Source organism: Sabethes cyaneus, chromosome 2 (genome assembly GCF_943734655.1).
Source record: "Sabethes cyaneus chromosome 2, idSabCyanKW18_F2, whole genome shotgun sequence".
Classification (NCBI taxonomy): Eukaryota; Metazoa; Arthropoda; class Insecta; order Diptera; family Culicidae; genus Sabethes; species Sabethes cyaneus.
Window position 1 is genome coordinate 142,525,166 of NC_071354.1, and position 71,636 is coordinate 142,596,801.

General features: G+C 41.0%; 5 protein-coding genes across 11 annotated transcripts; 4 read left to right on the plus strand and 1 right to left on the minus strand.

Moving 5' to 3' along the window:
• Positions 1-6,618: 6,618 nt before the first annotated feature.
• LOC128735799 (ester hydrolase C11orf54 homolog) lies at positions 6,619-11,476 on the minus strand. The gene is made up of 3 exons (XM_053830284.1): positions 11,109-11,476; positions 7,678-7,776; positions 6,619-7,621 (listed from the first exon to the last, which is right to left on the minus strand). Exons 1-3 carry the CDS (start codon positions 11,185-11,187, stop codon positions 6,831-6,833), a joined length of 969 nt encoding a protein of 322 aa, XP_053686259.1. The 5' UTR covers positions 11,188-11,476; the 3' UTR covers positions 6,619-6,830.
• Positions 11,477-20,159: 8,683 nt separating this feature from the next.
• LOC128738278 (acetylcholinesterase-like) lies at positions 20,160-22,744 on the plus strand. 3 transcript variants are annotated; one of them, XM_053833291.1, is made up of 4 exons: positions 20,160-20,218; positions 20,825-21,192; positions 21,372-22,358; positions 22,424-22,744. In XM_053833291.1, exons 2-4 carry the CDS (start codon positions 20,825-20,827, stop codon positions 22,728-22,730), a joined length of 1,662 nt encoding a protein of 553 aa, XP_053689266.1. In that variant the 5' UTR covers positions 20,160-20,218; the 3' UTR covers positions 22,731-22,744. The 3 variants fall into 3 exon arrangements, with proteins under 3 accessions (XP_053689266.1, XP_053689265.1, XP_053689264.1); XM_053833290.1 differs by having other exon boundaries at positions 20,162-20,225; XM_053833289.1 differs by lacking the exon at positions 20,160-20,218 and adding an exon at positions 20,244-20,353.
• A 4,797-nt stretch (positions 22,745-27,541) lies between these two features.
• Positions 27,542-36,430, plus strand: LOC128738293 (juvenile hormone esterase-like). Of its 5 annotated transcripts, none has more exons than XM_053833316.1 (4): positions 27,542-27,639; positions 28,215-28,582; positions 28,835-29,821; positions 29,885-30,241. In XM_053833316.1, the coding sequence occupies exons 2-4, from the start codon at positions 28,215-28,217 to the stop codon at positions 30,189-30,191; spliced, it is 1,662 nt and encodes a 553-aa protein (XP_053689291.1). In that variant the 5' UTR covers positions 27,542-27,639; the 3' UTR covers positions 30,192-30,241. The 5 variants fall into 5 exon arrangements, with proteins under 5 accessions (XP_053689291.1, XP_053689289.1, XP_053689293.1 ...); XM_053833314.1 differs by having other exon boundaries at positions 27,555-27,682; XM_053833318.1 differs by lacking the exons at positions 28,215-28,582; positions 28,835-29,821; positions 29,885-30,241 and adding exons at positions 34,349-35,313; positions 35,393-35,840; positions 35,896-36,430 and having other exon boundaries at positions 27,565-27,682.
• Positions 36,431-38,284: 1,854 nt separating this feature from the next.
• LOC128733529 (para-nitrobenzyl esterase-like) lies at positions 38,285-40,167 on the plus strand. Its single transcript, XM_053827179.1, has 3 exons — positions 38,285-39,044; positions 39,100-39,568; positions 39,632-40,167. Exons 1-3 carry the CDS (start codon positions 38,288-38,290, stop codon positions 40,071-40,073), a joined length of 1,668 nt encoding a protein of 555 aa, XP_053683154.1. The 5' UTR covers positions 38,285-38,287; the 3' UTR covers positions 40,074-40,167.
• Positions 40,168-48,457: 8,290 nt separating this feature from the next.
• On the plus strand, positions 48,458-50,570 carry LOC128736104 (esterase B1-like). Its single transcript, XM_053830585.1, has 4 exons — positions 48,458-48,526; positions 48,590-49,556; positions 49,613-50,081; positions 50,153-50,570. Exons 1-4 carry the CDS (start codon positions 48,458-48,460, stop codon positions 50,568-50,570), a joined length of 1,923 nt encoding a protein of 640 aa, XP_053686560.1.
• Positions 50,571-71,636: the final 21,066 nt, after the last annotated feature.

Below are 71,636 nucleotides of genomic sequence, written 5' to 3' on the forward strand. Positions count from 1 at the left end.
CATAATTAGTGATTCATTATTTGTATAGGAAAACGTTCCTTTTTGTAGCATCAATTATGGAAGCAAAAGCTCGTCTTGTGTTACATATGAAGTGAGCGTATCACACAATTGCACATTTATCTTGCTGATTTTAAATCGATAGCTTATATTCTTTGTTGTATTTACTTAGAACTATGTTTAAAAGATGAAAGTCGTGGAAGCAAATAAGCTAATAAAATTAACTCAATTCAAAAAGGGCAAATATGCAAGCGTAAACAACCGAGCGGAAATTTTTTGTACCAGCGGAAACAGCGTATGTAGAAAAACAATCTATTACTCGTTTTGTTTTGGTTTGCACATATGCCTTTTTGCCATGGACTGGCAACCCAATCCCTACTCTATGTGTTTGACAGTGGCCAACATCTACTACCGGCGTGGGTATTATTTGCAAAAATGTGGCAAAGATTTGAAAATAATACCCGTCTGCCAGCATACTGGCTTTTCAGAGTCAAGGGAACAAAACGTATAGCGGTGTCATGCTGTTTCATTTACGCAAATGGTTAGATGTTGTCTGCAAAAACATGGCTGCCTAGCTGGACCTTGCTTTTTGCAGATTCATGCTTCAGAATGTTCATTATCTGTTTACGCAGATTTCAACGAAAAAATTAGAATGAAAAGGCAGATCAAGTTTGTTGCAATAAGCATTTACGACGATGATTTTGGAATTGTTGGTCCATGCCAACATTTTTTTAAAAGTCTTGAGTGAAACAATAGTTTCTAAATGGTAAACAAAAAGAATAATTTGCACACGTGTTGCACGAAAATTCATGCAATGTTATCATTTCGAGTTATTCGCCGCACTCAAAGGTTAGTAGCGGAACCAGGAACCAGCATTTCGAGGTACGTTTTTATATATGGGAGCTGTCAGTTTGTTACCCCATTGTTCAGACCTTAAGGACTCCGGTTAGCAATCCGCTCAGTCCCCTCATATACCCTTCCTTCATGCTGAATTATACCCGCTGAAGCCAGTGCAAAAGTCCCTCCTATAGTTGAGTGTACTGGTCTGAGGAACGAATGAGTCGAATCGAGCTAGCTTTGAAGGAAGGGTAAACCCCAGTACACACAAGCACACATAAAATTTAATAAGCATATCGCTCATTCAATAGCGATTGTAGCAAAAAGAAATGCACCACTGTAGCTACTACTACTGAGCAGTAAGCAAAAGGGTTCCGCGCTTACTTACTTACTTACTTTAGCAACCAAGAACCGGGGTGCCTCTTGCCGTATCAAGAATTCCTCTCCGTTATACTCGGTCCTGAGCTACTCGTCGCCAATTTATTGCGCGTCTCGATACACGCAAGTCGGCTTCAACCTGGCCATCTAGCACATTGGGCCCTTCCTGGTGCCGGTGGGGTTCTTGAAAAGGACGGATTTCACTGCACAGTCATCCGGCATTCTAGCGACGTGGTCGGCCCACCGTAATCTCCCAACTTTCGCCAGGTGTACGATGGGAATCTCTCCAAGCAGTGTCTTGATTCATATGCCTCCGCCACTCTCCGCTTTCGGTTTGTACTCCACCAAAAATAGTCCGCAACACCTTTCGTTCAAATACGGCTAGTGCACGTACCCCTTCCATAAGCAAAGTTACTGTCTCAAGTCCGTAGAGGACTACCGTTCTGATTCGCCTTTTTACATCATCAGCTTTGTGCGGCGGCGTATGCTCCTAGATCGAAGCGTTTTGCAGAGGGAAAAGTAGGCCCGTAGTAGGCTTGAATGCGTCGTTGGATCTCCTTACTCGTATTATTGTCAGCAATGACCAGAGATTCTAAATATACGAACTCATCAACCACTTGCAGTTCATCGCCGTCAATACCCAGCCAGCACCAACTCGTATAGCGATGTACGAAAACTATAGTACATATCTCTTAACAAATTCGGATTCGTAAATAAAGCGTAATAAAGCGCGTACAAGTTGATATTCTATCGTTTATAATACTAGTAGCTGACAAATATACGATTTTCAGCACTAAGTTGTATAGCTGTATGTAGCTGGTAGCGCTTAATCGGATCTTATCGTATTGAAATACCTATATAAGTGTATCGCTCAAAATTATTTCTCAGTTCGTATATCGCCTCCACAATGGTACGAATAAGCGGATTTTGCGCGTCGAATACGATTTTGTTGGATACATATCGGTACGTAACTCTTATTTACAATCTAATTATACATATGAAAATGCTGACTGGGTAGTCACTGTTCGTGGGAGGCAAACGTTCCAAACATTAATTAGGTTTTCGACGCATTGATTTGTAACCCTATCCACTTAGCCTCCGTTTTTAGTCTGGCGCAGATTACCTCCGCCATCCCAAGGTATATTCTCCGTGAGCGAGCTTATGAGTCCATAAAGAACTACTGACCTAATAAAAGATTTATGCATTATCAGCTTCGTACGGTAGCGTATGTTTCTTGATAGTAGCGTATAGCGAAGGGCAAAGTAGGCTCGATTTCCTGCTTGAATGCGCCGCTGGGTTTCCTTACTAATGTTGTCCGCGGTCACCAGCAATCCAAAATACACGAATCCATCTAACACTTCTAGTTTGTAGCCGTCAAGGGTTACCATCCGTCAGAGGCACGCGTTTGGCTCCTTGGAGCCTCTTTCTTTCATGTATGTAATCTTTGACGTATTTATTATTAATCTGATCTTCCTAGACTACTGCTTTCAACATGGCGTAGGTTGCCTCCACCATCGTAAGGTTCCTAACCATGATATCAGTCATCTTGTCACCTTATCTCAACCCTCGCTGCGTCTTGAAGGGTGTGTCCCCGAGACGCGCACGAAACACACTACTCGATCGAATAGCTCTGATCAGTAGCGTCAGTTTATCTGGGAAACCGTGTTCATCCAATAAGTGCAATTGCTGGTCTTGATCGACTGGTTCGTAGGCACGATGTGCTCCCAACATATCTGGTGGGTGGTAAAAATCTGGTCCGTAGTTGCGCGAGCCTCCATAAAGCCCGCTTGGTAAATTACAAAGTAAATTTACAATGAAGAACGCAGTTATAATATTACAATTTCCTATTTTTTGCTTCAATGCCCTGATGAGTTAAATTACTGATATTTACTGATAGTTATCAGTAACGTACTGGAATTACTGATAGTTATCAGTAACGATTTTTAATGATAGTTCCCATCCCTAACACACGGAAAAAAGTATATCTGGGCAACAATAGAACAATCTCACCAGCAGTACTTCGAATGAAATAGAGTTGCGTCATTTGAGTTTCCATAAGCGTTTTCAATAATACATTTCTCTGCGATAAAACTGAACCTTGACGTGGTGTAGTAGGACTTTTTAACTAATCAGTAGAGTAGGGCGGGGCATAAGTGCGATGTTTGAAGTTGTCATCAATTTTCGTGAGATAAAAAGAAGGACAGCAACATAATATATTTTACAGTGATGCAGTAACTCAATGTCTTCACATTCAACTATAAATCAACTGCGGTAATAGTGTTCTGCAAAATAAATTCTTCTTTCTTGTGCTGATCCAGTGGTGATTCGCACTTTTACCCCACTAGTGGGGCAAAAGTGCGAATACCGCGGGGCAGAAGTGCGAAGCTCGAATCCATGAAATTAGCACAACAGTAGCTGACAAAACCATATTATCTTCAATCTGCGTTATGTTTCGGTAAGGAATATTCTTAATTTGCACCTTTCCTATTTTGCGCTAGTGTATTGCAACCTCCGTTAGATCGAAACTTTTCCAAACGTTTGTTTTTTGTTTCATCAGCGGAAAAACACTGTTTTCTTTCGGCCAGCATCTGTAGAGCATGCAGTTTTCTGCAGATCTTCCATTTCTAGTATCTCTAATATAGTGCCTAAAGCTGTATATAGTTAGCTATACATTTTTGCCTCGTCCTTGAATCGCACTTTTGCTCCGTCCGTGAATCGCACTTTTACCCCGCTAGGCGCTTGACGGCGTTTGATTAAATTACGGAAAAGCGAAATATATTTAGTAAATTCTTTTCAACGTATTTTCAAAACAAATATGTGAGTGATGTAAAACGCTGCCACAAAATTTCAACAAGTAATATCCTCCTGTTGATACAGTATTTGCCGTACAGCGGAAAATCAAAACCGCCCTAAAATAACATATGCACATAACTCAGCAACTATGCTTCGTAAGCAACCAAAGTTTACGTTAGATGCAAGCTGTCAAAGTAGTTACCCATCCATGCCAATGTAGTCAATTTACTCGGAATCTGCACCGATAAATCCTTGAATCGCACTTTTACCCGCACCGCACTTTTACCCCTCCTTACTCTAAATGAACAGCGGTCATGTTAGTTTACTTCTGTCACAAATATCTCCGAAAAATGTCGGATTGATTGGGTCGGCCGGGCTAAAGGTTAGTAAGGCGAAGTAAGCGGGATACCAGACCCGGTTTGGATACCGAAGAAGCATTCTTCAATGATTACGGGCAATTATAGACGTACTAATGTGGCAGATGGAAAAATTAAGTCAACTCTTACACTATATTACATTTAATCAACAGTACTAATAAAGTAATGACCCGATTTTGTCACACCCATGATGAATTTACGGGTGACCAAAGCGGGACAGTGACAAAATCGGGTATTTTTTCAATTTAAAAAAAAAATCGCGTAAAAAAACTTCGTGGCTTTCAACACTACGCAAATAAATACACTAATTGAGCACATTCGCGTAAATTCCGAAAACCGCGTAATAAAACTGCGTAAATTCCGAAATTCGCGTAAAAAACCACGTAAATTCCGAAATTCGCGTAAGAATAGGCGCTTAAAAAATAAATCACGTGAAAAGCGACTTCAGTGTACATCATAAAAGCAATAGCATGAAATCTGAGCAGAAAAGCAGTTCATTTGGACAAATCAAAAGCATGAAAAAATCGGGTAAAAACGTGACAAAATCGGGTTACCAGTGTAGCAATAATTATAATTAACAATTGTCGACAGTTATTCGTCATACATGGTATATGTTCAATAAAAATGTGGTAATTTTTGGATAATTTAGATTTAGCGATTAGCGAAACTGTCGCTAATATAAGTTTATCGATTAGCATTTAGTGAGCTAACTTTTTCGGTTGGCGGATTAGCGGATAGCGACGCTAAATTTTCGGCTAGATAGTTTAGAGTTTTATGCTCGCTTGTGATCCTGAAACTACGTCATTTGGTGCTTTTCATTCCGTAAGGCTCTGCCCAGAATCCCGAACATTTTTGCAGATTTCCGTACTGAACAACCTTATGTGATTTTCCTGTATGCAATATTTTTTATTGCATACTGTTTTTTCCGTTATGTTTCAGCTGCATCCGCGCGGAATTATAAAGAACACTAATTTCTCTGCTCTTTACTCCGCTCAAAAAAAAAACCTTTGAACCAAACTAACAGAAAAATGAGTTATTCATAACTATTGCAATAAACCAGCTAAATGTACATCTATTTACCTATGTGGTACGAATTACTCATAAAAAGTACATTTTTGGGCGAGAAAACCCTTCTGATGCTTAGACCTCCGCTTAGTATAGTTGTAGAAAACACAGTAGAGTAAAAAAACACTCAAAATAGTCATTGTTTTGGCCTGAGCAACGAATCAAAAGTTGTTTTTGACAATACTGTTAAAGGATCACGGTATATCATGACAGTATGCATATTAACTATGTTTTAGTGAAATTTACTGCTGGAAAATCGAGTTAAAACTCGAAAGGATGAGTGCGCGGAACTATCCGCAGGCACATTAAGCATCCATAAACAATAGGGGTATTCACGTTGCGGTTGCTATGTTACGTATATTATGTATTCCGTGTATATACTGCCATTATTTGCATAACAGTCCCAGTTTCCATGGAGATGGAACTGTTATGCGAGTAGCGGATGTATAAATACGTAATACAGCGTATACGCAACATAGCAAGCGCTACGTGAATACCCCTAATATATTTTGGCATTTCTTATGAATCAATTTACATGCCAGATTATCAGCACGCCGTGAAATTGTTCGGAATCTTTGCAGCAATAATCGAAATATCCCGTTGAACAATGACCTTATCATCAATGTCATAATTAAATGGCTAACTGAAAATTTGACAGATTAATTCAATAATGTGAAGACAACCCGTTTATCAGTCTGCTGAATTCACCCGTAACGCTTCGTTTGAGTCGTACCAATTGCCGAGTGACGAAGTAATCTCTCAGCGTTGACGGCTATTATCACTTACAATACAACGTCGGCTCTTATTACTGGTGGCCTCCAGATAATTGGGTCAATTCTAACACGGTCCTGACGAGTAGTCATAATAAACAATGTGGTTCTTTTGCCTTGTCTACTGGAAAATTGTTGAAGTTCTACTGTTTCATCTTCCCTACTGAAGAAAGTTCGGATCAAAAATGAGTTTTTGTTAACTCATCGGGGTATCGGTAGAGATAACGACAGCTTAGTAGAACGTGTCAACCGGAATTAAAAAAATTAAAAAGGTACATCAACTTCTAGCTAAAATGAAATGGCTCACCAACTTGGCATTGAATCTTATCTATATCTCATATTTTAGTCTCGGTAATGTTTCCTTTTGAAATATTATTGAGTACCATGCGCATACATTAATAGAAATTTTTATGAACAACTTTCAATCCACAAGCCCGATATCTACGAAACTTTCCAAACAGCTTCCGGAGAATAATATGTTCACATTATTGCTTGTAAAGCCCTATTTTCAGGATGAACTTGTTAGATAGTTATGGTTCGTTGGATCGACGGAACAAAAATCAAACCGCCTGGAGCGAATCAATAAATTTTTAATGTCAAATCTATAAAAACATCAATCTCTTCCAAACTTGTGGGTATTGATTGGCTTATCGACCCGTACAATTTTCTCCCCCACGTTAAAGTATCCCTCGTATTCAACCACATCCGGTGTGGTATCGATATGATAATGGCCGCCTTCGCCGTGCCGCGAGAAGCTGTGAAAATGCTGCAACCGCAGATCAAGGTCACACTCATTCGTTACTAAGGTGCCAACGGCTATCAGTGTTGCTGACATGTCGAAGAAGTTGAGCCAGGTGTTCAGTTCGTCTTCGGTGTAAATCGGAGTTTCCGAAAATGGTGACATCACATGTTGTTTGGCTTTGCCATTCTTCAGCAGAAACACACCGCCCAATCCGACTGTCTGGTTATTGTAATGGTGCTCGAGTGCAGTACGAATGCTTGCAATGAAATCTTTAGGACCTGTGCGCTTCTTGCAGCTAACCTTCAGTACTTTTCCTGATTTACCTTCCGAGAGAAAAATGTTTCCTAACAGCGCGCATCGGGTCTCGCTGCTTGGAATTTTCACCAGTATAGGTTTTTTGCGATCGGGTGTTACCCTCGCCAGATGACTTTCACTGATCACGTGACCGTTGGCGTTCACCTTGAGGTTGAACATACCTTCGCAGTTGGAGTTTATCAGTGGATATGGGCCGGCTCCTGCACCGATAGCGAGGAACTCTTTTTTCGTATCATTTAAAGCCCGTTGCGATACAGACACCAGATCGTACAGCTTGGTGTAGTCCACATTAGGTAGCAAATATGGAGGCCCACCAAGTTCTACCAGTGTCGGGCTTCCATTAAGACCTGTAGGTAGAATGTCGTTAACTGAAATTATTTAATACTGTAGGAAATTTGATTACCTCGGCCAGCTAGGTGAAATGGTTCCTCCATCAGGTTTGGGCAGTTCACAACTTCCACTTTTACATGTTCGAAATTGGATGTCAAACTGGTCTCAAGCACTAAAATTATGGTAGATATGTTATAGGTACAGTTTGAAACTACTAGAAAATGTTTATTGATTTGGCGATTAGTCCAAATGGACTCGCAAATATATCATCATATATTTGGTATATTATTTTTATGTAGGGTGCTGGTTGTCTTCGTCTACGTTCCCATCATAGGGATGAAAAACAACAATAAAACCAGCTTTGATAGCAACTGCATTCAAACTTTCACTGAGCATCAATATTTATGCATTGTCCTTTCGTTACCGACCAAAGATAATGTAGGAAACCCACTAGGTATTTGTTTTAAAAATGACAGACACTCGGAGTATACTTTTTGAATGTGATTCAAACTATTATCATTTTTTTGTGAAACTTCGAGAGCTCGTGCGCAAATACGCAAGTTAATAAATAGATTTTTGCAAACGATTGCTGTCTATCCATGAGAGACGAAGAAAATATTGCATATGACGAAGTGCATTTTCCGTACGACAAACTCCTGCTGCAGCACGGAAAATGGTTTCACTAACAAATGTAAGTTATTTTATGTAATATAGTAATATTGTAATAATGTAATATTTTATCTGGTTAAATGGCTGTACATGAACAAGTAAGAAGTGTAGAATTTATCTCGTGCCAAAACTTGAGCCGTTGCAGATACATATAATTCTCCTAAAACGCGAAATAAGGTATGAATCGTGTTTAGCTGAGTGCACGAATAGGGTCAACCTACCTACCAAGTTATACATTTTTAGATATGCAGCTTTTAAAAAGCAGATGTTTTAAAAATGAAATAAATATTTAGATAGAATGGTGGTTTCCAACCTCTTGGTTCACGAACCCCCTGGCGGATTTCCGTATCCTGTTTTGTTTTTTGAGAATCGAGAGACGATTCGAAGCGGTTAATTAACGGTCTGAAACGGTTTCTATTTATGAAAAGTAAATATGTAAAGCTTCACCCATATCGGAAGATTGACCAAGATCGATTCACGAATTTGTGTGTAATATAACGTGGCTGTATAATAATCATTTAAATTGGATATTCTCATAAAGATTATTTTCCTCCTATGAATTTACATTGTGTTTGCATTTAACGAGGGATGAAATGTTTTTGTATTAGGTACCAGGCGTAAGCATCAAATGATTTAAACATGTTTTGAATAATATAAAATACACCGTGGTTACACTGATTGTTAATACAGTGGTATTCCGATTATATCTACACCTGGTTTAATCTACACCCGAATTTAGGTACCCCCGATTTTATCTACCATTTAGACCCGGTTTTATCTACCTTTTTTTAAATTGTCATTTCGGCATGAAAATTTGGAATATTTCATGAATTTATGCATATCAGGGAATATTTCTCTGTATTTTATAGTTTACTATATGGCATCAGTGGTATGTAATTATACACAGAATGGGTCAAATACGCAAAGTAACTTCCATTTATTTTGTAACGCATATTTTTAACATTTCATAATGATCCTTTGTGATTTTCTATACTGTAACGCTAACGGGCACACCCCGTCTCCGCTAGAAACTATGGTTATCAACTTTCTTTCTATAAAATTCTAATCTTTTGAACCATTGAACCGATTTTAATAATTTTATTACCAACTAAAAGGAATTTTAATGAGCTTTTCAGAAAAAAACAATAAACTGACGTTCAAAGTTTTTTATGATTGCAAAAACATTTTTTGTAGGAGCCTTGAAACTCTTAAAATCACTTAAAACATTTAAAATATTCGTTTTTGCCTTTCTACTATATAAATATATAGTATAAAGTTATAGCAATCACTCGAAAACCCGGAAATGGAAAGAAGGTTTTATTTTTTCATTATGGTTTCAATGGCAAGCTAGTTGTTTACATACGATATCAAAAAACAGATATCTGACATTTTTAGTTTTTGAGATACTCTTTTTTAAGAAATAAAGATTCGAAAATGCAATGGACTCGCATGGCGTTTTATTTTAGAGACGCATTTCTATGTCAAAAACCCCTTTTATTACAAGTAAAAACAAAAACCATGCGTCTCCATTGTATTCTCGATTCTTTATGAAAACTTTGAATTTCTTTGGTCTACACACCATGGAAACATAAAAAGTGAATGTTTTCAATCTTTTGCGATAATAAAAAAAGTTTGGGCTTTAGTCCAATATTTTTTTTCCTGAAAAGCTCATTAAAATACTTTCCATTAACATCATTGAAATCGGTTCAATGGATCAAAAGTTATGAATTTTCAAAAAAAAAGTTGAAAAAATGGTAACTTTTGGGACCACACTGACTCAGAAAAGAGAACCCTAAGTACCAAATAAAAATACGGATCTTAAATTTACTGCAAAGGAATAAGTACAAAAAATTTAAATAAAATCGGAGCAATTTTGAATTTTAATATGTCTTTTTTCATAATATTGCTGAGTTGACATGCATTATGGTTAATGGTTGACATGAATAAAATGAGCCCTATGCGTAAAATTACGCTAAAATAAGACATAATTGAAGAAAATGATCAATATTAACAATATTTTTTGTTCATTTAAACTATTTTGGAGCAATTTATTTTTCCCCAAATTTGTCTACTTTCCAAATATATCTACCAAAAATTTTCGGATGGGTAGATAAAATCGGTAAACCACTGTAATACAAAATAAACGCGAACGATTGTTTTATGATTTTACAATTGAGAGATGTACAGTTATCGACATTTTATTTTATACTTGTGTTGTACTTGTATACCGAAGAATACGGGTATTAACGGCTAAGCGCATGCAGAGGTCAACTATAGTCATTTATATATTCAAATAGTACATAAACTAGCTAACAATTATGACTATATTCAATCTAGAATTGACACGTGCGAAGTATTTAAAGTTCATTTCTAATCAGAATTTCCAGGAGACAGCGCTATCATAGAGAGTCAATGTTGACATTTCACAAAATTGCAATTGAACAATTGCACAACGGAATCTTCCAAAAAAAAAACTAGAATCTGATCTGGATTGAACTTTACGTATGTATTTGATAGGATTAAAAATGTATCCTCTCTAAATCTAGGCATCATTTTGATTCGAGAATTATTTTTTTAAAAGTGTACATATATTTTGAAGGTAACATCTGAACAATCGTATACCTACAGAAAAAAAACTTTGTCATAGTATCGATGCTACATCTGCATCTCCTTTGTAAAATTGCATAATTTATGATTATTTTCAAAGACAAAGACAATTTAAAACACTGATAAGTTAGTGGCTCGACAGTCAACTCAAATAAATTTTAATTCTCGATTGGCCTGTGCATAATTTTCACCTTGTTACCTTAATTCATTCTTATTATTATATTTTACCATTGCGAATTTCTTCCAAAGGCGGTGTATGCAGTGGTTTCTCTTCGAAAGGCAGGATTGTTGTATCGATGCTGGCCATTCTATTCAATGCAAACTTGGAAGAGGTAGGTGTTTCGGGTTTTGATTTGCTTATAATTGACACACTCGAAGCTAACTCGTTGCCTAAACTGGCTTGACTGAATGGAAGTCACTTTCAAATTGTCTAGCTACCCGTTGAATCGTTGTCTGGTTGTTGTAGTCGGACCACGTTCAACGAAGCACCAGGCGAATGTCACAGTGTAGGTTCTCTCGGTGTCGGACGATTTATAGACGTCTACTTGTGCGTTGTAAATAAGTTTTATCGTTTGTAAACAGTGCAAACCGCAAACAAAGTTCCCTCCGCACAATCTACACGTTATCATCAGCTGATTGCAAAAGGATTGACATAGTACTTGCAGTCTTTCGAGTGTTTGACTAACGTTTGTGTGATGCTGTTTGTGGTGTGTATTTTGTACACCGCAAACAAAAATGCTTCATTCTGCTACCATTCCTATTAGTGCGCAACTGCAATTTCATTCATACTTGTTTTATATCACACTCACATAGATAAATGATGTTCACCTGCTACAGCCTAGTTGCACGATAGTGAATACTTTTTCTTACCTATTTCAAAGCGCAGGTGAAGATAAATGAATTATATCTACATAGTTCGAAAATACTGAATGGTTTAGGTTCATTTTTTCATGTATGTCATGCCCAAATTAAAAACCCCGAATTAATCCACCTAGCGGCGTGACCTAGCCTTTCTACTGCCACAATAATCATTGTTTAATTTCTCAGGAACTTAATTGTAGATGTATAGATGTTATATTAGACTATATTTTTAAATATCCGTTCCGTATTCCTCAAAATCCTTATTTGCCAGTAAAATTCACAACGTATTGTGTAGAATAATTATATTTTCTTTCCTTGGGTGCGTAAATACATGTAAGCGTCATTTATGTTACTTGATGAACATCTTATTTAGTTTTATAATATTTATAGAAAAATAATGTAAACACAAAAGATAATTTTTACAGACTTGAATGAATATGTATAGAAAATTAGAAATTAACCCTCTAACGGGTCTACAGACGGCCTTAACTTTCGGGCTTCAGAGCCACATACGAAACTTGTTTTGTATTGACAATATGAAGTATTTGTTCATAGCAGATTTTTTGATATTTTGTTATTAATACCATGCATTCAAAAGTTAGCATCTTTGAAAAACAAGAGTTCAGAAAAATTATTATTATATTTCGCTTTTGGAAAAAAAGGATATCTACAACAAAATGATTGATCTCAAAATTTTACTATTGGTTTGCTTGGCTTCAATTTTGCAATATATCTGAATTAGAAAAAAATTACTGAATAGAGCATTAGATATAAAACGAGAAATGGAACTATTTCTTAGCTAGCGCTCCTTCAGATAATTATTTTTGCATGAAAATCAAAACTTAAGCTTCTTTTGAATGTACTTTCATGAAAAGATAATCATTAGCTTGATCGCATCGTTTTTACAATGTTAGAGGGTTAGGAAAACAAGATGAGGTCGAAAAATAGTGCCAAAGCTGCGCCATAAACATGCTTGAGAATGGGAAATACGATCGATATGATTCCCAGTGCTTGTCTTTTTTTGATTTATTTATTAAAACATGATACATGACATAAGACATCTGTCCTTTAAAATATCACTAACGAAAACAAATCTTACAAAATTTCTACCGTGCAACGTTTACTTCCTATAACTTTACTCCTTAACTCCTTAACCTATAACTTCCTGTTACTTTCATATAACATTTCTAAGCTCTAGTATCTATTGATTGAAAAGAGCATCTATTGATGCGCAGAATTTGTTTGGAGTTTGTACAAATTTATTTGGAAAAATCAACTCACTAGTATTTTTGATTCTATACAGCACTATACCTACATGCTTAAATAAAATGCTTTTCTTCGCTTTTTGCTTTTCTTGTACAATTGTGAGTAACAGCAAGTGAAGAAAATGACAATTGAAATGTGAAATCAAAGAAAAGAAAAAACTTTTCGATTGAATCCCACTATTTAATATTTATTTGCAACAGATACGTAGTTCACCTACGACGTGCAGGCTTCATCAGTGTCTTATTTCAAAGCGTATACGTATCTGTCGCGAATAAATATTAAATAGTGGAATTTAGTCGGTAAAAGTTTTTTCTTTTCTTTAATTTCAGAGTTCGTATTCCACTAAGAGGCTTCAAAAACTTCAGACAATTGACATGATTCTCACTTTTCTTGAATTTCATTGCAAATTTTAAAATTGCAAATTGTCATCACATACATACATACATACATACACACATACATACATACATACATACATACATACATACATACATACATACATACATACACACACACATACATCACACACATCTCATACATTGAATGAAATCAACATTTGATTGATATGTTTTGATTTCACACGTTTTAACGGTTTAATATACGGTGCTTAAGTGTTAAAGTTTGAATAACTTTTGAATGAAGCGTCCGATTTTAAATAACTCAGTTTCGTTTGATAGATCTCAGCAGTAATTTTCAAATAATCATAAAATGTGTGATGTTTTTCATTAAATTAATGCTTATATGTTACATAAATATGTTTTAAATACTATTTTTTCACATTTCTTTATGTAACTTTCAAACTACAAGGCCAATCGTCATGAAATTTGGAAGTTAAGGGTTTGCAAGACTCCTCTTTCATATGCAATCAATTTTGTTCAAATCGGTTAAGAGACCTATGAGATAATGAAGTCCCACATTTTTCGTATTTTTATACATAACTTTTGAACTAAAAGTCCGATCAGTATGAAATTCAATAGCGACCAATGGGACACCTAGACCTTTCATTTGACACTAAGAACATTAAAATCGGTCCAGCCATCTCCGAGAAAAGTGAGTGAGATTAAAAGCGTCACATACACACACACACACATACACACACACACACATACATACACACACACAGAAAATGCTCAGTTTTCGAAACTGAGTCGAATGGTATATAACATTCGGCCCGCAGGACCTTCTTTCCATTTCCGGTTTTCCAAGTGATTTCTATACCTTTATACTATATATTTATATAGTAGAAAGGCAAAAAGTTATGTTTGGGCATTTTTTTTATTTTTTCGGCATTTGCCCGCCCAGTTAGCTCCGGGGTACGATGCTGGTCTAATAAGCCAGTCGCTGTATGTTCGAATTTCGACTGGGCTCTGTTGAGTTAATAGGATTTTTGCACTAGTCCCGTAATTTTCCTGTACTCTAATAACCGACTGCAAAGTCTGTCGATGGGTCAAGTTCTTAAGGAAATTTATACCCATGGTTTTGCTTTATGGGCATTTATAGATTAAATTGTTATCAATTAACTTGCTAAACTAAGTATTGTTCTATCTGATGTATTTACGACGCAATCACAGTAGCACAGCCCTGCTTCTCAAAGAGGAAGTGTGGAAAATGTTTCATTTACAAATATTTTACTGCAACAAATATTACGGTTCTTTTACAGATACGCGTATTTTGATTACTACCTGTAGCTTCTAGCATTCTACGCAACAAACATTTTTGTAGAGTAGTAGCTTATTCAACCGGTACATGACTAATAATAGTCGAATAATAATTTATCAAAGGGTTCGCGACAAATTAACCCATTATGACCCAGCGTATGATATATCATACCTCGTCTTCAAAACCTGTTTACTGCTGAATTTCAATAGTTAGCATTGTTAATATATCACAACAAGAGAGATAAGACATCAATCTAATGTGTGTGTGATATAATTTGTCAGTTTTTGTCATTTCATCTGTATTTTCAACAGTGCAAAGTTGTGACAAATGGCGGAAAAAAAGTTGAAAAAATGGCGAAAAAATTTTTGTCTCCAAAACGCATGAAAAAGTCTACATTTAGTGACGAAACATTACCTGACATGTAAATTAGTATTTATATGTAAAGTCTATCACAAAATTCGATAAGAAATCTGTAAAAAACTTTGTAATTTGTTTGTTTCAAACTGAGCCTATAAAATATTTAACCTGCGATATTTTGGCCTTGAAAGCATTCCAAATGACGATTTTGCGTTTCCCGACACATTCGAGCCATAATATAATAGATTACAGAGTTTCACTTCATTTGGTCCAAATTTAGGTATACCCGGGTCATAATGGGTTAAAAGGTATTGACAAACAGTTTGGTACTCTTATGTTTATTGAAAGGAATTGTTATAACGATTTGCGGAATAAAGGGAGAAGAGGGGTATATCCCTCCCTAGAAAAGATTTAGTCTCCTCTAGAAAAATCGACTTACTTTTTAAATTCTTAAAGAGCTAATAGTTGGATAACTATAGGTTAAGAAAAGATTCAGAATAATCCCTGGCATTAATGTGCATTTAATTATGTCGGCACAATAATTGATTATTGAAAAAAGGATTTCAACTAACGATTGCAAATTTTTATGGTAAATGGTTTTCAGCAAAATGTATTCAAAATTCCCTGAATCGGTGCAACTATCCGCGAGAGAATTCAGATGTACGCATCAGTGAGTGAAGTTTTTCTAGTATGTCCGCACAATTGATGTGATTTATAGGGACATCAAAAATTAGCTTGCGCTGGAGGAATACTGGCTCTCAATTGTTTTGGAGATTCTGCTTATGCAGGCAGTGTTTTGAAATTTGGCTTCTACATTTCAATGTAAATATCGGTAAAAAAATCGTACATATTCTATTTAGCTTAGGTTTTTTATTTCAGAGGCTTTCAGCCTGCGGCTAGTTATAAGCTTCCTCTTTTTCATAGAAAGGTATTACGTGGCCGGATTTGTCATCATGCCACTGTGCCCGACCCATCTTAAACTGGTATCACAACAATATTGTTTTTGTATTGAAACAATTCGAAATTTTGCCCTATCAAGACATTTTGGATCTGCATGATGGAAAATTATCGCGAAAGCCCAAAAGTTATCGCGAATGAATTTAAAGAAAGAATGAAGAATCGCTGCAAGCGCAGGTTGATTTGTAAAAAAACCTATATTGTGAACTATGAAGTTCTCCAAAGATGTATAGAATAAGGAGGGGTAAAAGTACGATGCGGGTTTAAGTGCGATGCGGGTAAAAGTGCGATTCAATGATTTATCGGTGCAGACTCCGAGTAAATTTTCTACATTGGCATGCATAGATGACTACTTTGACAGCTTGAATCTAACTTAAACTTTGGTTGCTTACGAAGCATAGTTGCTGAGTTATGTGCAAATGATATTTTAGGGCGGTTTTCATGTAATTTTTCGTTATACGGCAAATATGATATCAACAGGAGGATATTACTTGTTGAATATTTGTAGCAGAGTTTTACATCACTCACATATCTGTTTTGAAAATACGGCGAAAATAATTTACAAAATAAATTTCGCTTTTCCGTAATTTAATCTAACCCCGTCAAGCGTCTAGCGGGGTAAAAGTTCGATTGACGGACGGGGCAAAAGTGCGATTCATGGACGAGGCAAAAATGTATAGCTAATGAAGTATTCCACGCACACATATAAAGATTTTTTGACATTAGCTGAGGCCCTCGCTGATGCTGTTTGCAGTAGGAATAATATCAACAACATCAAATATCAAACTCCCGGATCCTCTCCTCCACTCTCTCCCCTCTCACTCCTACATAACCGATCCGCAGCTAATGTCATTCTTGTTAGTGACGAAACCGCAAATTACTTCATTATATACAGCTTCAGGCACTATATTACAGATACTAGAAATGAAAGATCTGCAGAAAACTGTGTGCTCTACAGATGTTGGCCGAAGAAAAACAATGTGTTTCCGCTGATGAAACAAAAAACAAACGTTTGGAAAAGTTTCGATCTAACGGAGGCTGCAATACACCAGAGCAAAATAGAAAAGGTGCAAATTGAGAATATTCCTGACCGAAACATAACGCAGATTCAAAATAATATGGTTTTGTTAGCTACTGCTGGGCTAATTTCGTGGACTCTAGCTTCGAACTTTTGCCCCGCGGTATTCGCACTTTTGCCCCGCTAGTGGGGTAAAAGTGCGAATCTGCACTTGATCAGAAGAAAGAAGAATTTATTTTACAAAACACTTTTACCGCAGATGATTTATAGTTGAATGTTGACATTGAGTTACTGCATCACTATAAAATATATTATGTTGTTGTCCTTCTTTATATCTCACGAAAATTAATGACAACTTCAAACATCGCACTTATGCCCCGCCCTACTCTTTGTATTTCCTGATCCTAATTTATCCTCCGCTTCCAAACGCGTTTCCCAATAATGCTCGCTATCATTCTCTGCAGCGCCAATGCTGAGCTTGGGCGTCCCGTTTGCACAAACATGATGGAATTTACTTCGTCTGGCGTCTCACAAATGGAGAACAAGAAGCAAGTTGATGTTGATGATTTAAAAGCAACTTTTGATTGAATTGACCATGCAATATTATCCACCTTTTCGCACTTAATGACGGCTAGTGGGTACACTTTTCGAAAATGTTTGTTGGCTTGTGGCAACTTCGCTTGCGTACGCTTGATAGTTCTACAACAACTATCAAGGGTGGAAATGTCTACTTCACGTGAACAATAGTTTCCAAAGGCGTGCTAATATTTTCCGAAGGGTGTACCCACTAGGCGCCATTACCCACGCGAAAAGGTGGATTGCGGAAACTTTCCCGGCTCGGTGCATCTTCACATATGATACTATCGCTGAGCACGTAGCTGCGTGGTAGAGTATTGCGAAGTATTGTGAAGCTTGGTTCCTGTGTTCCCTCTCAATTTACTAACGTTTCTGGCGTTCCGCAAGGCAGCAATTGGGACCAGTTGCTTTCCTCGCTATTTTTCAACGACGTCACCTCCCAGTTGGCTACCGGATGCAGACTTGTGTATGCTTAAACTGTGCCTGGCAGTTGATAAAATAGATGATTGTCGCTGCCTACAAGCTCTGCTTGATATTTTCGTTGTTTGGTGCGAACGAAACTGGCTCACAATAAGTGTTGCTAAATGCGAGGTGATGAGCTTTTATCACTAAAAAACCCGATCTTCTTTAGTTACCGAATGGATGAGACAGAGTTACGCGGAGTCGACCATGTTACTGACCTTGGTATTTTGATAGATACTAAACTTACATTCAACGTGCATCGCGAAGCAATTATTTCAAAAGCATTGCGTCAGCTCGGATCTATCTCGAAAATTGGACGGGACTTCAAGGACCCTTACTGCCTCGAATCATTATATTGTGCATTGCTCGACCGCTGCTTGAGAATTGTAGCTTTGCATGCTGTCCTCCAACAACTACCGTGAACTTTGCGTTGACTTGAATTGAACGAGTGGAGACAAAGCTTATCCGGCTTGCCTAGCGGAACCTACCGTTGCCACCTGCTCCATCTAGAATACCGGCGAAAACTCATCAGGCTGTTTTTGTAGCAAAAATCCTTAATGGTGAAATTGATTCTCCTTGTTAGTAGGTTTGCTGTCTTCGTTCCTGTCTATACCTTTCCACGTTTTAACGGATCCCTTGCTGCAGCATCGACGTCGGTGCTGCATTTTTCTCATCTAACAGCCTACGGCATTCCTGCATCACTGCATCATGAAATTTGATGAAATGTTGCTAGCAAAGGTGCAAGCGATTGGATTGGTAAAAGAGTTTCAATGCATATTTTTGCGATTTTCGGCGGTGGTCCAACCAGTACAACACGGTCCAACTTTGACAACATTTTACTCTTTACATAATGCCACCAACTTATTTATTTTCCAAGCAATCAGTTACCGGTTACCAGAAATACACCTTGAGTTTGGACCTTTGTAATGATGTATTCAAATTGACCTTTTGAAACGGTAGTCATGTACAAATACCGAAAGGGGGCCCAACTGTGCAAAACCTAGTTTCCCGTCACTAAGAATCGCCCAAGTCTTACCTGTTCGACTGACCACTAGCAACCGAGTGAGCTCAGCAAACAGCATCATCAACGCGGTCGGACCGCAGACTATACCGATGATCGTCGACATCGATACCGATGATTGTCGATTGTGTAATATTCTGCTTCAGGGGTACTCAGCCCCCACACCAACCATGCCAACATTCCTTTACCATTCTGCGACATCCCGGCTGTAATGGCACCTGGCTCATAACTTGACGGAACCTTCGTGCGATCGAATGAATGCAAACGTATCTTTTGGACACATCTTCTTGCAAAGGAGAAACATCCTGACAGGATGTTGGCTGGCGTGGTACGATTGAAATCCTTCTCCAATATAGGTTCGCCGAATTGTACTGAACGCCGCAGTGAACCTTTTCGCCAAATCACATTACGAGACCCTAGGATTATTTCGGACTGTTGTGATGTTCGTGGCTCGTAGTTTCTGGTCATATGTTCCACTTCTACGTTTGGGTTGGTTTGCTTTGCGCGATCCAACGTCAATGTTTCCCGGTAATGTTTGAGCACGATATTTACAGTCGGTTTTGGAAATTTGAGAGCCTTGGCGATTATTTCTTCTGATCACGTTGGGTTTTCAACGTGAGGGTGCAGAGTTTTTTCACGTCTTTCGCATTTCATCTTAGATAACTTTTCAACGCGAGTAGTTTTTAATACTAAGTAAACAATCCTAGATCGAAACGCTATCAGAGATGCAGTAACAGTAACTAGAAAGAAGCGACCAAGCACTAACTGGAACACACTTTATGTACAGGCGCTGTGATAAGCGCCTTCATTGCTACATTCAACGCAACCATGTGCGTCACGTTGAGCTCAACCACGTTACCGCATATTTCATTAATACCGAATTTGTTTTTGTCGAAAATTCATCCAACCTCGCATAAACTGAGTTCATTTTGTCTCGGCTGACAGCACACCATGCGAATCAGGCAAAAACAAGCAAATTCATTGGTTGATTGCGTCTCGTTTTATGGCGTAGACTACCGGTGTAGTACTAGATGCAGTCTCTACCAGACTGAGTATACAAGCAGACTTATCAAACACCATTCAAGGCAAATAGCGCTTGTATTAGAAAAAATAATCTGCTGAGTTAAAGTTGAATTGATAGTTTCCCTGTTGAACAATCGTGTCAGTGGTAAATAAGTTTATTTATGTACATACGATATAAGTATTTCGCCTAGTTATTCTAATATGATTCACGCTGTAAGGTCTTTGACCAGCGAAGTGCTACGTCACGGCAAACCAAGCTTTGGCAATCGATTGGCAAGTATCTAGTGGTATTTTATGAAGAAGTCATAGTGCTGTTCCTTTTATTCAAAATTGTGACGAATGTTTTTCGAATCAGCGAAGGAACTTGTTTGCTAAACCTGTGACTGTAATGCAGTGTAATAATGAATGCTACATTGCTAATTGAGATGGACTTTGACTCTTATTAGAAGTATTTGTTCATACACATTTACTAGGGCAATGTCGAATAATTATGACGCGTTACGTGTTATAAGATCAGTTCAGTTTAGCAATAATATCTCAAAATAAGTAATATGATAAGATTAAATTTAGCTAGCGAATTTTGAACATGACTTAGGAATAGTATTCAGTAGCGCTAGAGTCTGCATATGGTTACGAGTGTTTGGCCTATCACTTAAAATGCTAAAAAATATCGAACAAACGCTAAAGGCTAGTAATATTAAAATATTCTTTCTCGATTCTTATCTGGCATCTAATACTTCACAGATGAGTGCGGCCAATCGCATCAACGTTAAAGTTCAACAGGGCACTGTATCTGGAGTCAGAGAACAGCTTCCAAATGGGAACGATTCATTTGCTTTCCGCGGAATTCCGTATGCTAAACCTCCAATCGGAGAACTACGACACAAAGCACCACAACCATTGGAAAAATTCCAAAGTCCAGTGCTCGATTGTAGCGCCGAGCGTGATGTGTGCTTCAGCAGAAACATGTTCACGCAAGAAATAGAGGGTTCGGAAAACTGTCTGTTTCTAAATGTGTACACACCACAGCTTGAAAACGGTGGAAAACTATTGCCGGTGATGGTGTTCGTTCATGGAGGTGCATTTCTGTTTGGCAGCGGCAATTCTGACTGGTAAGTTGAGAATCATATATGTTGGTTACAAGAGAAACAGTATGGATAAACAATCAAAAACGATAACGCAGATCATCAAAAAAATTCAATTTATGGTATTTGTAACTCATGAACATGTACAATTAATTCACCCTATTTCCTTCAGAATCCAAATAATTCTAGTACTGCTCGTATTCTAGCTACTCACCGGAGTATCTCCTGCAGGAGGGTGTTGTTACTGCAACGTTAAACTATCGCTTGAGCACACTCGGATTCCTATATTTGCCCAGTCAGGGCATTGAAGGAAATGCTGGTCTGAAGGATCAACTGATGGCCCTAAGATGGGTTAGCGAAAATATTTCCAATTTTGGAGGAGATCCCAACAATGTGACACTTTTTGGTGAAAGTGCCGGCGCTGCATCGGTACATTTGCATTTACTATCTCCGCGTTCACGTCAGTATTTCCATAAGGCTATTTGTCAAAGCGGGTGCAGTATTATGGAATGGGTTATGCAGCTTAATCCTGAGGAAAAAGCAAGAACTTTGGCCAAACTTATTGGTTGCAACCAGGAAAACGATGCAGAGATGTATGAAACGTTGATGACGGCTTCGACGGAGGATCTTGTGGGGCGTATGCTGGGAGTAATGACCGCCGATGAAAAAGTTCGTGGTCTACCAATGCCTTTCAAGCCTGTGGTAGAGTCTGAAACCGCAACGGATGCTATTGTGACAAAATCACCTATCGATGTGATGAAAACTCCAAATAGCCTTTCTAACATTCCTTTAATGCTGGGAGTTAACAACCGTGAAGGTACTATCATGCTGTTGGACGCTGTTAAAAAACTAGACGTGTACGATAAAGATCTTGCAAGACTTATTCCGCGTACAGTGAACGTGACTCCTTACACAGTAGCCAGTAAGGAGCTTGGGGAAGAAATCAAGAAATTCTACTTTGGTGGAAAAAGTGTTTGTAAGGAGACCCTTCCTCAATTGGCAGATCTGATGAGCGACTATCATTTTGCCATTTTGGCTAACGCCTGCGCCGAGCTGCATGCTAGATATCAGCATCAATCACCACTATATTATTATAACTTTAGTTTCGATGGTATGCTAAATATGTATAAAAGATTGCTACAATTGAATGTCCCCGGTGCTTGTCATGCAGATGAACTGTCGTACCAATTCCTGTAAGATTGTAGTACTTTATGGGTAATCGAACATAGTCCAAAAGGGTGTTTCTTTTTCTTTTTAGATTTCGTATTGCACCTCTAGACGTTGCGGCTGATTCGCTAGAGGCACGGGTTCGATATTACATGTGCCGAATGTGGACTAATTTTGCAAAGTACGGCAATCCTACGCCAGCTGACGACTCATCTCTGCCTTTTCGCTGGGATCCGGTAACCCACATCGATCCCAATTCTAAGGAAGATTTTCAGTTGGATTGCCTTAACATTGATGCAACTCCTAAGATGATCAAAAACCCTGACAAAAATCGGATAGATTTCTGGCGGGGAATTTATAGGCGTTACAACGAAGATATATTGAAGGTTAAACTATGATGTAATCATTTCTACAGGTGGTTGACTGATTTTTTCTAGTAAAAGAAATTTACGATTACGTATGGATGTGGCCAAATATATTCGACTGTTTATTTGCACTCCTTTCCCCCTGGTTGACTTGGAGCTACAAGACTAGCCTAACAAATTAGTCATCGCATGATCAAATCTCGAGTCAATAGGATCGTAAACATACGCAATTGCTCCGCTTTCTAAAAGCGCCATTACTTTCACCTGTCGCCAGGACAGGTTCTTTTTTTTATTTATTTATTTTTATTTTATTTATAAGTCTTCTACTAATTCGTACAGACTGTCGTTACATATTACCTATATGTTCAAAGGTTATTTTACTTATATTAAAATCGTAGCACTCTGAAATATTGTCAAACTCTCTACAGCAAACATTAAACGGATTGTTTTGGGCATATTGAGTACGGTACACAGGAAGCCGAAGAAAATGAAGCTGGTGGGTAGGCCTTGAAGGCACATTGATTGGAACATGGCTTAGCAACTCGGGGCAGTCGATATTATTACCAAGAAGGTCGAAAATAAAAACCCTTTGCACCTTTGCAGCAGCGTCCTTCTAGTTGTCAGCGTCGGTAGATGGATCGCGCATCGGTTTTCATAATGCGGTACACGAACTGGAGCGCGCTAGGGCAGCAGTCGTAGAGTATACCGAACATAGTGGCGTTGGATTCGTTCGATTCGATTTAGGTACTTGCACAGCATGATGAAGAGCCCACACAAGCACTCCATACTCCAGTATGCTCCGCACAAGTGCACAATATAACGACTTTAGGCGGTAAATATCTTGGAATTGCTTCGTATTTTGTTTGACGAACCACAATATAGCATAGGCTTTTGCAGTAGTAGACGCAATGTGCTAGGTGAAATTCAATTTGCTGTCTAGTAGAATGCCCAGATCCTTCACTGTATTTACACGGCTGATACTTGCTGCTGACATTTTGTAATCGAACGTTATAACGTTACGTCTTTTTCTACAGAAAGAGATAGCATTACATTTCTGTACATTCACTTCCATCCCATTCTATGTACACTAGTTTAAGAACGCGAAAATGTCAGCTTAAATTGCACAGCAGTCAACCGTTGACATTACTACACGAAAAAATTTGAGATCATCTGTGATCATGTATTGTTCACAAATAATATAAACAGTAGTGGACCTAGATGGCTTTCCTGAGGCACACCCGATTCGATCTCAAACAATCTTCTAAACACACACAGATTCGGAAATACATTAACAATGAGTGAAACATTTTGCAGAGTGGTAGACGTATGTCTGTTCTTTCTGAAAATATAACACTTGTTTATGTTACAAGAAGAAGCAGGTGCGAAAAGCAATTGTATGCGGTCGCAATGAAAATCCGGATCTCTCGTTAAGAAAACTTGCCAAAAAGCTTGGATTTCCTCCAAGCACTGTTCACAGTATTTTAAAATCGTTCGATACTCGCTTGACAATAGCTAGGAAGAAGGGAAGTGGAACAAAAACGGATCTGAGGAACCACCACAAGGATGCGAACGTAAAACAAATATTACGGAGGAGACCAGATCTTTCTGTACGTACCATTACTCGTAAAATAAAAATGTCGCCAACATTCGTGCACACTTCTAAGCAACGACAAGGCATGAAGTCTTTCAAGGTGAGGACTGTGCCAAACCGTAATGATAAGCAAAATACGACGGCCAAAACACGCGCTCGTAAGCTTTATAGCTGGTATGTCTTTTTACACTGCCATGAAATGGATTGGAGGTGCAGAGCATTTTAGGACAAAGAAGAAAGCCAAGTTCCTCAAAAAATATTTAGTATGGCAGGCCATATGCAGCTGTGGTCGAGCAAGCAAAAGTTACATCACTACGGGAACGGTTAACAAGGAAATATTCCGTGAAAAATGCCTCCAGAAACGATTGTTACCGTTCCTACACAGCCATGATGTATCCTCGTTGTTTTGGCCTGATTTGGCATCCTGTCACTACGCCAAAGATGTTTTGGAATGGTATGATGCTAATGGAGTCCATATTGTACCGAAGGAGGCGAATACACCTAACTGTCCAGAGTTACGCCCCAGCGAACGGTATTGGGCTTTGGTAAAGAGAGAGCTGTCCCAGTACAAACAACAAGCAATAACTATAGATAAATTTCGAAAATCTTGGACAAACGCAGCTAAATTGGTTGCCAACAAGTCTGCACTGACCCTCATGGCAAAGGTAAACTCCAAAGTTCGCCAATTTTTCATGCAGACCAAATAAGTAATGTTAAATGGTTTTATAATTATTAACGATACACACATAAATGATATAAAATTGTTTCATGGATTAAACTTCTAGCAAATTTGTTTTATTGCAAAATTGAGGTGTCCAGATTTTGTCGCGAACAAGCCTCAATGTGGTGAATCTCCGGATACAGCAAATCATGGACAAGGCTTTCAAATATCTTTGGTAGACAGCTGAGAATCGAAATAGAACGGTAATTAGTGACTTCATGAAGACTGCCTGCTTTATGAATCGGCGTGATTGCAGCGGTCTTCCACACACTTGGAAAAATTCCTTCGGACATCGATCGACTAAAAATAATACTCGCAGGTATTGCCTGCGTTTCAGCGTAATTTTTTAAAAACAACAGCCCGGATGTTGTTGACTAAGCTGCGTCGCCGTGAGCCTCTGAGTCTGTCTCCTCTACGTTGTCCTTACGGATTCCAGACGAGTGCTTCTCCGCAGATCTTGCTCGCTTCTTACCTCGAGGTGAGTCCTTTGGTCGCTTTGGTTCACGCTCGCTTAACCAACCAACGCGAAATCCCCTCAATCAGCCCGCTGCGTACTTTGCCGAGGGTTTCGTCACTAATCTTGATGAAGGCGTTCTTGATGCCGGTTCATTGTTCCTCGACGGTTCCGCCAGGTGGAATCTCCGATACTCGGGATTCAAGCTGTTCGACATAGGCCCTTTTCACCTCGGAATTTTCCAATCGGCGGACACCGTAACGACACCCAATTTTCCCCTCCCGTTGTTAGACACGTGCAACGCGCAAGCACGTCTTTGTGATAACAAGGTGACTTCCCAACAAACATTTTTGTTTAAGAGTAGTTTATACAACTTTCACTTTCGTATCTTCGTGCAACGTAAGAATTATTAGCTTATACAACTATTGTATAGCTAAACCAGTTGAACAAGCGCTTGATAAGCTGCTTTACAACAAAAATGTTGCGTACATCAAGATGGCCCCTTTTCCTCTTTCGGCTAATGTAAATGTGATCAATTTGGTTTACTGTTGGGCCGTCGCGGGAGACCTACGTAACCTTATGTGCTGGTCTACGACGGGAAAGCAATCCACCAATATCCATGTTTTTATTACCACAAAACTCTGTAAACAGCTCCCCATTTTCGCTCATCTCTCCTAGACATGGCGTTCCACGACGCGTTCTGCGACGCGGTCTGCGATGTTTGAACCATTCTCCGCGCTGAAGTCGCCCAAGCGGTTTTGAATGTCCCCCTACGGGATTTTCTCAACCACGCTGTTTAGCTGGCTGTAAAAATTCACTTTCTCCTGCAGCTCGACAGCATCTCTTGACGACTGCTACAGTCGTCGCTCTCATTCATCATTGCAGCCCGAGCTACTGATACCGGTTACTCACGAGGGCTCGCACTCCCGCCCGCGTGTAGAATTGAAGGCGAAGATGAAGAAGAAAATAAAAAGTAATGCAAAATCTGTATCCCAGTGCCACTAGGCATCATCTAGGCAGCTGATTGCTCACGTGTTATTAGACTCGCGTGTAAGGAAAACGATATGAGACTGTGCGTTCGCGATTGCGTAGGTAGCAGAAAGTTTGCACACAGCAATGGCGGGTGCATGTCTTGCGCTTGCGTGAGTGGCGTAAGCGTTGAATGCTATGCGTCTCGTATTCTCTCGCGTAAGAGTAGGCAACGTTGGCTTCTTGCTCGATTTGCAACATTGATTACAGCCTTTGGGTTTTGTAACAAATTGGAGCCTGTGAAATAAGAAAAATAAGGATGAAAATATGAAATTTTACTTTCTTTTTTCTTGGACAATGTTTTGTTAGCAAAGCATAAAAGTTATAATAATAAACTGAGCAAACATCCCGGATTCTACGGGACAGTCTCGGATTTGGATACCTTGTCCAGGATGACCAAGTTTCCCCGAAAGTGTACCGCATTGATTGATTTTTTTTGCGCCATTTTAATGTTGAAATGTTTTAATATGTACCGCTCTCATCTAGAAATTATGTGGTAACTTTATGTAACAGACTTCTCCAAACGTTGACTAACAAAACAAAAAAAAAGATTGTTCCAAATTTGAATACGTCGTTTAGTTTCTGAGAAAAAAAATAACATGAAGTTTCAAAAAGAAGATTTTATAGGAACGGCGCTTCATTACATCGAGTTTGCTCCGCGGAACTAGAACACTGAATTAGGTACTTAGCTCTATAATTTATTTTCATCTACTCCTGATTAAATCGTCACAAAATAAGTATAAAAAAAAATCGGGATTCAAAATTAAAAGGATTGATTTTTTTATATTTTCGGTAGCCAAATCCAGTGTAACATTTCCTCGTTACGCGCCTTGATCGCTAATACCAACGCGAAATTACTTTGAGCATAATCATATGTACGTTCATAATGAGTTTGTTTGAGCCAAAAGTTCAACCAGATAACTTATAAGCTTTTATAGTATAGTAATTGCTGTCACTTCAAGACATTCACATACACTCAAACTCTTCTTTATTACAGTCATACACTACCAGAAGTAGTACTAGAAGCAATTGTTGCTCGGCTCAGAGTAGTTTACTATGTCAAACACAAGGCAAACTGTGTGTTATAGTGGTTCCAGAAGTAACAACAGTTTGCAATCTGTTTTCTTGACGGGAAGTTAAATTGAAAGTTAGTCATAGAATTGATAGTTATTTTGAAGGACCTGTTAGTGGTAAAGGACTTATATTTTCATACCTATAATAAGTATTTTATTAAATTATTCTACTATGTTTTACGGTATAAGGTCTTTCGCCAGCAAAGTACTATCACATAGTAAAAAAAGCTTTGGCTATCGATCGGCAAGTATATGGGATTATATTTTGAAGAAGTCATAGTTGTGTTACATTTAGTATTATTTTCAAAATTGTGTCGATTGCTCGTACAATGAGAGGATTTTTTGTTGTCTTGTTCCAGTAACTATGGTTGTTTAATTGGCAAAGAGGATAGACTGTTATCAATATATGCTTATTACATTTATTATAGTAGTGTAGCTGGGTTTCCGTTATGGTAAAGTATGTTACTGGGAGAGTGTTTGAATGTTATTAATTTTAATAATACCTTCGAAGCTAACAAATTAAAGTTTAGTGGGCGAAATTTAAACATGTCATGTAAATAGCACGAGAACTTAGCAATAGTAAGAAGTTGCTCAAGCGTTTATCATTAAAATCATTTCATATTGGTATCTGACATGGAATACTTCACAGATGAGTGCATCCGATCGCATCAATGTTACAGTTCGCCAGGGCACTGTATCTGGTATCAAACTGCAGCTTCCCAATGGCAGCGAATCGTTTGCTTTCCGCGGAATTCCGTATGCGAAACCACCGGTCGGGCAATTGCGACACAAGCCACCGCAACCTTTGGACAAGTTTCCCAAACCCGTGCTCGACTGTAGTGTCGAACGTGATGTGTGTTATAGTAAAAATTTGTTCACCCAGCAGATGGAGGGTTCGGAAAATTGTCTCTTTCTGAATGTGTACACACCACAGTTGAAAAGTGACGGAAAACTATTACCGGTGATGGTGTTCATTCATGGCGGTGCATTCATGTATGGCAGCGGAAATTCTGATTGGTAAGTTCAATGAAGCATTCCACTTAATTTACTAGACGTAAAAAACATGCATATTACTATATGGATTTCTGGGTGTTTAAAACCAAACATGTTTTGGTTACCCATGTTTCAGCATTAAACTAATCAGAACTATCTACGCCACCAAATATCATGCTCGTAGAATAGTGGAAGTGGCAATATTATATGAGCTTATGCGTTGAAATTATGTAATTAAGATAAGTATCGAAGTTCTAGTATTTGTTTTTATTCTAGCTACTCTCCGGAGTATTTCCTGCAGGAAGGCGTTGTAATGGTAACGTTCAATTATCGCTTGGGTCCACTCGGATTCCTATATTTGCCCAGTCAAGGTATCGAAGGCAACGCTGGTCTGAAGGATCAACTGATGGTGCTCAAATGGGTTAGTGAAAATATTTCCAACTTTGGAGGAGATCCCAACAATGTAACGCTGTTTGGTGAAAGTGCCGGTGGGGTATCGGTGCATCTACATCTACTGTCTCCACGTTCACGTCAATACTTTCATAAAGCCATTTGTCAAAGCGGGTGCAGCATTATGGAGTGGGCTATGCAGCTTAACCCAGAAGAAAAAGCAAGAACGCTGGCAAAACTTGTTGGTTGTAAAGGAGAAAGTGACGCAGATGTGTATGAAACGTTGATGACGGCTCCGGTCGAAGATCTCGTAGGACAAATGCTAGGAGTGATAACAGCCGAGGAAAAACTTCGCGGGTTACCGATGCCTTTCAAGCCTGTGGTCGATTACGAAAACGCAACGGATGCAATTGTGACAAAATCACCTATCGATGTGATAAAAACTCCAAATAGTATTTCTAACATTCCTTTAATGTTGGGAGCAAATAATCGAGAAGGTACTATCATGTTGTTGGATGCCATTAAAAAGCTAGACGTATACGATAAAGATCTTGCCAGACTTATTCCACGTACAGTGAACGTAAGCTCCAATACTTTAGCCAGAAAGGAACTTGGCGAAGAAATCAAGAGATTCTACTTCCGTGGGAAAAGTGTTTGTAAAGAGACTGTTATACAATTGGCTAATCTGATGGGTGATTATTATTTTGTTATCTTCAACAATGCTTGTGCTGAGCTGCATGCAAGATATCAGCACCAATCACCACTATTTTACTATAACTTTAGCTTCGATGGCTTGTTAAACATATACAAAAAAATGCTAAAAATGAATGTCCCCGGTGCTTGTCATGCAGACGAGTTAGCATATCAGTTCTTGTAAGAAATCAATTCTTAAAGCATATTTTTGAACGAACAACCAACTTATAGCTTTCATTTTAGGTTTCGTATCGTTCCTATTGATGTTGCCGCTGATTCACTCGAAGCACGCGTTCGGTATTACATGTGCCGGATGTGGACTAACTTTGCAAAGTACGGAAATCCCACTCCAGTGGATGATTCATCACTATCATTTCGCTGGGATCCAGTATCCAAGGTTGATCCCAATTCCAGGGAAGAGTTCCAGTTGAATTGTTTGAATATCGATGCAAAGCCCAGGATGATCAAAAATCCAGATAAAGGCCGGATAGACTTCTGGCGAGGAGTTTATAAACGTTACAATGAGGATATATTGAAAGTTAAATTATAAAAACTATAATTACACTGTTAAACTATATTGGACTGGTATTTTATTAAAAACATTGCTATGGTTTTTCCATTTCGATGAATTTATTATTGAGTGTTCGTTTATGTGATTTTATAATTATGGTATGAGATACCATGAGATGCTACCAGAATTGTGGAATTGTCTTTGTAGTGCGGGATAGTATGCATCCAGAGCCGTAGCGTGGCATTCTGTCGAACTTACTTCTGCATTCTTTTGCAGTCAGCGACGAAGCTCATTCTGATTGAATGGATGCGGCAACAATCAAAGTTGTCATTACAGTCAATGTTGTTCACTGTTATCGGTCCATGATTACCGACATTCTTGCTCCAAGTATTGGAAGTTGTTGTTATGATTTATTTAATTGGCTTGCCGTTTTAAGACACATCCTGATGATCAAAACTTATCCAATTCACTCGGCTGCCACTCTTCAGTTCTTAGAACACCGTGTACTCGTTGTCAGATCTCGCTCCACAGTCCACTTAATCGAACCATCTTGAATACATAGGTTGCCATAGAGCTACGCGAGTTCATGATTCATCTTCCACTTCCATACTACGTTGTCCTGTACGCCGCCGAAGATCATTATTAGCACTCGTTATTCAAAAACTCCGAGTACTCGCAGGTCCTCCTCATTTCGTGCATTCAGAGAACGACCGGTCTGATGAATGAGCGTTTTGTGCAGAGTACATTTTGTATGGCGGCAGTTGCTTGTGATGCCGCTTATAATACTTTCGAATCTCACGTCGTCGTAGTCGGCAGCATAGAGCCGGGGTTACTCGTGCTGTTTCAAGCAATCGTCTCCATTTAACTTGATCTTGGGCCACTCGGTGCCAAATTTCCAGTCATTTCAAAAGTCGCAAATAACTTTCGACCTGGTCCAAGTATCTTGTACGTTGAGCCCCCTGTTCGTGGTTCCGGTGGGATTGTTGAAAAAAACTGTTTTCATCGCTCTGTCGTCCGGCATCCTTCGGCGGCATCGTACCGAGGGGAAAAGTAGGCCCGATTTCTCGCTTGAATGCGCCGCTAAATCTCCTTACTAGTATTGTTGCCCGTGGTCACCAGTGATCCCAAATACATGAACTCATCCACCACTTCTAGTTCGTCGCCGTCAACGGTTACCGACCGCGGGAGAATCTCACGGCTGGTGGCAGTTTCCGTCGTCATCAATGAGTTAAAGTAGGTAAATTCGTCGACTACCTCGAGCTCAGCGCCGCCGGTCACCACACTGCTACTGCCTAAACGCATCGGTCAGCCACAGTGCCGCCGACCAGTATGTAGTTTGTTTACATATTTACCGTTAACCCAATCTTCTCAGCTTTGCGCTTTAGTATGGTATACTGTTGAGTCACCGTTGTTTGCCGACAATGTCGATGTCGTCGGCAAAGCTGACGAATTGACTAGATTTGTTGAAGATTGTGCCGGCCTGTTATATGCGCTTGGTTCATAGCACTTTGTAGCGCTATGTTAAACATCAGAAATGAGAGATCATCACCTTGATGAAGTCATCTGTGTGATACGAATGATCTCGACAATACACTCGCAATCCGAACACAGTACAGTGTACCATCTATCCTCCATTTAATGAAATTCGTGAAACTGTTCTCGTCTTTGATTTTGCATAGCTCTTTTCGGTCGATGGTATCATGCACAGCTTTCTAGTCAACGAATAAATGGTGCGCGGGAATTTTGTATTCATGGCCTTGGAGAATCTGCTACTGAGTAATATTTGATCTGTCGTTGACCGTCTTTCAACGGTGCTTGCTTGATGAATTTCCACAAATCTGTTCGCAATTGGTGCTAGTCGGTGAAAAACGATTTAGGAGACCGCTTTGTAGGCGGCATTGAGGACGGTGATCGCACGGTAGATCTCACAGCCAAGCTTTTCGCTTTTCATGTACATCGGGCAGATAACCCCATCCTTCCACTCTGATAGTTGTTCAGTATTCTACATTTGATCAATTAGGCAATGCAGCAAAGTGGTCAGCTTTTTTGTCCCGTTTTACTTACTTATTTAGGTGGCTTGCCGTCCCAAGGCAAAGCATGTTGAACAAAGTTTCTCCATATAACTCGGTTGAAGGCTACCGCTCTCCAATTGCTCGGACACCGAGTGCTCTCCACCAGATCTCGCTCCACCTGGTCTAACCATCTTGCTCCTACTGGATTAGAGGCGAACACCTTCTTTGCAGGGTAGTTGTCCGGCATTCTTGCAACATGCCCTGTCCATCGTATCCGTCCAGCTTTAGCCACCTTTTGGATACTGGGTTCGCCATAGAGCTGTGCAAGTTCATGGTTCATCCTTCACCTCCATACTCAGTTCTCCTGTACGCCGCCGAAGATCGTTTTTAGCACTCGTCGTTCGAAAACTCTGAGTACTCGCAGGCTCTCCTCGAGCATGTCCATAGCTCTTCCTGGTCGATGGTATCATATGCGGCTTTGAAGTCAACGAACAAATGGTGCGTTGGAATTCTGTATTCACGGCCCTTTTGGAGAATCTGTCGCGGTGTAAATATTTGATCCGTTGTAAACCGACCTTCGACGAAGCCGGCTTGATAAGTTCCCACAAATCTGTTCGCAATTGGTGATGGTTGGCGAAAAATGATTCGGGACTGCACTTTGCGGCATTGAGAAAGATGATCGCTTGATAGTTCTCACTCACAGTCCAACTTGTTGCCCTATTTGTAGATTGGGCAGATAACCCCATTTTTCCACTCCTCCGTATCCCAAATTCTAACAATTATCCGGTGCACGCAAACGGCCAGCTCTTCTGGTCACATTTTAATAAGCTCCGCTCCGATGCCATCTTTCCCAGCTGACTTGTTCTTCTTTAGCTAAACTATCACTAGGTAGTCAACGTAGTCCGAGTCAACGTTAGCGCTTCGATAGGATCTGACGTCGATAATATCTGAGAAGTGCTGACCATCGATCAAAACGTGGTTCATCTGTGATTTTGTTTGATTTGGTGACCTCCAGGTGTACCTGTGTAGGATTATGTGCTGGAAAAAGGTACGCTCCAAACTCAAGTGATCTTTCCCAGCCCATTTATTGTTCTTTGACTACTTGATACCTCTTAAACTTCGTGTGTCGTTGAGACTGGTTCCTCTTCTATGTTTGTTGGACCATCGAAATTTCTTTCCCGAATGCCATGGTTCTTCGCCTATGTGCGATCCAGGTGTTCATCGGCGTACTACTTTTACCTTTTGGTCACCGCACGATCTGTGTCATCGAAATACTGCCGTTCTTATTCCGATTCCGATGCATTTAGTTTCTAGTAGATTTGTAGAACTTGCGCGTTTACTGAGAAGGATGTTGCTGCTCTAATTCCGCATAGTCCTGCAATTACAGGCAGCGATTTTTTTCCAGATAATTTAGCTTATAATTTCTATAATTTCGTTGCATCTTTTCTTCACACGACTTCATAACTCATTAAATATGTATCCTAGCAAAAAACATTCTTCAGAGAAAATGTGTATTTTAACATAGTGAATAACTCTAGAACACTTGAAAGAAATTAAAAAACTTTTTGCATTTTCAAAACTAATCGTTATATTTCGCAACCAGTTAGAGATAGATAGTTACTGTATTCAGCAAAGTTGGTTATTTTATTGAGTTCTTCAACTTATTGAAAGACATTAAATTTTTTTGACGCAATAAGTGAATTCACGGTCACTCCAAAGGTTTAAACAATGCGTTACATTTTATTGATAAACATTTCCATTGAGGTTTGGTCCCCCTGGTACATACTGCTGCGTTCCGTACAGTTCTCTCTATAACGAGACAGGCGGTATTACAATCGGCAATGATTCGATCACAACTATGCCATCAACAAGCAGACGCTATGGCTGTTCATGCGGTTTCCCACTTCCAGGTTATCTGGTATGATTTGATATTTAAATATTTATTCATTCGTTTATTTATATATTTTTACATTTAAGCTGGGTAAACATATTCTATGAATAACACATACGTATGTGTGCTCGCTAGTTTATGGTTATAACGCCCCGCTAACCGTTCTCTCTTAATAATTGTAACAAACATATGTGACCGATTGTATATCATATCATCTCATTTCTTCACCCACAAGTAAACCACGTGCATCACGCGCCGACTGATATTAATTGAATATTCTTTCTCTTCCCTAGAACAATGTATCAACATCAATCGAAACAAATGAATGTGTGGTAGTGGCCTAAGATTGTACAGGCAGATAATGTACATGTGCCTTTATCTCGTAAGCGGTGATAGTAATTGAATCTCACGAACGACGACGGTAGAAGTTTAGTTACGTTTCAGTTGATCGCAGCCGTTGTTCGGATTTCAATATTTCCGCCCATGTGAGGGAAAATGGTGGATAAACGACCGATAGTACAAATTAAACCAGGAAAAATTGCTGGATTGGAAGCTACTCTCCCAAATGGAAAAACTTGGTACAAGTATAAAGGGATACCCTACGCTGAACCCCCAATTGGTAGACTTCGATTCAAGCCTCCAGTTCCACTGGAGAGGTTTAATTCCTATCCGTTGGACTGCACCATGGAAAGAAATGTTAGTCTTAGTAATAGTTACATTCCACCCGATAGTCAAGCATCAGAAGATTGCCTGTTTTTAAATGTGTTTACACCAACTCCACCTACAAAACAATCTCGAGTGCTATTACCAGTAATGGTTTGGATTCACGGTGGTGCTTTTTGTAGTGGGAGCGGCGATCCTTCAATCTACAACCCAGAATATCTGGTACAGGAAGAAGTTGTGGTAGTGACTTTGAACTACCGTTTAGGTCCTCTTGGTTTCCTTTGCCTACCGTCGGTTGGAATCTATGGAAATATGGGACTCAAGGATCAACGACTTGCTTTGAAGTGGGTGCACGACAACATTCGAAACTTCGGTGGTGATCCTCATAACGTTACCTTATTTGGTGAAAGTGCTGGTGGATGCTCAACGCACTTTCACTGCCTGAATGAAGAATCAGCGAAGTATTTTCATAAGGCTATTTGCCAGTCAGGTGTCGCTACTAGTTCGACGGTACTACAAATTGATCCAGAAGTAAAAGCTCGTCGGTTGGGACAGTTCCTCGGCTGTCGAGGGAATACAGACTCTGAAATTTACGGTAGAGTATTTTTTAAATTCAAATTTAAAGATTAATAGAACTTTTTTTCTTATTTTAGACTTTCTTTTATACATATCAGCGGAAGAAATCGCTGTTAAACAAAAAGGTGCTTTGACGGAGTACGAGCAAACGCTGGATTCCTACTATCCATTCAAACCAGTTATTGAGGTGCCAGACTCGGAACATCCAATCATATCGGAGAATATTCTCGATACTCTAGAACGGCCTAATAGGGTTCTAATACCAATGATTATAGGAATCACCAGCGAGGAAGCAATTTATAAAGGCAATTCGTTGATAAACAATATGGAAAGGTACAAATCCGAGCCATATAGATTTGTACCAAGTTCTCTGGATGTTCCAAAAAATCTCAAATTATCGGTAGCCCACAATATCGTAAAATTTTACTGCGAAAGCTCAGAACCCACTGTCGATAATCTGCTAGGTTTAACCAGAATATTTTCTGATAACTTATACATCATTCCAACTTTATTGACGCTCGAGTTACATAACATTTACCAATCCATGTGAGTAGCTTAGGAAGATTTTCATGACAAAAAATGATTATAACAATGATTTCAGAGCTCCTGTCTACTTCTATCAGTTTGCTATGGAGACCGAATTAAATAAATTCCGTCAGTTATGGAAAGCTCCAGATTGTCTGCGAGGTGCATCCCATGCAGACGATATTTACTATTTATTCAGTTCGTCGTACTTTTACACGAAAGCGATAAAAGATGGATCCAAAGCAGACCAGATGAGAAAGCTTATGTGCAAACTATGGACCAATTTTGCAAAAACGAACGACCCTACCCCGGAGAGTTGTGATTTAGGATTCCGATGGGTGCCTTACCGATCTGCCTCTGACGAGCATTGTGTAAACTGTTTGCAGTTGGCCGATCAGGTGAGAATGGTAGAGAATCCATACAACGAGAGACTGCTGTTTTGGAAAAGTTTATATAGTCGGTACAATAGATCTTTTTTGAAGCCAAAGCTGTTATAATCTAAATGCCTAAGTTTCTTATATATGCAAGTTGTTAGTTGATGTACTTGTTATTAACTTATTCTCCACTGAATTGTATTATCGATTTCGATGTTAATAAACCATATATTTAGAAATGAGAATTACATAGTATTTTTATAACACTTATCTATGAATTTAATTTACTCATTACTATTTATTTGATTAATTACGTACAGAAATGTGTGTTTAATTTTAATTTTCTCAACTGATTTGGAGTGCCTCTTTAAAACAATTTTATAAGGTCATTACTAATATTTTATAAAGTTCTTGTCCATCTTACGTTGGGTAACTAAAGGGGGGTTGCCACGAAGGTTCCGTCAAATTCTGGCTCAACTTACCCAGCTGCAATTACAGCCAGGATACATAGAATGGTATTAGCAAAATAATATTAATTTTATTGAAAAAAGTATAAATTCACCAAATTGTCTAGATTTTCCATCGAAAAATTTTGTGCATTTTTCAAGCGTAAATTGAAGAAGTGCAATAAAATAATCAAAGAACCATCCGATATGGAAAAGTGGCGGGAAAAGATGACAGATACGGTGACACTGTCCACTGTGCAAAATATGATGGAAGGGTTTCATCGAAAAGTTCGAAAGCTCATTTTCGTATATTTTTCCTTAAAGCTTATTCTTATTCTTATTCTTATTCTTATTAATACCAACACAGCCACAATAAAGGATTCCTGGAAATAATTTTAAATTATTTCTAATTATAGAAATATTTCAAATTATTTTCTTGTCTGTATTAACATTTGCAAAATATCAAAGATATATTGCAAATGTTTAATCGGCCAGGCCAACTGTGAAGCATTGCCGCAAAGACGATTATAAGAAATAAATCTTGTGTGAATAAGTTATTCATACATAGATGCATTTCAAAATCAACAGGGGAAGAAGAAACGGGGACGTCTCGTACCAACCGTTTCTGATTAACTGTAAATTGGTTTCGTTGGGAGTATCTTTGCTAATAAAGGTTAAGTTATACTCCGGACCCTCGGGGATGAACTTATGGCATTTAGACCAAAAGCCCGGCTGCTATTGGCCAAGGTTATAGCGCCTTATTTCGCTCACTGAAAATATATAAAATACACCAGCAACCCAAAAGTAGATAATTATTTTGGAATATATAAAAATTAACTGTGCATAACTGTACAAAATTCGCCGTTACCGTCACTTAAAAATTGTCGAAGAATAACTGAATCAAGAATCTTCGAAACAAGATGTCCGAAGAATCGAAAACTCTCCCCTCCGGGAAAATAGAAGACTCCAAACTTACATTGCCCTTTGATTTCACAGTAGAGTATATAAAGAATAAATAAATATAAGGAACGTCCTCACCGATTTCAAATCTGGTGCTCAGGTTAAATACAACGCCAATCGATGTCACTTGAATCGGCCATGTCCTTAAATATTTCCGGAATACTATGGATAAAACGACGAATCTCGATTCAGTGGGTAATCAATATCCACTCAAAGCATCACACGAGAGCCAGAAAATGTAACTCGAAAGATCGCATTCTTTTTGATTAGCTGATTTCACATGATTCGCGATGATTACTTTACACTGCACAATAACCGTTAGGGAAATGTTAAAAGTTTTAATAATGAACGAAAAACGAAAAATTCGCGACGTCAAAATTTTTCACACCCGTTCAGGCTCATGGCTTACTTGTCTCTCTTTCGTATATTTTTCCTTAAAGCTTAATAAAAAAACCTATAAAAGCTTATTTTAACAAATTTTGTACTATGGAGAAAATTTTGTGTGACCAAATTCTAAATGGAACTGACTTTATGACACCACGATAATGACTCGTCTGTAAGCTCTTCGCATTATCTATAACGTAATCAGCATGATGATAGACAAAAATGCATCATTAGTAATGTGCACATCGTAACGGTAGGTTCGTAGAGAGCATTTATTGTATATTGAAACTAGTAAATTTCTGCTATGGAAGCGATAACACAGCTAGCTGCCGGAAAGGTTAAAGGACGCAAATTTCATTTACCAAATGGAGATCCTTTCTATTCATACAAGGGAATTCCGTATGCTCAGCCTCCTATAGGTGCACTGAGATTCAAACCGCCAATTGCGCTGGAGAAATTTGATGACGTTATACTTGATTGCAGTTACGAAAGAAACTCGTGCTATTCATTATCATCATGTCCATCATCGGTAGCAGTCAGTGAAGATTGTTTATATGCCAATGTCTATACACCGCTGAGTCCGAACGAAGCAGGTCTTCAGAAGAATCTGCCCGTAATGGTTTGGGTTCATGGAGGTGCGTTCGGTGCAGGTTCTGGCGAATCTTCAATGTACAATCCACGTCCTTTGATTCAGCAAGGAGTTATTGTAGTGACATTTAACTACCGATTGGGTCCTTTTGGGTTTCTGTGCTTACCATCAGCGAACATATACGGAAATATGGGGCTTAAAGATCAACGGATGCTCCTTAGATGGGTACATGATAATATTTCGCATTTTGGAGGTGACCCTAGTAATGTGACAATTTTTGGGGAAAGTGCCGGAGGTGCATCAGTACATCTGCTGTACTTATCGGAAAGCTGCAAACCTTACTACCATAAAGCTATTTGTCAATCAGGAGTAGCGGTTTCTTGTTGGGTAGAACAACAAGCTAGTGAAGCTAACGCTATCAATCTAGCAAAGCGCCTGGGTTGTACGTCGACTTCGTGTGATGAAGTTTATGGTAGGCTTTTCTTATGGTTATAGTTATACGTTTTTCTTATTTTATTTTTATTCAGATACCCTTATGACAGCTTCTGGCCCTGATTTGCTGATGCACTCAGATGAAAACTTGATAAATTGGGATAAATCAGGACTTAGGTTCTACTCTTTCACGCCTGTAGTAGAGCCAAACAATGCAGATGATCCATTTTTAACAGAAAATTATATCGATATTATCTGCAAGCCGAACCTGAATACGGTTCCGCTAATGTTGGGAATAACAAGCAACGAAGGGATGTGTTTTGCACCGTATCTACTACAATTACCTGATTTGTTTTCAAATGATCCGGAAAGATATGTTCCGCCGCAACTTCCACTTTCGAACGATCAGCGTTATATTGTTGGTGAAGAGATAAAGCGGTTCTACTTCGGAGAAAAGAAAGTTTCACCGGAAACAATATCATCTCTACTAGAATACGTGTCAGACTGCATGTTTGTGATACCCGCTTTAGTTGCGAGTGAGTTGCATTCAAGATATCAACACAGGTTAGGAATTCTAAAATAATGTACGCTTTGTAACGTATTACAAAGAATACCATATTATTTCAGAGCGCCGCAATATTTCTACCGTTTTGCGTTCAAGAGTGAGTTAAATTTTATTACATCACTAGTAAATGCCGCAACTGATAAGGCCCTCAACATCGATGGTGCTACGCATGGTGATGACTTATCCTATTTGTTCGACAGTGAGTTCTTAGGAGAAACTGAGTTATTTAACTCCGACGCCATTAAATTCCGTCAGATCACAATTCAACTGTGGACCAACTTCGCCAAATTTGCCAATCCAACTCCAACCAAGGAGCAGATAGGATGCATTTGGTGCCCGGTGCAACCAATCGACGTAAAGCAAAAAGATTATCCATTACAAGTACTGAATTTGGCGGATCCGGTTGAAATGGTATTCAACCCATTTGAAGCCAGGGTTGACTTTTGGAAGCAGCTCTTTGCGAAGTTTGGTGGAAATTATCTTGACCATTGCATAGTGAAGTGACTGGAATGATGTGTTATTGTTATATACCTATGTACCTTGATTCATTTATGGTTATTACTGGCGAGTCGACGTTGGGGCATACTACGAAACGTGTCTTACCTTTTTTAAAAAAAATTTGCATTACAAAACAGAAGTTTGGTTTTGTACTGCATTTGAAATGTGAAAAGTCAGTAACGACTCATTATTAATTAGGGGAAAACAAATTTCCCCTTTTATGGTTTATATGGTATGGTAACATATTATTTTTATTGCCAAATTTAATATCTTTTCTATTATCTTATAACTGTTCTCTCTTAATATCCCTACGTTCTTATGTTACGGATGAAAAGTAGGTATATACAATACATATATACTATACACATGCATCATTAATGCGCAAAAACTGATATATCCACATTATTATTTAAATCAAATCTGATATAATACGAATTAAAGAGACTGACGTACAAAAAGAAAAGCATTCAAGATTGATCAAAGGCCCAGCGAGCGAGTGATGGGTGAGGTAGTCTTTCCCTTATCAAACACCTGGGTCCTCTTGAATGGAGTGGAGAAAAATGCCTCAGGTTTTAAAATACTTTTTGCACTCCTTCGGTAGGTGGGTATTAGGGCGGGCCAGGAAAGTTTGTTCGGATTCTGTTCCCATAAGAAAGATTATTCGTGACGCATTCATGAACCATGACGAAACAGTAACGGGTTTCGATGGCAGAATTTTGTGTTACATCTGAGACAGAAAGAATAAAATTTTGTTTGTTTATTCCGTTGGCATTTTTTGGCGAAAAAAAGGGTGTTGGTAAGTTTTGATATAGCTTTTATTGTTGGATAACATATGCTATTCAATTTTTATTAATGAAGATATGAATATGTAAATAAAACTCTTAGTTTGATTCACAACTTTTACACTTTCCAAGTCGAAGAAATGTATTAAGTTTTAGAACGGTTATTGTGGTGCTTTTAGTGGATGGATATACAAGGCATAATTCTCAATTCACAATTCAATGTTTGAATTGGTTGTTAATTGAAATCTGATATGCTGATAGAAGAAATTCCCACTGCGAAGCCCTTTGGAAATAAAATAATTCAAGCTTGATTAAGACTGTCGAATGGTTTTAAAGAACCATACCAATTTTCTAAAGTATAATATTTATATCAAGTCATTAGAAGGGGTTTACTACCATAAACGTTTGATATGGGGCTTATCGATGTTTGAATTGGTCCCTCTAACCAGCATCGGTTTTCATCGGATATCTACTAGTAGACATCGTTCATCTAGGTTAATTTGAAAATTCTCAGAAAATAAAATTTAGAAATGCTTACCTCTTTGCAGGATGTTTCCGTAGTTGGAAACATTCAGGTACCATCATCCACTGGATGAGGGTTGTTAAATAGAAATCCAATAGATGATGTGCAAACGAACTGATGACATAAACATAATGTATTAGGTTTTTTTTGCAAACTAAAATTTGTTGAACAGGAAACGGCACATAGCCATGCTGATCGGTTGAAATCGACCTGGAGGAGCGCAAACTTTTATCCAATCTTGATTCGACAGTACTTGATTACCTATGATGATTATCTCTATCACAGATTTCACAGATACAGTTGTAGATATTGAACACTCTTTACCGTAATTTCCGGTTTAATTTATTTCCTGCTGAATAACTTCCGATGTACCAATCCATTACATACACGATACCATCTCTTTCTGCTCTATATCCTTGCACTGAAAGGAAAAATGCACTTTCTGATGTTGTAATCCGGTTCGATAGGTAGCTGAAAATGGAAATTTTGGTCGTTGCTTTTGGATTTGCTTTTGTGTAATAATCGATATTGACAAACCTATAATGAATTTCTAGTTATTTTAACATATGTTATACATATATAAGACGATAAGAACTAGTTTAATGAGTATATAAGAGCATTGCAACACTATTCAATACATGGAAACATTTAGCAAAACCTTTTTTAAAGATTGTGAAATGTGAAAAATAGGCCCAATATATACTTTTCACTTGTTCAGAAATGCAAAGAACTTTTTTTTAATAGTTCTATAGCTTCATAGACAGAGTTCAACATGTATAAATCTAGATTAACCCTCCAAAGATTATCATCGTAAAAATGATGCGATCAATCTGGTGACTATTTTTTAAAAAACTACATTCAGAATAAGCTCAAGTTTTGATTATCGTGCAAAAATAAGTATACTGTAATTTGCACTGAATACATTTTTCATATTGTCTATTAAAAACAAATTTCGCATGCGTCTCTGAGGCTCTAAAACTGAGGAATGCCTACACCCTTGCGGCCTTATCCATTATCAGACTTATGTTGATTTCAGATAATCGCCGCCACCGCAATGTTTGTTTGATTTAATCGACGTTTTTCGGCGAAATAAGTATGAAGATTTTTAAATACCAGTTAGTCCGGACGTTTCGAGCTACTTCCGGTCTTCGCTCATCATCTGCGGACAACTTTTTCGTCCATTAGGTTCTACTTCCGTACCTAATGGACGAAAAAGTTGTCCGCAGATGATGAGCGAAGACCAGAAGTAGCTCGAAACGTCCGGACTAACTGGTATTTAAAAATCTTCATACTTATTTCGCCGAAAAACGTCGATTAATTCGAACAAACATTATCAGTCTTAAACAACAATAATTATTAATGTATAAACTAAACACTTTTAGAAACTCGATAATTGGAATGAACGAAAAAGCACAACGATTATAGAAAACTCGACACTTGGAGTGTTGGGATATTAGGCGTAGGCATCCTAGCAAGAGAGTTAGAGGAAAACGTGCATTCCGGGCAGTAGATTCGATGGCGAGCATTTCGATCCAGTACCATATTAACTACAGTGGCAAAAAGCACAAGGTGTAAGGAAAGCAACCTACTTAGGATACTCGTACGAAATCTCATATAGGCCTACAGTACAGCAGGGCGTCCAATATGAAGTTTCACGTTGAATGTCAGTAGGCCAAAAGACCCCTCACTTACGTATCCTGGCGTGTTGTCCCTTAGGATTTCACCAGCATAACAATGTTCCACCAATATGTTCAGTACATAGCTGTCGGTCTGCAGTGTCCAGTCTTCACGAGTGTCCTACACTTTTCAGGTCTTGCTCCACTTGGTCTAACCATTTAGCATGCTGCCCACCTCTGCATCTAGTATCAACTAGACGAGCCGAACACCATTTTTGCGAGGCTGTTGTCCGGCATTCTCACAACATGATCCACCTAGTAGGCCTTTTCAGTTTTGACGACTTTCTGGATATTTGGCTTGCCGAAGAGCTGCCGCTCGTGGTTTATCCTTCTCCTCCATACTTCACTCTCACATATCCCGCAAAAGATGGTCCTAGGCACAGGATTTTCGAAAACGGCCAGTACTTTCAAGTCCCCGTGGAGCATTGTCCACGTTCCGTGCTTGATACATTTGGTCCGACGTGAAGCTTACAGGACCTTAGGGTATTGTGGAGTCCGTAGTAAGCACGATTTTTGGCAAGAATACGTCTTCGTATTCTCTGCTGCAGTTGTTATCTGTCATCATCAATGACCCTGAAGTATACAAATTCGTTCACCACCTTGAGCTCGCCCCGTCGATTACCACCCTATTGCCTACGCGAGGTTGATCGCTCTCGGGTCTTCCTGATAACAGGTACTTGGTTTTAGACGTATTCAACACTAATCTAACCTGTGCTTCACGTTTCAGATTTGTATACTGCTCAGCAACCACCTGGAATGTCCTTGCGACAATGTCCATGTTGTCCGCGAAACAGATAAATTTGCTGGATTTAGTGAGGATCATGCCCCGCATGTTAAAGCCCGCACGTTATAAAGGTGTTATGAAACCTTCTAGCGCAATGTTGAACAAGATAGGTGGCAGCAAATACCATCGGTTTTCTAACTCTCCTGCGTGTTATAAACGAACGTGATAACGCGTCCGATATCCTCACACAGCACTGTACATCGTTCATAGTGGCCATAGTGACCAGTCATGTCTGCTTCTCGGGGAAGCCGTTTTCGTCCATTATTTTCCATAGCTCTTCACGGACAATAGTATCAATGGTGGCCTTGAAATCTTTGTGTTTGTGACACTGTCGGTGGATTTGCCGCAATACAAAAAAATCTGGATCTGGGTTCATCTGGCTAAGCTCAATTTTACTAAATAGTCTAAGAATAATCGGAAATTTTTGAAATCTAACAAGTCGGAAAGTTGATGCCTGAGCAGGTTTCAAACTAAAACAATTGCTGCAGGAACCTCACTAGTGTACTTATATTACTTACTTACTTATTCAGCCGAAAGTCGGGGTGGCTCTTGCCGTATCAAGAATTCCTCTCCATTGTACTCGGTCTTGGGCTACTCGTCGCCAATCCGTTGCGCGTCTCGACACACGCAAGTCGGCTTCAACCTGGTAGAGCCATCTAGCACGTTGAGCCCCTCTGTTCCTGGTGCCGGTGGGACTATTGAAAAGAACGGATTTCACTACACAGTACTCTCCCAACTTTCGCCAGGTGTACGATGGGAATCTCTCCAAGCAATGCCTGTAGCTCGTGATTCATACGTCTCCGCCACTCTCCGCTTTCCGTTTGTACTCCGCCAAAATTCGTCCGCAACACCTTTCGTTCAAAAACGGCAAGTGCACGTATGTCTTCCATAAGTAAAATTACTGTCTCAAGTCCGTAGAGGACAACCGGTCTGATTAGCGTTTTGTACATCGTCAGCTTTGTGCGGCAGCGTATGCTCCTTGACCGAAACGTCTTGCGAATGGAAAAGTAGGCTCGATTTACAGCTTGAATGCATCGTTTGATCTCCTTACTCGTATTATTATCGACGGTGGCCAGAGATCCCAAATATACAAACTCATCAACCACTTCTAGTTCATCGCCGTTAATAGTCACTGTCCGTGGGAGGCAAACGTTACTTTCTCGAGAACCTCTTCCTAGCATGTATTTGGTTTTCAACGCGTTAATTTGTAACCTTATCCTACTAGCCTCCGTTTTCAGTCTGGCGTAGATTGCCTCTGCCGTCTCACGGTTTCTAATAATGATGTCTAGGTCGTCTGCAAAGGCTAGGAGTTGGCTACTTTTGCTGAAGATCGTTCCTCTCGTTTCGATGCCCGCTTACCGGATCACACCTTCAATAGCAATATTGAATGACATACAGTACAGTCCATCCCCTTGCCGTAACCCTCTGCGCGATTCGACAGGGTTTGAGAGTGTCCCCGAAACGCGCACGTAGCACATCATTCGTTCCAGAGTAGCTTTGATCAACCACGTCTATTTGTCCGGATAGCTGTTCGCGTTCAATGATATCGTATGCTGCTCTGAAATCCACGGAAATGTGATGCGTAGGCACGTTGTACTCTCGACATTTCTGAAGGATTTGTCGGAGAGTAAAAGGAGGTTTTGTCGGAGCCTGATACTGCCCTACGATTTCTCTTGCTATTGGGGATAGACGACGCAACAAAATCTGGCAGAGCACCTTATAGGTGGCGTTGACCAGCATAATGCCGCGGTAGTTACAGCTGTCTAGCCGGTCGACCTTTTTGTCGATGGGACAGACTACGCCTTCCATCCACTCCTCCGGTAGTTTTTCTTCTTCCCAAATCCTTGAAATCAGCCAGTGAAGTGCCGTTGTTAGCGGTTCTTGGCCATTTTTGTAGAGTTCTGCCGGAAGTCGGTCTTTTCTGGCGGCTCTATTATTCTTCAACAGACCGATTTCTCGTCGGATCTCTTCGATATCGGGAACCGATACGCTGTTATTATTTGTAAGTACTCCGAAGTTAACTTCCATTGCGACTCCTGCTGCTATATCGCCGTTGAGGTGCTCATCGAAGAACTGCTTCCACCTGTCGACCACCTCGCGCTCGCTTGTGATTAGATCCGCTCCTCGTCCCAACACATGTCAGGTTTTAGTGTGCGGGCCTTGCGAGTTTGGTTCACCATCTCGTAAAACTTGCGGGTGTCATTAGCCCGGAATAGTTGTTCAAGCTCCTCACGATCTCTGTCCTCTTTCTGGTGCTTTTTCCTCCTCAGGATCGTGGTCAACTCATTCCTCACTCGTCGATGCTTGGCCAAATTCTCTCTCGTAGATATGCTCAGATAGTTTTCCCAAGCTCTTTTTTCCTCTCTATCGCTTCTTGGCATTCCCCGTCAAACCAATCATTTCGTGCACTCGAGGTTTCTACACCTAGCATTGCGGTTGCGGCTTCGTTGACGGCCGAGCGTATTCTACTCCATCCGTTTTCGAGGGTCGAAACATCTAGCTCCACAGAGGAAGGCAGAGCTTCATCCAGTACGCGCGCGTAGTTTTCAGCAGCTCGTGGGTTGTCTAGTTGCCGAATGTTTAGCCGAGGAGGGCGAGTTTGTCGCGAGGTATAAACCGTCGATAGTTTTGAGCGCACATATACTGCTACTAGGTAGTGGTTCGAGTCAATATCTGCACTCCGTAGGGAGCGTACGTTGGTGATGTTCGAGAAAAACCGGCCCTCGATGAGAATATGGTCGATTTGGTTCGAGGATCGTTGGTCAGGTTATCTCCAGGTGGTCTTGTGGATATCTTTGTGGGGATAGAAGGTGCTTTTGATCACCAAGCCTCGGGAAACCACAAAGTTGATGCATCGCTGGCCGTTATCGTTCGTGTCGGTGTGCAGGCTATGGGGCCAGATCAGCGGTCTATCAATTGCTTCCCTGCTGATTTGGGCGTTCATATCCCCGATGACGATCTTGATGTCCCGTGGTGAGCAGCTGTCGTACGTTGCCTCCAGCTGTGTATAGAAGCCTTCCTTCTCGTCGTCGGGTCTACCTTCGTGTGGACAATGCACGTTTATGATGGTGTAGTTGCAGAAACCGCCTTTTATCCTCAACACGCACATCCTCTCGTTGATCGCTTTCCAGTCCATTACGCGATCCTGCATTTTTCCCAACACTACAAAGCCCGTTCCCAGCTCGTTGGTCGCTCCACCACTCTGGAAAAATCGGGCTTTGCCACCACGGATCCTCCACACCTTCTCGCCTTTGCGACAGATCTCCTGCAGTGCCACGATGCCAAACTTTCAGGGTTCTAGCTGATCGACCAACACCCTGTCGCCACCAACGAAATTTAGCGATCAGCAGTTCCAGGTAACAAGTCTCCATTCCATGTCCTTATTTCGTCGCCTTGGTCCATGCCGAATATTCCGAGAAGATATTTCTTGACTCTTGTTAGTTTTTTTTATGTTTAGATAGGTAGCCATACAATGGCTTGCGCTACTGAGTCTCGTGATGGGGCTGCCATCTTGCAGTGTTGTGTCTCTGTACCTCCTTCCCTGTTGGTATACGACCTTAGTTTCCACCGGGGTTGGTTACCCGATCGCCGCTAAGCTTGCTCGTATTCTGGCTGGTACCACGTGGAGGTAGGGGTAGGAGTTGCTAGATAAGAGGCTAGGAACCACAATGGGGTCTGTTTTACGCATTATCCAACCATTTACCAACTTATATTGTTAACTTTAATTTGTTTATTAATATCAGATATGTATCATTGTCCATCATATCATCCGACTGATGCCTGCTGTGTCTTGAATTTAGTGTTATTCCGATGTTATGGGGCAGCCCCGTCTTAGCTGATTCATCTTACTTAACCTTCCACTAGACTACTTTTTCGTTACTAATGTAAAAGAAATACAATTTGTCTCCTTCAAACTTAGGTAGATAATAACGATCATTCCATTTGAATTCATTGTCAATGAACAGGGTCTAGCTAGATAGATGCGATAAGAGAAAAATTTAATAATGTTGAATGTTGCAGTAGATAAAACTTGATTATGTTGCCGTGCACTGTGTTATCACATTCCTTATCATTTGGTGGCGCACCTATCTTAACGAAAATTCGTCCAAGACCTATTTTAAATTTAGTATGTACAATAACATTCCTATTTGGTAATAGTCAAAATTTCATTCTCGCGATGAATGTGATGTTGGATTTATTTGAAAACTGTTAGATCCACCAGTAAGCCTTTGTTTAATGGCAGATCGAACATAACCCGTTTCAAATTATTCACATCATTTTATTTTGGCCGTATTTAAATAGAATCTGATGTGGAATTTTTCTAATATTTTCTCTGTTTTCTGCTTATAACTAATTACCCAACTCATATTATTCAATTCTCTCTGCTTCCGTCCCTGCCGGCGTAATCTTAAACGACTATTTTGATCGTTTGCATAATTATTTCAAATAAAAACCCACCGCAAGTGTTTGCAGGCACATTAAAATCTTATCGGGGGTATTGTTTCAATAAAGTCGTTTCTTATCTGTTTATCAGCCAAAAGCCGCTAACCGTACGATTGAATCTTCTGTTAGATATCAAAGAATTTTCGGTCTCGTTCACAGTTAAAAATTCTCGTTGCTGAAAGATGGTAATCCGTAAGCTGTATGTGCCTCCGTCGATAATCAAAACCGGAAGCACCATCCAAACTAGCCCGGTAGGTTACGAGTGAATGATGTAAAGCTTATTTATACGACAACAATTTACATAGGACCCTCAGATTTCACAACCAGATGAAACGGGTGCTGTAGCCTTCGAAGCTGTGGGTGATACAATTTTTCATGTTAACGGAGATGATGTACAACACGTGGAGTTGGAACCAGTCATCGTCAAATCTGCAGAACCTGACGAAGAACAACATTCTCCAGATGCCCTGCTGGAAAATTCAAACGAAATAGAAGTTAACACTCAAAAAATTTCCGAAAATGATGACATAATTTTGAGTATCAAGCCCGGCAAAATAGCTGGATTGAAACAAGATTTGCCGAATGGAGGAAGCTGCTATCGATTCAGTGGCATTCCGTATGCCCAAGCGCCCACCGGTGAGTTACGTTTCAAACCTCCGGTACCGTTGGAACAATTCGATGTTGACGTACTGGACTGTACAAAGGAACGAAATCAGTGCATAAGCTTGCAGTACTGGCCAGCGGAAGCGAGTGAGGCTGCCTCTGAAAATTGCTTATTTTTGAATGTGTACACCCCGATTCTACCAGAGGAAGGATCAGTTGATCGATTACCCGTTATGGTTTGGATTCATGGTGGTGGTTTCTCGCTGGGTAGTGGAGATGAGATAATGTATTGTCCCAAACATTTGGTACAGGAAGGCGTGATTGTCGTAACATTCAACTATAGATTGGGACCACTGGGATTCATGTATTTGCCATCGAAAGGAATTTATGGCAATATGGGACTCAAAGATCAGAGGTTGGTATTACGTTGGGTAGAAGACAACATTGCTAGCTTCGGAGGAGATTCGAACAATGTGACATTATTTGGTGAGAGTGCCGGTGGAGCCTCGGTACATTTGAACTATATCGCGGAAAGCTCGAGAAAATATTTCCATAAAGCTATTTGTATGTCCGGTGTTTCTTATAATCCTTGGGTGTTGCAAAGTCAGGCAGAAGAAAAAGCTCGGCAATTAGCAGTTTTACTTGGGGCGGAGTCAACAAATGATGAAGAAGTCTTTGGTAAAAAAAAGTTCGATCGCCAATCAATGATCTATTAAAGTTAATTGCATTTTTAGAGACACTGATGAAAGCATCCGCCAAGGATATTGTCGCAACATCTCCGGCTGTCATGACTCCGGAAGAGAAACGAACCGATATGTTTTTTGCATTTACTCCAGTAGTAGAGCCTATTAATTCTGATGAGCCATTTTTAGTAGAAAACTTCATTAGTCTGATGATGAGTCCAAATATGACCAATATTCCAATCATAAACGGATTCACTTCTAATGAAGGACTTCTTATTGCGGCTCAAATGCTGAGTGGAATCGATGAATATGCAAAAAATCCCACCAAATTAGTACCGAAGGACCTACCCCTCTCTGGGGTAAGTCTAGAGGAGGCAGCTGCAGAAATAAAACAGTTTTTCTTTAACGATGATGACATAACTGCGGAGCGACTGCAAACCTTGGTGGATATCGTGTCGGATAATATGTTTACCATGGCGGCTTACGTAGCAAGTGAATTGCATGCCCGTTATCAGCATGAGTGTGTATTTTCTGCTTTCTGGCCTTAGTGTTGAAGCATGATATTTGACTAATTTTAGTACCTTTTTTTAGAGCACCGCAGTACCTGTACGTATTCTCATTTGAGGATGAGTTGAACAAATTCAGATCAATGTTTCAGGCACCGGAAAACTTGACTGGAGTGTGCCACTCTGACGATTTGCTATACTTATTCGGTTCATCACTGATGGGAACTGAGGTAGAGCCAGGATCAAGGGCACACAAATTTCGTTCCACGATGTGCAAGTTGTGGACTAATTTCGCCAAATGCGGAAACCCCACACCCGCAGACGGAGAAGTTGATTTTGTTTGGGAACCGGTAAAACCCGTCACTGATTCGGCGTTCATCTTCGCTGCGGCAGAGTTGAATGAACCACTGAAAAAGGTTGAAAATCCGTACATCAATCGTATTCAATTTTGGAGAGATTTGTACGCGCGATATTTCGGTGGTCATTTAGTAAGAACAAAATAATTAGCAGAAAACTATTGGTTGTTGGTATACGAATATAAATTGCGCAGTTTATTAATAAATTATTACTCGTTTCGAACATATGTGTAATATGAATTTAGAACACTACGAAAATACCAAAATTTCTTCTTTAAAAGTCGAATTAAATCTGTAAAAATGAAAAAGTATGAATGCCTGCTAGAAATTTACCAACTATTCGGTTCTGAAAGTTGAATCGTCCAGTTCTTAAACAAGGGATGAAGTTTTTTCATTTTTGCATAAAAAAGTCAAGGTAGCTAAGAGAAATTGTTTGAGTATTATATTTTATTTTAAATCTGGCCATTGTTGGATCTGAAAGAAGAACAAAAATTGATTAAGAAAAGGAGAATCTTGTACTTTGTAGTTTGAGAGGATTAAAAACCTAAGAAATTTTTCCTGCTATTGCAGGATATCTCGAACAAAATGATTGATTTTAAATTTTCAATGAGTAATTTATATACAAACTTGACTTCAATTTCGTAATACACTGATGTCGCTTTTTACACGGATTTTGTTTACGCGACTATTTTTACGCGAATTTCGGAATTTACGTGGTTTTTTACGCGATTTTCGGAATTTACGCGGATGTGCTCAAAACGTCTATTTTTTCGTGTAGTGTTGAAATCCACAAAGTTTTTTTTACGTGAAATTTTGTTTTTTTACGCAAATTCCAAAACTAAACGTGGCGCTACCGTATATGCAATATTACTGTACAGGTTGTAACTAACGCTACTGATTACCTAGAACGCGGTGGTCTTCGAGAAGTTTATACAACTGACAGCCACCTTCAAGATGGTATAGAACATAGTTCAGAATTTTCTCGTCGGTCGACGCTAGCATATATGCGTATACGTCATATATCATGATATGAGTAACCAAAAATATTACTTTCTTTGGAAAAATTGTTTAAATAATAGCAGCCTTGCAGATAGTTTGGACAATAGTATAGAATTATCTCACACACACACACACACACACACACACACACACACACACACACACACACACACACACACACACACACACACACACACACACACACACACACACACACACACACACACACACACACACACACACACACACACACACACACACACACACACACACACACACACACACACACACACACACACACACACACACACACACACACACACACACACACACACACACACACACACACACACACACACACACACACACACACATTTACGCTGACGAGAGAAGAGTCTCCAATGACGAACTTGTTTCAATCGCGAAAGACCTGCAGATGAAGAAGGCGCCGGGCCCGGATGGGATCCCCAATGCAGCTCTTAAGGAGGCAATCCATGCATTTCCAGACATGTTCCGCACGGTGATGCAAAACTGCCTAAACGAGGGACACTTTCCAGACAAGTGGAAAATCCAGAAGTTGTGTTGCCAAAACCAGGAAAACCGCCGGGGGATCCAGCATCATATCGACCAATTTGCCTGCTGGACACACTGGGAAAGCTGCTAGAAAGGATTATCCTGAACAGGCTATCCATATATACGGAGGGCGACTACGGACTGACACAAAGGCAGTTTGGGTTCCGGAAGGGAAGGTCCACACTAGATGCGATCCGGACTGTCGTCGAGACAGCACAGAAGGCGTCCAAGCAGAAACGTAGAGGAAACCGCTACTGCGCAGTGGTCACTATCGACGTTAAGAATGCATTCAACAGCGCCAGCTGGGAAGCCATCGCAGCAGCGCTCCATAGAATGAGAGTCCCCGACTATCTGTGTCGCGTTTTGAAGAGCTACTTCACGAATCGGGTGCTAGTATACCGGACGAACCTCGGAAAGGAAACGACCGTGATCACGGCGGGCGTTCCACAAGGGTCAATACTCGGCCCATCTCTCTGGAACAGTATGTACGACGGCGTGCTAACCCTAGAGCTACCAACGGGAGTGGAAATCGTCGGCTTCGCGGACGACATCGTGATGACGGTTACATGCGAATCACTAGAGGAAGTAGAGGCGTTGGCGGCTGAGTCAATCTGCAGGGTGGAGAGTTGGATGCAGAACGCGAAACTGCAAATAGCGCACCATAAAACGGAGATACTACTGGTGAGTAATCGGAGAGCAGTCCAATACGTGGGGATTACCGTAGGCGAACATACCATAACCTCAAAACGCGAGGTGAAGCACCTGGGCGTGATGATCGACAATCGGTTAAAATTCAACATGTTGACTACGCATGCGAAAAGGCAGCGAAAGCCATCAGTGCACTGTCTAGGATTATGCCGAATAACTTTGGACCAAGCAGTAGCAAGAGGCGCCTCTTAGCCAGTGTATCATCGTCGATACTGCGGTATAGCGGACCAGCCTGGATTACAGCGCTCCAAACCCAGCGCAACAGAGCGAAGCTGAGAAGTACGGCCCGACTAATGGCCATTCGAGTTGTAAGCGCGTATAGGACTATCTCATCAGAAGCTGTGTGCGTAATCGCTGGGATGATTCCTATCGACATCACCCTGATGGAGGACTACGAGTGCTATAGGCAAAAGGAGGTCAGAGGAATCAGAAAGCTGATGAGAGCAGTGGCAACAGGAGTGGAATACGGCACAGAAAGGTAGATGGACCCACAGGCTCATATCGACTCTCTCGGTTTGGGTGAATAGGAAGCACGTGGAGGTAAACTTTTACCTAACGCAATTCCTGTCTGGTCATGGTTGCTTCAGGCAATACCTTTACCGGTTCGGGCACGCCAGGTCACCCTTATGCCCGGAATGTGGGAACGTGGAAGAAACAGCAGAGCACGTGGTTTTTGACTGCCCCAGATTTGCAGCATGGAGGGATGATCTGCCTTCCGGTCTTAACGTCGAAAATATGGTGGAGGAAATGTGTCGCAACGAGAGCATCTGGAATGCTGTCAATAGCGCAATCGCATGCATCATGTCTGATCTGCAGCGTAAGTGGAGAGCGGAGCAGCGAGCTAGCATCGTCAGTTAAGTTATTTTGGATGAAAGGTGGCCTAGGGAACAAACCTCTCTGAGCCGCATATGACGCCCCAAAGTAACGCGATTCGGGGCGCGGTAAAACCCTAGACTGGATTCATATGTGTTGGGATGGGATTTATCCCGAAATAGTCCCAATACTCAGATCGGTGCTTGTTGAAATAGGCATAGCAAAGAAACCCTGCGAGGGTGGCTGTGACGGAGTGCGCGTCATGTTGGAGGGCACTTTCTAATCGGTACACGTCTCGTCAGGTCAAGAAATCCCGCGAGGGTGGCTGTGACGGGGTGCACGTTATGACTGTCGGCACCTTCTAATCGGTACACGTCTCGATGGGTACTGCGAGCTAGGTGCGCAAATGACCAGCAACGTTAGCCTGCGTTGATAACTGCAAAGTGCATGAGCACGGCATCCCCTTGATATGCCTGTAGGAGAATCGCTAGAAAGCGTGATAATTGGAAAAGTGCAAGAGCACAGCCTCCCCCTGATGTAATACTTCATTGTGGTACCGGGGGGATGTAGGCAGAGGGCAAGGATGAGGTTTTGGTGGGTGAGAGTCCCACACAACGTCCGGGTTGGCTCCGGATAAGAACATTAGTTTTCCGAAACCTTGTAAAAAAAAAACACACACACACACACACACACATATACACACACACACACACATACACACACACATACACACACACACACACACACACACACACACACACATACACACACACATACACACACACACACACACACACACACACACACACACACACACACACACACACACACACACACACACACACACACACACACACACACACACACACACACACACACACACACACACACACACACACACACACACACACACACACACACACACACACACACACACACACACACACACACACACACACACACACACACACACACACACACACACACACACACACACACACACACACACACACACACACACACACACACACACACACACACACACACACACACACACACACACACACACACACACACACACACACACACACACACACACACACACACACACACACACACACACACACACACACACACACACACACACACACACACACACACACACACACACACACACACACACACACACACACACACACACACACACACACACACACACACACACACACACACACACACGTTACCTCGTATATCCCCGATAAGATAATCCACGATGGATGCATATTATTCAACATCGCCATTGCGGTTGTAATTCTTCGAGCGAGCATAGAAACGAGAGGCCACAACTATCTTTTAGGCTTCGCGAACGACTACCGGAGGCTTGGGGTAAGAATCAATGGGTCGAAAATCAAATATATGATAAGTAGAGCCGCAGTAACCGTCAAATTGGTCTCGAGGTATGCCACTGGTCTAGCAAGTCAGTCGCCGTTTTTTCAAATTTCAACTGGGAGAGAGATAGTTCGAGTCATTAGGTTTGTGTCTTTAGCCTAGCAATTGTGCTGTATATTAACTGTTGACTGCGAAGTCTGACAAACAAAAAATTAGAAGGTCCAACGGAATGTAGCACCAGCTCTTTGATTTAGAGTCCCACTTACTGTGACTATCGGCGGTGATGAGCTCCTCGAAGGTGTCAACAAGTTCATATATTTGAAATATCTGGTCAATTTGCTCCCAGTTGGCCTCGAGGTATGACGCTGGTTTAATAAGCCAGTTGTCGTATGTTTGAGTCCCGACTGGGAGAGGCTGTTAGAGTCAACAGGATCGTAGCAACTGGCCCTGCAATTGTCCTGCACTCTAACAGCTGGCTGCGAAGTCTGTCGTATAAAAACAGAAGATCAAGTTTCGATAACGGAATGTGGCTTTGCTTTTTTTGTTGTGAATTTGCTCTTTGCAGAATGTTTCGAACAATGAACACAGGCCGCCGCACGGTACGGTAGACATACGTGCACTTGAAGAATTTCAATGAAAGGTGTTACGCACAATTTTTGGGAGACTACAAGCAGAAAGCAACGCAGGCATGTGAACCATAAGTTGCACTCTTAGGAGAGATTCCCATCGTATACAGGCAGGGCCAAAGTCGCTAGGTTACGGTGAACCGACCACGCCACGAAGAAGCCAGACGACAGTGTCAAAATATGTTCTTTTTGAAGACTCTACCAGCACCGGGTAGGAGCTCAAAGTGCTAAATAGGTCGACAAATTTGAAATTGACTCGTGAGTGTCGAGAGGATCGAGGAATTGGCGATATGCAGGCTAAATAGCCGAGGTTGCTTGTGCTTTTTGGACCACTCGTCACCAATTTCGCAGGTGTCTCAGAAGTCACAAATTACTTTTGACCTGGTCGAGCCATTTTGTACATTGAGCACCACTGTTCTGGGGTCCAATCGATTTTTCGCAGAAAACCATTTTCATCATACTGTCATCCGGCATCCTTTCAACGTGACCGGCCCACCGTAGCCTATTGACTTTCGCCAGATGGACGATGGAAATCTCTCCAACCAGCGAATGTAGCTCCTGGTACATACACCTCCGCCACTCTCAGCTTCCAGTTTATTCTCCACCAAATATCGTCCGCAGCACCTTCCGCTCGAACCCGGCGAGGGAGAGTGTATCTTCCATGAGCAGCGTTATAGCATCATGTCCATAAGGAATTACCGTTCTAATAAGAGTTGTCAGGTTTGTACAACGGCGCGCGTATGATTCTTGATCGTAATTGTTTACGAATTGCAAAGTAGGGCCGATATCCCGCTTGAATGGGTAAACGCTCACTTAGCTACTAATGAGCTACTAGTATTGTAGCACCGTAACTACAAAAATACAGCAACATTTTATTCAGCCAAATTGTGGGTAATGACTAGTCTTAATAAATGTCCCATATATAGCTTAGTCAAATTGCGTCAAAGTAATCGAACCTTCTCCAGCTGCAACTCCTTACTAGTGTTGTTGTCCGCGGCTAGCAGCGTTCCCAAATACACGAACTCATCTACCACTTCTAGTTCGTCACTATGAACGTTTACCGTCCGTGGAAGGTGCGAGTTTGTCTCCTTTGAGCCACTTCCTTTCATGTATTTGGTTTTCAATCCTGTCCTGTATACTGTCATTCTGGCGTAGATTGCCTACTCCGTCCCAAGGTTCTTGAATATGATATCAAAGTTGTCTGCGAGCCACTGAATATGATATCAAAGTTGACTGTGATCAGTCGCGTCAGTTTGTCCGAAAAACTCTCTTAGTGCACTATCTGCCATAGCTGGTATCGATCGACTCTATCATACACTGCTTTGAAGTAATGTTATACCGCCATAGTTGCAGCGGCTCGACAGCAATCACTCTTTGTGTAAAGAGCACAAACCACTTCTTCCATTCATTCCTCCGGGAGCTTCTCCTCCTCCCATCCCAAATGTTGGAAATAATCCACTGTAGAGTCGTTGCCAGCGTTTCTCGGGCATGTTTATAAAGTTTTGTTGGTGCGGCTTTGTTCCCAGTCAGCAATTTCATATGTATAATTAGATTGCAAATAAGAGTTACGTACTGATATGTATCCAACAAAAGCGTATTCGATGCGCAAAAGCCGCTTATCCGTATCATTTTGGAGGCGATATATACACTGAGGAATAATTTTGAGCGATACACTTATATAGGTATTTCAATGCGATAAGATCCGATTAAGAGCGACTAGCTGCATGCGGTGATACGAATTTGTGCTAAAAATCGTATATTTGTCAGTTATTAGCATTATAAACGATTGAATATCAACTTGTGCGCGCTTTATTAGGCTTTATTTACGAATCTGAATTTGTTAAGAGATATTTACGATATTTTTCGAACATTGATATACGAGTTGGTGCCGGCTGGGTTGGTCTTTAGCTACCTGATTTCTCGTTTGACTTCTTGAAGGTCAATATGTGGAATACGAACGCTATGTATAATACAACCAGCACTTCGCACAGTGCGAAGTTCGCACAGTCATATCTCGTAGTCATATATCGTATGATTCAATACTACAAAAAAAAAAACAACACAACACTACATATGCGTGGAAGGAGCAGCTCAGACGCCATCCGAACACAAACGAACATTTTGCTAGCGTCGGAACCCTGCTGGGCGACTAACTTTAACTGTGGGTAGCCGATTTAGTGAGAAACGAACAAATACGTCACTTTATGCTCCCGGTCAATGTGCAGTTTCCAATCTTCAATATGAATGCAAAGCGGGAGAACGACTGTTGACTTCTCTTGAGAGGCCACATGAATTTTAGGCAAGAGGCAGATTGACTCCATTTGAAAAATGATCGTTTTTGGAGCGCAAGCTGAATGCAGAAAGCGTACGCATTCACGCAGACACAGTCAACTTGCGATCCCCTTTTCAAACCCTGCTTCTAGGTTAACTTTCGTTCCGTCTCTTTCTGTAAATTCATCATTGAAACATCTTAACATTGAATTGCTACCACCTGACGACCACCTCGCGCTCGTTTGTGATCAGCTTCCCTCCTTCGTCTATTACATAGCCGGTTTCGGTTCACATTCTCGTAAATTTGCTCGTGTCATTAGTTTGGAGCCGTTGTTCTAATTCTTCACGATCTCATTCCTCCTTCTGGCACTTTTTCCTGCACAGTATGGTGGTTAACTAGTTCCTTGCCCGTCGGTATTTGGTCAAGTTCTTCCTAGTGGCAATACTCAGATAATTTTTCGAAGCCATTTTCCCCTCCACTGCTTGACGGTATTCCCCACCAAACTAATGCGTTCGTATCAAACTAATGCTTTGAGTGCACATATACTGCTACTGGGTAATGGTCAGAGTCAATATCCGCACCCCGTGATGTTAGAGAAGAATCGGCCATGTGAACGTGGTCAATTTGGTCCATTGTACATTGGTCAGGTGATCTTCAGGGAAAAAACTGTTTCGGATCACCAGGCTTCGGGAAGCTGCGAAGTTTATACATCGTTGGCCGTTATCGTTCGTATCGGTTTGCAGGCTATGAGGTCCTATCACCGGTCTGCACATTTCTTCCCTACTAACTTGGCATCCCCATTGCCATTGAATCTCCATAGAGGGCAAAAGTGCGAAGTTGAAAAAATCAATTTGGCGAAATTTCGGGAAAATCAAATAACTTCTAGAGGAAGGAATATCAATTGAAAGTCAATCAATTGAATATTTTATAATTCATAAATAGACTTTTTAATATTGTAATCATCATCATTCATTGTAATATTCAAAGAAAATGTGTATTTTAATATTTAGACTAGCGGTTCTCAACCTTTTTTGATTCGCGAACCTCCTGGTGGAATTTTTATACTATTCTACAGCGAACTAAATTTTTGGCAAACCTCCATTTGAGAAACGCTGATCTAGACCCTTAATATTTATCTAATTTTCCGCACTTTTTGCTTCTGGATTTATCTGAATGCCTTAAGGATACTATAAAAACACTATTGGTTTATTATTTTCTTCTAGTGCTTCCTTCATCTATTGGAAAGACTATCATTATAAAAATCATTTGGATACTAGCTGATTTTATTATTAGTATTATAAGACACGATACTGTGTCTATACTATAAAACATTTTTATACAATCATTAAGAAAACTAGTGGCATGTAGGGTTTTATTAGGCTTTTTAGGCATAATTTAAGGATGCTTACACAGTCAAACTATTGTACATTTTATTCGTTCGAATCTAGGAATATTATAATTTAGTATAATCTCGTTGGAAAAAATGTTTAGAAATTGTCAAAAACTAATTTCTCTTCTATAGACTTCAAAAACTGAACTCGTACAAATTATTTTGAAAACTCACACAAGATTAATTATGCAAAATATAGCCTATTCTATCGCATGATGCGCCATCATAACCGGCATTGCGAAAAAAATTTACTATACCTATTTTCTCCGGAATATAAAACCAATTTCTTGTCTTGATATATTTATGAAGTCGCAGAAAACGCATGTTATTTAAAAAGTAAAGTAAAACAATTTGCAACCGTGAATTATACAATAAATTATGCAGGTCAAATTGTAGCAATCAAGGGTCTATATAATTTCCAATTATCATAAACATTTATTTTTAATTCAAGCTATTCCATCCAGGCGCCTCCACGCAATCGGGCTAGAGATGAGATTCAACTTGAGACGCATTGCATTTCGCTCTTTTTCGCACCCCAGCATGATTATGATTCGACTGAGAAGCCCTTTGCAATCTTTCCATTCGTGTGCGGCGGACGGCACTAGCTCAGAGAACTTGTTTTGTTCTGAAACCATCCGTATCCCGTATGGTTAAGAGTTTCCTCGTGGTTTCCTCGGCTGCCGGAGAGTGAGAAGAGCCAGATAACACAACCGCGTGGAAAAATGGTGCTGTAATGTCGGCGGCTGGCTGCACTCAGTTTTCCACCGTTTCCACGCTCTGATTCTCCTCTCTCCTTGCGATCAGCCGTTCCGTCAGTTTGGTTTGTTTCGGTTCCAAAACAAAATACCGCTTGGAAAATCGCACTCATTTCAGTCGGTGTTCAGTCGTTCTAGTCGTCGGATGCTAGTTGTTCGGGGAGATTTTTGGGAAATTCGGAATTCTAAGAACAAAAAAAACTTAATCTTGCATTCACCTGAGTAGCAGCCAGCGTTCATACCAGAGGAAGTAATGATAAAGTTTGCGTTGGGTGCTATCTAAGTTCCACCTGTTTCACCTCTGAAGGTACCGTTGGGTGATAAGCGTTGACTATCAAAGAGGTGGAAGATACGTTGTGTGATTTTGTACACATTTAATTCGTGGAAGTGTAGTGGATCTAATTGGGAAAGTTTTGGGCTTATGTATTTCAAATAATGATGTTAGAGTGATCCAAATTTGTGAAGGGTCTTTGCAAGCTGCGGTATGTAAATTCGAAGAATATGTGGGTTTCAGTCAATTAATACAAATTTAGCTTGTGTTAAAATAGTGATACGGTTTTGCGACCGAAATTGTCAATGTTAGAGTGCAATGTAGTAGTTAATTATGATTCTTATCGCTTATGCAGTGGAAAAGTAATTGAGTGCAGAATTATACATGAAAGTGCTACCAGTTACAACACATTGAATATTGATAAGTAGATAAGACTCCACCCACTACCAGATATAATAACTAACGCAAGCTACCTGCGGCATCGAATCCTTATCGCGAATAGAATCCTTACACATGCTGTAATGTGATAAACATATCATGCTGTCAAGACTAAATTTGTGCAGGGAAAGAAAAAGCAAAATCAAGAATATAACTGGAATGCTACATCCATCCAATTTGTACTGTCGTGAAAAACAGCTGGCGGGCAGACACCTTCGCTGATGGATGGTGACCGCTACCTTTCGAGAATGCCGAGCTCTTCGTGGAGAATGAGATATTAAGGGTGTACCCGGGAAAGAATTGAACAAAGCCACACAACATCGGCTGGTCGTTTGTCCGAGCTGGGTGGAAAGTTTTCCTAATGAACAATTTGCTCAACGGCAGGTAGAACGAGCGATAATAAGGTGAAAATCATCCCAGCTCGAGCTGATAGCAAATGGCTGATATTTGGCTTACACGGCAAATTCTTTCTCTCCGCACCGAACAGATACGATCTCGATAAAAGTTGTGCTGGTATAAAAAATATATCTACGTGTTACAGCGGATTACGGCAGAATTGCGAAAAAGTAACTGCGAAAAATCTGCGTGAGTATTATTGATGACCATGCGTGCTTTGATGTTACTCGATAATAAAAACGAACAAAATGAAACAAAGATGGATTTTTATTAGCGAGTACAGCTTTTAATATTTATGATTAAAATGTTTCACTAACTACTAGGTACATGCGGAAAACAACAAACAACAAGAATTGTTCCGAGCATTTTTAAAGTTGTCGTAATGCATGAATTGTAGTGTGAATTGAAATAGGATTTACATCACGAGCTACAGAATGATGAAGCTCTGTTTGGTATGAAGAAATTATTTTAACATAATAAACATTTATTCAAGACAACTTATCATACTCCTACGCTATTCTTAAAGTCGTATCTCGGATAAAACCTTTTTAACTTTCTTTTAGCCACTGAATAGCGATTTGTCTTGATTTACATCTGGGAGCGTCACATTTCCGTCACTTATTGCACCACCGAAGTCGCGTCTCTCCTTATCTTAGGATACCGCTACAGTAAATGCAACTACGATGCGACTTTGATGCTTTTGATAGAATTTCCACAGACGTACCTCGTGTTTTGTCTTGACCTTTGTAATGTGGTCAGGCATTTAATTATGTATACACAGGGCCTGGGAGGAGAAGTGGGTTCCAATCCGGTTATAATTGGCTTCGATTATAGCTTGGTTTGATTCGCGGATCCCTCAGTTTGGGTAAAGTGTAACGGTACACATTCATACTAAGTGTTGCTTCAATGACCTTCCCTTAGGCGACATCCATTTAGTACGTCATGCAAATTTTGACCAAAATCAACCCCCCCTCCCCCCTTTGTCACATTTGGTCACTCATTCATGACCCCCCCTGAGAAATTACGTCACGTCTAGGCACCCCCCCCCCCTTCACAACAAAAAAATTAAATATACATTCCAGCCTTTTAATTTCAAGCTATCAATTTAATTCACTTCAATCAATTCATCAAATAACAAAAATGAATTTCACCAAATAAAAGAAGGAAAATGCTCGAGCTTATAAGTCATCGATTGACGGATTTTGAAGATGATCTCCAATTGCTGCTATCGGAAACGCTTCAGAAGTCGCTGATGTGTCGTCGATAAATGTTTCGCGCATATCCACGTCCTTTACATCCATTCACTCAAATTCGTCTGATCTATAGAACTATAGTTGAAAGAATCAGGACTTCCTGCTGACGTCTTGCAGCAACACGCCTTGGAAGAACTTTTCTGAGGATTTTGTCATTTTGTGTATTTTTTTTGCCATCATTCAATATTACTTTAGATGCGAAATTTAATCCGCAAGTGGCACAAACTCTGTCCTTCCGGGAGCTTTTGAGAGAGGGGCAGTACCCAAGTAACACTTGCAACATGTTTTAGAAAAATATTCAGAAAACAGTTGCATTTAAATTATAAATAAGTTTCTTGGAAAACAAGATGTTATAAAAATGTTTTATTTCTGACGCCGATGTTTTCAGCCAGAATGGCAGGTTGAAGTTGTGTTTCGGTGGTAAAGCTAAGCTTTTATTGATCATTTATAACTAAGTATTCGCGACTACGAAAATAAAAGAGATTTTTAAACCTGTTCCCACTCACACGAAAACCCATGCCGAATTGTCAAAACTTGCGTGAAAACAAAAGCAAAAATACTTCGTTCTCTTTTTTTCTCGCACAAAAATTAAACAAATATCAGCAGGCGAATTGCCTGCATTCGAAACTACGAAGTTGCTGATATTTGTTTGGTTTTTATGTGAGAAAAAAAGAGAAGGAAGTATTTTTGTTTTTGTTTTCACGCAAGTTCTGACAGTTCTTCATGGGTTTTCGTGTAAGAGCGAACAGGCTTAAAAATCTCTTTTTCTTTCGTAGTCGGGAATTGAACAGCGGGCGAAGCCATGATGACGATGAGTACAGCGCAGATCAATAACGATGACACATTTTCGCAACATTACTATATTTTATTGAGCTTAAATGCTCCAATTTATTAGTTTTCCGAGTATTTTTTGAGCGCAATTTAAGTTCTTTCACAAATAAACATTAACTGTGAATCAGTTGTAAGTTAATGCAAAACAAAATGCATGCAGTAAAGCTTTTCATTGGTTTCGAATTTTTCGGTTATCTGTGTGCTTACTTGTGCGCAATCTTGTATAAACATGGCCGATGACTGCGCCAAAATATAATGAAATAGATCATTATTTTTGTGCTGTAGAATGATTTTAAGTATAAAAGGGACATATAACATAATTAATATTAAATATCCCACATGTTTTCAAAGAGATTAACATGTTTTGTGAGATTGTCAAAAAATGATATTTATTTCGATTCTACTCAACTTTTGCTTTTAAAAGTATATCTTGAGCGCATCAATTTTTCGGAAGTAGAATGGCAAAGTACACGATAAATTTAAAATCGCACTTTAGTTTGGGTTATTTGAAGGCTACAATGTTGCTTTGAGTGATTGATGAATTACCGAAATCTACTTTAGTCATTTTATCTTGCGAAAAATGTCTGTCATTATTTTGCTTGTAAATGTATAACTTCAGGGAAATATCAGAAAAAAAATCCTGTCAACAGCGCGATTAGGTTTTTCTGTTGGTAGTACGAAAACCATGCAACGCATAGGCGTCACTTTGAAATATTTCACAAACATGTTACATTTTAGCTCGTTTCTTGCGCTGTTTCAGTCTTAATCAGGTCGTAACTAAGTATCGAGAAACGAAAGGTCAGCAATTCGATATGTTTTAAATCTGTTGTCAATTCTTATTTAAAACCAAGTGTGTGGGTGGGTATAGGTTGTACAGAAGAACCTTAAAACCAGCCGTGGAACTTCGGTATGAGTTTAGGTTCATCGATTGAGTTTAGCAAGAATATCAAGAGTAAACATTGCCATTGGTCTCTGGTAGCACCCCGCAGCCCCTCAGGAGTTTATGCGACTACAATTTGCGGTTGCAAAAATCTTTTAGGCAGGACGGTACTCAAAGAGTTCTTCAGTGGTGTACAGCATATTCTGTAAAGCTTTAATGGAGAGTTCATACTACAAAAATAAATAAGTCCTGTTAACACAAATATGTTAAAAAATCTATCAGTACGTTAATTTTATAGAAGCCTTCAATAGTTTTATCTCAAAATGAAGAAGCCTTTTTATAAATCCCCGAATAAATTTTATATTTGAATTTTTTTTTCTTGTGACGTCACATAACTTTATACCCCCCTCCCTCCTACGTCACAAATCGTCACGTTTATGTCAACCCCCGCTCCCCCTATAAGCGTGACGTAGTTTATGGATGGCCCCTTACCTAGTTTTTCGTTCATACCCCTTCCCGTCTTGCCCCCCCCCCCTGATCCTACACCTTTGTTTCATTACTTTCTTCTAGCGTCTACCGTCGGCTACGTCGAATCTGAAAGCTACCGTTATAAAAAAATATTTCCCGTGTTTAACCCTACATTGACTGACCGAAAATCCTACAACATTCGAGCAGTTGAAGCACCCGGTTATACATTGTTATAAATTGTTATTTAAAGGTTTCAATTTACGTAAAATTATGTAAATAAAACAAGTATTTGGAGTCTTTTGACGATATTTCAAAAGGAACAGTCCGAAACTGGAACTCGAAAATTTTGACAGGGGTACCGGTGTATCCGGTTGATCAATTGAGGGTTAATAAGAATGATTGGATGGCCGAATTCTTTGTCTTCTTTCTTTTCTTGGCGACGCTTCTTCTACCGCAAGACCATTCGTTGCGTCGATTCGATCCCATAGGCTTTAAGACATTCTCTGTTACGATATTGATGACTGTTAAAAGAGGGGCTTTGCTTCAGTCGCATTATACTGATTATATCCTGCCCAGGTGCCATAGGGCTTATGCAGAGGGCTCGAACCGATGCGCATGTTGAAGCGCGTGGGGTTGTGCTTAGGGCGGCTAGGTTAGCGCTCAACAAAAAGGTTGGACATAGCAAGCATTCCTGTTTCCGGGAGCAATGCCGCGATGCGAACTCAAAACCTGCGGCAGTGTCTATTAGGTGGTGATAAAAAAGACCAAAGGTGCATCGAACCCGCAGGAAACCTTCCCACAGAAGCTTAGAGTCATCATGACAGGTTTATTTCAGTGACGTGGCCTCCGATCCCATACGATCAAACGAAGAACACCCTCGCTCTTGTCATGAATGAGGACCGCCGACCGTCTAAAGCTGAAGAAGGCACCCGGTCTTAACGGAATACCGAGCGAGGCACTGAAGGCGGCGATCCAAATATGTCCTTATATGTTTAAAAAGACGCTTTAGAACTGCCTAGAAGTATGTGAATTTCCAGAGCATCCAAAATTCAATAATTGATACTGCTACCAAAACCGTGGAAACCACCAGAAGATCATTCATCGCATATGAAATGCAAATGCTGATGATGCAACAAAAGTCAAAGTTACGATTGATGTCAAAAACATCTTTAACAGCGCTAGTTGCCAGGCAATTACCCTAGCGCGGAACAAGATAAGGGTAGTGGACCATCTATATAGATTGCTTCCTTTCTCCTCTGTTGGGTACTCTTACCACTGCGTCCATTATTTTGAACTATTGTGGTATGCCCCGTTTTATTGTTTTACCATACGCTTCAAGCTTACCTATCACTTATTGAGGAAGTGGCAGGTTGGTACCTGGAGCGAGACATGTGCCAATCAGGGATGACTAGGTTTATGAACCTAGTACCCTGATCGGCGACGCCAACCAGATCTCCCCTTTTTGAGATACTGCAATCTGCGTACTATTTGTGCTCCACGATTGCAGAGCAAGTGTTCCGAGGTTAAATATCATCTTGTACGAAACTGAGATTCCGAAGATGATATTTACTCGGACAATATCCTGTCGCAAGACCGGTAAGCTTGCTGAGATCTCTCTTATTGAGACTCAGCAACTTTTCAGTAACCCAGGGGTGGATACTCGACGTTATATATTTATTTAGATTGTTTGAGCGATTGTACAGCCATCCTACTGGCCATAACTGTTCGGCTCTCCTTTTGTTTCAGCCCACCCTCCAGCACACAGTCAGAGACCAGGCAGAGTGAATCTCTACCCGCGAGTAGAAAGTTTTGGAGCCACATCTTCGTTTGTCTACTCACAACGAGTCGGCGTGTTGAGGATAGACGAGGATCAAGACTGAACCCCTGCTAGCGCATCGTTCAAGTCCTGCTCCCCCTACTCTCCTCTGCACCTCATTCGTTTCTTTGTTTTTCGGTAGAGAGAGCTTGCATGGTAAGAAATCGTCCACTTCATCAGGCTTGATGAACTTGACTTCAGGGCGGCTTGATGCAACAAAGCAAATTGCTGTGGAGGGCGCCCTGGTACTCCACAGACTCCGTTGCGGCGAGAGAATTTATAGAACCCCCTCCACCATTCATCCCTCGGAACGGGTCGCGTCACACCTTGAGGGGCCTTTAGGGGTTTATCCATTCAAGATTTTACATATTAACCATGGATAACAGCTATTACAACCATCTCCTCTAGGGGCTTTGGTCCCTCTGCTTTGGTTCCTGGGAGTCAAGAGAACCGTCCTGCAGGCGGAGAGTTTACACTTCAGCCTTCGCATGAGTGCCCCCTTCTCTATCCGCATACGACCCTAGTTTCCACCGGTTGTCCGATTTCCACTAAGGAACGTATCCCGGATGGTACCACGAGGATAATGGTACCACGAAGGTATGGTGCACCGGCTTAAGCCTCAGCTTTGGGCAGTAAACCCAATTAGACACATTTGAACAAAGAGTTCAACCTGATGTCGCTGCAGGAAGCGTGCGGGTTTCGCACCATATCACTAGATGCGATAGGTGTCATTGATAGGTATGCTTTCTTTAGGAGGTATCTCCTCCTAAAAAGGGATGTAGAGTGCCGAACACAGCAGGTGGACCCATAGGCTGATACAAAATATATCGTCTAGAATCGGCAAAAGGCATGGGGAGTTAAACTTTTATTTGACAAATTTTTTCAGGTCATGGATGTTTTAAGAAGTATTTACTTAGGTATGGGTGAGCAGCGCCACCCTTCTGCACTGTACCCGAGGAACTCCAGAACATGTGATGTTTCACTGCCCGCGCTTCGAAGTCACTCGGTGCGAAATACTTGCCGTTGTTGTAGTAGACACCAACGCTGACACCAACGTTCAGAGAACGTGATGACTGAGTTGCAACGGCTAGAACGAGTGCAACGTCAGGGCTTGGCTTAGCTTAGCTTGTGTCAGTTATAGGGCCTTGTAATCCGTCCGTTTTCGTCGTCTAGTGCTTTGGGATTAGTTCCGATCCAAGTTACATCTAATTTCGTGCGAAGCCTAAATTTTTAGTGGTACATGGCTTGCAAAACTCATGATTATAGAATATAGAATCGATATTTTACTGATTCTAATATGTTCTTAAGGCTAAAAAGAGATTTTTTTTTTACGAGTTGGGAAATCTGCTGAGCGCCTTAGAAGATACGGTACTATCAGACACCTGAGAAGATACCTCAGGGAGTGGGGTTTAGGTATCCCGACCCCCCTAATGGGGCGTGAGGATCCCGACCCACTAAAACCCTACTCGAGTCTCCAGCCTCAATCCCCCCTGGCACCACCTTATCGGTATTACTTCAGGGAGGGGCTATTGTGCTTAATGCACTCGCTTAGATAACTACTGGACTATGGTAGTTAGGCTGTTTATTCGCCGTTGATCGGCTCTCCAGTGGTTTTGTAGCTCGAGTACAATCTGGGTAGCAGCCGCATTGACCGCTCCCCAGATGTCCGAGCTGGAACACATCTTTTGGACTAAGTTATCCGGGGTAGTGTCCTGTCCGCTCACTGCCATCATGTTGCTTCTCGCGCCCGCGAAACGAGGGCATATGAAGAAAGCATGTTCTGCCGTTTCCTCAACATCCACGCATTCGGGACACGCGGGGGACTCCGCATGCCCAAACTTATGCAGATACTGTCTGAAGCAACCATGCCCTGACAGAATCTGTGTCAGGTGGAAGTTGACTTCGCCGTGGCGCCTGTTGACCCACCCAGATAGTTCCGGGATAAGTCGGTGTGTCCACCGACCTTTTGTGGAATTAGACCATGCCCGCTGCCATGTGGTCATCGAGGCCGATCTTGTGGTACTCCGTATGCCTCTAGTTCCTCGTTGGTTGAAGCACTCTACGTCTTCGCTGATGATAATGCCAATAGGCATCATACCTGCTAGGACGCAGATTGCGTCATGTGAAACTGTGCGATACGCACTCGCTACTCTCAAGCACATGAGACGATAGGTGCTTTCCAGCTTGGCTAGATAGCTTTTGGTACCTAACGCCGATGACCACACCGGTCCGCCATACCTAAGTATAGACTGGACCACGTTGGCTAATAGCCTTCGTTTGCTGCCATATACCGCAGAGCTATTAGACATCATACGAGACAATGCCGAAATAGCTGTGGAAGCCTTCTTGCAGGCATAGTCGACGTGGCTCCCGAACTTGAGATTGTCGTCGACCATGACTCCCAGAAGTTTTAAGGACCGCGTTGACGAAATAGTGCAGTCCCCGACGCTGATCTTTGCTTGCTGTACCGACTTGCGGTTGTTCACCACGATAACCTCCGTTTTATGATGCGCTAGCTCCAGTTTCCTGGATCGCATCCAATCTTCAACAATGCTTATAGAGTGGGCAGCCATCAACTCAACCTCTCTGATAGATTCACCATAGACTTCCAGGGTGATGTCATCCGCAAAGCCGACAATCACCACCCCTACCGAGAACTTTAGCTTCAACACCTCGTCATACATGACGTTCCACAACACCGGGCCCAGTATGAACCTTGCGGAACCCCTGCGGTGATTGGAACGCACTTCTGACCCTCCTCCGTGTTGTAGCATAGCACACGATTCTGGAAATAATTTTCCAGGATCCTGTACAGCGACACCGGCACTTGGACGTTCCGAAGCGAGTTGGCTATGGAGTCCCAGCTAGCGCTATTAAACGCATTTCTCACGTCGAGCGTGACAACTGCGCAATAACGAATACCTGTCCTCTTGGGCTGGATTGCCACCTCGGCTGTCTTAGTGACAGACAAGATGGCATCCACCGTAGATTTGCCTTTTCGGAAGCCGAATTGGTTCCTTGACAGACCGTTTGTACCCTCAGTGTACTGTACGAGTCTGTTAAGGATAACCCTTTCCAGCACCTTGCCGGCAGTATCGAGCAGACAGATCGGCCTATATGACGAGGGGATACCCGGAGGTTTTCCCGGCTTCGGCAATAGGACCAGATTCTGTCGTTTCCATCTGTCCGGGAAGTTGCCAGCTTCCAGGCATCTACTCATTACTGCCCCGAATAATTCGGGAGCCTCCAGAATAGCCGCTTTAAGGGCCATATTCGGGATTCCGTCTGGTCCCGGTGCCTTTCTCACCTTTAGGGATTTGGCGATCTCAATGAGTTCCTCGTTCGTAACCGTTACTTCCTCCCCGACCTCTAAACCACCGTCGCCCACGTTACTTTGGATGTTCGGCCCGGAGACCGACCATCCTACGCTATGGTCTGAGTGTCTGAGATACTGGAACGTCGGCCGTGGGACGACTCAGCGGCCTGAGGCCAGGGCCTTGGCTCGTGGCGCGGAAAGAGGCCCTCAATGATCCGCTCCAGCATCTCTGGCGATCTCTCTGCGGGTGCCATCACGCCCTTGGCCTTTGCCATTACGATCCTGTAGGCATCACCCCACGGGTTCGCATTGGCACTGGCACATAACCTTTCAAAGCAGGCTCGCTTGCTAGCTATTATCCCACTCTTAAGCGCTGCGCGTGCAGCAACTAGTGCTACTCGACATTCTGCTCTGCCCTCGTCCGAACGAGCTCTTTGCATAATTCTCCTTGCACGAAAGCAGGCTCCGCGGAGTTCCGCAATTTCTTCTGTCCACCAGTAAACCGGTGACCTACCATACCTAGGTCGGCTTTTCCTAGGCATGGTGGCGTCACACGCTCGCGACAGCACCTCAACCAAATGATCAGCGTTCGGATCGGGCATATCGCGATCACCGCACTCTCTTCGGATCGCTTCCACAAATACTTCAGGATCGAAGTATGATGTCTTCCACCCACGGGTGGTTGGAGTGTTGGCTCTACCCGCCGCCTGCCGCCTCGTTATCTGACCAACACCATAGCGGACCGCCTGATGGTCACTGTGAGTGTAGCCATTGTCTACCCTCCAGTCTCCAGTCCAGACCAGGGCTGCCGAATGTCACGTCGATAATAGACTCTGCACCATTCCTGCTGAAGGTACTTGTGGTGCCGACGTTGGCCAGGTCTACGTTGAGCTTTGCCAGAGCCTCAAGCAGAATCCGACCCCTATGGTTCGTGCGACGACTTCCCCACTCAACCGCCCAAGCGTTAAAGTCGCCCGCCACAACCACCGGCCTTAGACCAGTCAGCGCAACTGATACTTGGTCTACCATCTGCGTAAACTGCTCGATCGACCAACTCGGCGGAGCATAACAGCTGCAGTAGAACACTCCACCCACTTTGGCAACCGCAAATCCCTCGTCTGCAGTTGACACAACCTCTTGAACCGGGAACCTGCTTGTCGTCCATATGGCCGCCAACCCGGACCTATCCGACACCCAGTTACCGTTTCCGGCAGGGATGCGGTATGGGTCCGAGATGATGGCAATGTCCGTCAACGACTCAGTAACTGCTTGGTATAACAGCTGCTGGGCCGCATGGCAGTGGTTCAAGTTTAGTTGCGTTACCTGCACTACGCCCGTGTTTTAGTCGCAGGCGCGCCTGCCGGGCACTTTGAGCCTCCTGTTGTGTGCTTAGCGTCCCGTTGGCCTGTACATATCAGGCACTTGGGCGGCGCCGAACAGTCCCTCGCTATATGGCCCGCACCGCCACATCTTCTACACAGGTGGCTTCTGTCAGGCCCCTTACAGCTCCAGGACTTGTGCCCTCGCTCAAAGCACCGGAAGCAAGCCTCCGGCTGCTGGAACACGCTCAGTGGGCATACGGACCATCCCACCTTCAGCTTGGCCGCCTTCAGGGCTGTATTCCCGTCTACCAGTGGAAGTCTTATTGTAGCTACCTGGGTTCCCGCCGGTCCTTTGCGCAGACGAACTGCTTCGGTAGTCACCACCACGTTACATTGCTCCTTGAGAGCTCGTGTCAGTTCGACCGCTTCAGTGATCTTGTCCAGGTTTTTAAGCTGGAGAGTCAGCTCAGGCGTCAGTGCGCGGATCTGTATGCCATCACCAAGGACCTTTTCTGCCAGCACTTTGTAGGCAGAACCCTTCTCAGTGGCATCCTTTTTGAGCTCAAGGATCATGTCGCCGGTGCGGGAGCGGCGGATACTCCGCACATCCGCGCCAAGACCCTTCAGCTGCTCATCCCCTCTCATGGCCTTCAAAACTTCTGCATAGCTCAGCCCCTCAGTTTTGAGGATAAGGGCA

Excerpts from the sequence above, each read along its gene's own strand:
- LOC128735799 (XM_053830284.1), bottom strand. The coding sequence starts at position 11,187 with ATGGCCAGCATCGATACAACAATCCTGCCTTTCGAAGAGAAACCACTG. Across the intron at positions 7,777-11,108 it reads TTTGGAAGAAATTCGCAATG|TGCTTGAGACCAGTTTGACA; the intron begins GTAAAATATAAT and ends CCATAATTTTAG. Across the intron at positions 7,622-7,677 it reads ATTTCACCTAGCTGGCCGAG|GTCTTAATGGAAGCCCGACA; the intron begins GTAATCAAATTT and ends TTCTACCTACAG.
- LOC128738278 (XM_053833289.1), top strand. The coding sequence starts at position 20,282 with ATGATTCACGCTGTAAGGTCTTTGACCAGCGAAGTGCTACGTCACGGC. Across the intron at positions 20,354-20,824 it reads CAAGCTTTGGCAATCGATTG|ATGAGTGCGGCCAATCGCAT; the intron begins GCAAGTATCTAG and ends AATACTTCACAG. Across the intron at positions 22,359-22,423 it reads GAACTGTCGTACCAATTCCT|ATTTCGTATTGCACCTCTAG; the intron begins GTAAGATTGTAG and ends TTTTCTTTTTAG.
- LOC128738293 (XM_053833313.1), top strand. Across the intron at positions 28,583-28,834 it reads GGCAGCGGAAATTCTGATTG|CTACTCTCCGGAGTATTTCC; the intron begins GTAAGTTCAATG and ends TTTTTATTCTAG. Across the intron at positions 29,822-29,884 it reads GAGTTAGCATATCAGTTCTT|GTTTCGTATCGTTCCTATTG; the intron begins GTAAGAAATCAA and ends CTTTCATTTTAG.
- LOC128733529 (XM_053827179.1), top strand. The coding sequence starts at position 38,288 with ATGGAAGCGATAACACAGCTAGCTGCCGGAAAGGTTAAAGGACGCAAA. Across the intron at positions 39,045-39,099 it reads TTCGTGTGATGAAGTTTATG|ATACCCTTATGACAGCTTCT; the intron begins GTAGGCTTTTCT and ends ATTTTTATTCAG. Across the intron at positions 39,569-39,631 it reads CATTCAAGATATCAACACAG|AGCGCCGCAATATTTCTACC; the intron begins GTTAGGAATTCT and ends ATATTATTTCAG.
- LOC128736104 (XM_053830585.1), top strand. The coding sequence starts at position 48,458 with ATGGTAATCCGTAAGCTGTATGTGCCTCCGTCGATAATCAAAACCGGA. Across the intron at positions 49,557-49,612 it reads AAATGATGAAGAAGTCTTTG|AGACACTGATGAAAGCATCC; the intron begins GTAAAAAAAAGT and ends TTGCATTTTTAG. Across the intron at positions 50,082-50,152 it reads CATGCCCGTTATCAGCATGA|AGCACCGCAGTACCTGTACG; the intron begins GTGTGTATTTTC and ends ACCTTTTTTTAG.